This window comes from Carya illinoinensis, chromosome 13, assembly GCF_018687715.1.
Source record: "Carya illinoinensis cultivar Pawnee chromosome 13, C.illinoinensisPawnee_v1, whole genome shotgun sequence".
Lineage (NCBI taxonomy): Eukaryota > Viridiplantae > Streptophyta > Magnoliopsida > Fagales > Juglandaceae > Carya > Carya illinoinensis.
Genome location: NC_056764.1, coordinates 7,935,501 through 8,007,589, shown reverse-complemented (window position 1 = coordinate 8,007,589; position 72,089 = coordinate 7,935,501). Strand labels below are relative to the sequence as shown.

Genomic DNA, 72,089 nt, shown 5'->3' with positions numbered 1-72,089 from the left:
ACTCCTCCTTCGGCTCTTCAATGTCTTTCAGCTAATATCCTTTCCGTGTGAGTGGCTGTGTTGCAATGATGTGTTTGTTTGTCTAGCTTGCATGTGCATGAATTGTCTGCTGTATGTTCTGTCCATCTGTCCGAGTGATTCTGCTGTCATGTGAATTTCTGTCCATGTGTTTTCTGCTTGCATCGTGTGAGTGGGTGTGTGAAAGTGAGTCTGCTGCTTGTGAGAATGAGTGGCTGTGTGCTGGAATGAAACTGTCCGAATGGAGCATGAGTGCTGTCATGTGAGTGCATGTGTGAGGTGTTTGCATGCAGGTTCTGTTCGAAGCTTGTGTGATCCGAATCCTCTTTCTGCTGTGCATGTGCTGTCCTTGTGTCTGGGTCCCTTGTCCGAATGATGAAATGCTTGTGTGTGGTTTTGGCATGTTTGCTTTGTGTGTAGCTGTCCCACGTGATGCTGCATTTTGGTGCTCAACCGAGTGTGAGTTTTTTTTTTCTTTGCACGGAAAGGGCCAAGTCACATTTGCCAAGTTGCCATAAAGAGAAAGTCTCCTCAGAACCTGTAGACAAAAACAAAACAAAAAAACTAACTAACCCTAACAATTCTCTCTTTGAATTTTATTTAAACTGAAAATAAGAAAGAAAGAAATAACACTCAAAATTAAAAGAAAAATAAATTATCACAAATGAACTATATATGTGAGGAAATATTGTCCCATTACATCATAGTTATAAAATTAAGCATAAACTCATGCTTTTAATCAATTTAAATCATAACTCGTATTTATGCTTATTAACTATTTTTCCATCTAAAACCAATAATAATGTCATGATGAATTTAAAAAACATTGGTTTTAAATAGCTAAAATATGCAATATTTCAGCTCAATCACACCCCCCAACTAGCTTTTTGCTAATCCTTGAGCAAAATAGTGAAAATCAATTGAGATGAATATTGCATAAAGCTCGAAATTCAAACAAAAACAATCAAACATGATTCTGAATTCTCACACAAAAAATCGATTCGTGATTATTCAACACCAGGAGTTGTATCCACAAGGAAAGTCTCAACAATTGTTCACATAGAATTAGGGCAAATGTTTCAGAACTCGGATATGTGTGTGGCTAAACTTCTGTGTGTTCCTCACTAATAAACATGATTTATCATAGGATTTTTCAACCTTAAGATTAATCATTATTGATTCTAACTACCTCAAAGCCTAAGGGACTAGCAGTTTTCACGCCAACTCTGTTTAAAGGTTGAACATTCAACCCCCAAAGTTTTGGGTAACTGTTTCTAACCCTTTATTTAAGAAAACTTACACGATTTTTTTTTCCTTTTCTTTTCTTTTCTTCTTTTCCCTTTTTTTTTTTTTTTTTTTTTTTTTTTTTTTTTTTTTTTTATAAGGCTCGGTAGTCCTGCAGTTTACTTCTCCTGTTTTAAATCAATGAACATTAATGAGGAACACTACAAGTGTAAGCATGTGCAGATTGTTCTTTCAAAACTTGCCATTCATTCTATATAAATCATATTAATTCTTATTTTTGTAAATATCGCATCCCGGTGTTTCAAATCACTCCTCAATAAAATATGATGCATCATAAGTCATGTTCTATGCTTAAGGTTGAAAATAAATCTTCACAAAATAATTCCGCTCAACTACTCCACCAAGATACTCAAATCTAACAAAAATACCAGAAGTGTGTGTTAATCGTGCACCTCACAAATTTTATTTTAATTTTTTTTTTTTTCTATTTTCATTTTTTTTCTTTATTTTCTTTTTTTTTTTTTTTTTTTTAAAGGAATTTAACACAATTAACAGAAAACCCTCCCCCCAACTAAATGTGACATTGTCCTCAATGTTCAGCAATGAATATCCGATGATGTATGTTATACAATCATGATTAAACAAAGAGGAAACAAATTCACTTGAGATATTCGAGTGCACAAAAGGGAGTAGATTTCTGTCGAAGTTAAAAAAAAAAAAAAAAAAAAAAAAAAAAAAAAAAAAAAAAAAAAAACATAACAGAAAACAAAAGAAGGAAAAACAAAACAACACATATGGTATATACAATGATGAATCAGAAATTAATTCTGATACGCAAGAAAATACAAAATAAACAAAATAAACAAAACAAAATAAACAAAATACAAAACAAGCAAGAAAGAATTTTTTTATTTTTTTATTTTTTTTATTTTTTTTTATTTTTTATTTTTACATAAACTTGAGGTTTTTAGCCTCAAGTTTGAGTCGCTCATGCTCTTCATATATCATCAGGTCATCCTTAGCCATGGGAGCTGGCAAGCGGAATGAAGAATCTAAAAGAGACTTCATCTGTCTATTCTTCTGCCGTTCTATTCCTTCCCTTATGTGAGCCTCCTGAGCAATTCGTTGAAGTACAACGATTTGTTCTTTCAGCCTTTCAACCTCATTGTTTTTGGCTTGTACCCTTTGGGAAAAAGCCACAATGGAGGATGAATAGCGAGTCCCAAGACTCACCAGGTCGTAGATAGCATCTTGGTCCGACCTATTAGCCATACTATTGTTTTCTAGTTGCAGCACGGCACTAATGGTGGCTGCAGAAAGAACAGGCGGTTGGGATGCAGAAGGCCTCATGGATTGATCTTGAGGAATGTTTGAGGAATGAGCCATTGATAGAAAAATAGAAGGTTTTAAACACGAGAATGTTGAAAAAAATGCAGATGAGTTTCTGGAGACGAGAATGAAAACTTGATGCGGATTTGATGGAGTTCACGACTGATTTTATAGAGGTAGTACAATGAACCAGACGAGCTGTCATCCACGTCAAGGATAATGTGATTTCGGTGATATGACAGCTCGGAGCCTCAAATCCCGTTTTCCAACAACATCATGTGATCTTTTTTTTTTTTTTTCAAATCTCCAGCCACTCCTGTCGGGTCACGGACGGATCTAACTATTTTTTCACTTTCAAATTTCACAGCCGCACTTGTCAGATCACGGACGGACCCAACTATATTTTCAACTATCTACAGTGTCTACTAACGCACCGTTTTATTCAAAGGTTGAATTATGCATGAGGGTGTGCTAGTTCTAACAGGCTGAAGATATTCTCGAAGTGTCCTATTTGGATTCCTCATTTCTCTATCATGTTTCTCATTTTCAGCCATGATGCTATCAGTGTCTGATGATGATTAGAAGATTATGCAGAGCTAACAGATGTCAATGATTCTGTCCTAAACAATCGAGATGTATGGATTCTAACCCAACCAGTCATACAAACAGGAGCAGAAAATCACAGACCATGAAAAATAAACAAAGCGAAAGAAAGAAAAAAAAAATTTAGAAATCACCCAGGCTGTGAAGAGATTCACAGCTCCACGAACGTCCTCTCAGCAGTAGATGAATGCTCTGATAAACGCCAGTTGTCCCCGGCAACGGCGCCAAAAACTTGACACGTTCGGAAATGTGTACTTCCAAGTGCAGAAGCGTCAAGTTGTATCAAGGATAAGTCCAGGATCGTATTCCACAGGGACAATGGGTTATCAGAGCATATATGAAGTATTTGGGTAACAGTTGTCACTATTTTGAAAGATGAAAATAAAATGTGATTTTTGATTTTTGGTAACAAGATGTTGATTATAAGTGATGAAAATAAAATTCAAAACAACGCAACAAGATAATCGAAATTGAAATTGGAAAAACAAACAAATTAACGAAAACTTGGGTTGGGTTTGAGACTCTCTTTATTTCGGATTCTAGATAATTTTCTCGATTAACAATCCAGTCAAGGCATTGATAAACGGAAGATAAAAAGATTAAGCTCAAGTTTTTGTTGCAATATTTTCCTAAGGGATTTTCTATTTTACTAGCCGAACACACATTAACAAACAATCGAAAGAAGCCTTGATAATTTTCAAGCTTTTGATGTGCCTTACGTCAACAACAAAACAAGAGCAAGAGCTTCAATCTATTGTTTTTGAATCCTAAACAAATCACGTTCCGTTCAAGCTTTTGCTGTGCCTTACGTCAACAACAAAACAAGAGCAAGAGCCGTAATCTATTTTTAATTTAAATCCGACTAGTAATATAGTGAAATCATCAATCAATCACAAAATATTGCAACGATCTAGAATCTAAAATAAATTAAATCTCATTCCACAACCCAAGGAAAATGCGTAAAAGTTGAAATTGGAAAAACAATAGAACAAATACTCGGGATGCAATTTTCGCTCATTTCTAATTTGAAATTGGCTTTACCTCGAAGGTGCTCGACAGATTTTATATCAAGTGTAAAAATGCAAGAAAGCTATCAAAATCTTGTTACAAGTTCAAGCATCAATCGTGCCTTCACGTCTACGACTGATCAAGTTCAAGCACATAGAATTTTAATCCTTCCCAAATGTAAAATGAAATATAATCTATCAAGTTAATCATTTTAAAGTTCCATAATCTTGAAGAAAATCCAACCCCAAATAGTTATGAGCTACTCATTGAATCCCAAGCTAAAAATTAATTACATATGATGCTTCTAGCGATAAAAGTAAAACGAAGTTGAGTCATGACAAAAATAAAAGCTGAAACGTAAATTGCAGAAAATATCCAAATGAGAACAAATACTTAAATAAGAACTGAAACGTAATTTGCAGAAAATAGAATGAAGAGTAATCATGAAAAATAAAACGAAGAAATAGCCGAATGAAAATAAAGATACTGTCTGAAACGAAAATGATATAAAAATAAAACTGTTGCAATTAAACCACACAATAACATAAAACGAAAGAGAATAAAATAAAATTCAAACATATTTAATACAAATACTCTAGAAATATTGTTCCGGATAAAATTAAAATCAAATACAATGAAACCACACAATAACATAAAACGAAAGACAATAAAATAAAATTCAAACACTCTAAGCTTAAACACTCTAAGAAAATAAAATTCAAAACCAAACACTCTAAGCTTAAGCAAAAAAAGAAAACAATTGAAAGAACATAAAAAAACTTAAACTAAACTACTCTACAAAATGAAAGAAAAAATAAAAACAACTTCAAACTCCAAACTTAAGCTACTCGATTCTCCCCCCTTCTTAAACTCCTCAACCGGTCTCAATTTATAGCAAAAGATTCAATGGCCGAATGACTCCCCTTGCCTCTTGAAAATCATTTAATTGGTTGTTTAATCTTGCACCCACCGGTTCCACTCTTCCACCAATTTTATTCCACTAACCGGTCCCTCTCTCTTTGTCATCTCTATCCTTTTTCTACTTCAGAACTTGCCTCTTTCTATAGCAGAAAAATCAATGTGTCGTCCCTCTCCACTTGCCTCTTGAAGAATCAATCAATTGGTTGTTTAATCTTGCACCCACCGGTTCCACTCTTCAATCATGCATTGAGTAATTAATCCTAGCCAACTACTCCACTTGCTGCCTTTGATCCTTTCTTTCCTTTAAACCATTCGGCACTTTCTTTCTCTACCAAACCAACCCCACACATCACTTCTATATTCATGCATTCACTTTCAGCGACTCCACTCTCTCTTCATCTTAGGATAATTAGCTAATAAAGGCTAAACACAACAGCCCCACATCAATTGTTCTCCTCCATCACGGATGATCTCTTCAATCACCTCTCAACCGATTGCTGCCTCTCTTTCCAGCACAACTCACCAGCTCCAATATCACCACTCTCTTCCGTCCATCGTGCTTGTGTGCTGCTTCCAATTTCTTTAATGAGGGGCCCATGTTTCTTCTTTCACTTTCAGCTCATTTTCCATCTTCTCGGCTGGCTGCTCTTTCCTTTAATGAATTCAGCTAGCTGCCCCACACATCACTCCTCCTTCGGCTCTTCAATGTCTTTCAGCTAATATCCTTTCCGTGTGAGTGGCTGTGTTGCAATGATGTGTTTGTTTGTCTAGCTTGCATGTGCATGAATTGTCTGCTGTATGTTCTGTCCATCTGTCCGAGTGATTCTGCTGTCATGTGAATTTCTGTCCATGTGTTTTCTGCTTGCATCGTGTGAGTGGGTGTGTGAAAGTGAGTCTGCTGCTTGTGAGAATGAGTGGCTGTGTGCTGGAATGAAACTGTCCGAATGGAGCATGAGTGCTGTCATGTGAGTGCATGTGTGAGGTGTTTGCATGCAGGTTCTGTTCGAAGCTTGTGTGATCCGAATCCTCTTTCTGCTGTGCATGTGCTGTCCTTGTGTCTGGGTCCCTTGTCCGAATGATGAAATGCTTGTGTGTGGTTTTGGCATGTTTGCTTTGTGTGTAGCTGTCCCACGTGATGCTGCATTTTGGTGCTCAACCGAGTGTGAGTTTCTTTTTTCTTTGCACGGAAAGGGCCAAGTCACATTTGCCAAGTTGCCATAAAGAGAAAGTCTCCTCAGAACCTGTAGACAAAAACAAAACAAAAAAACTAACTAACCCTAACAATTCTCTCTTTGAATTTTATTTAAACTGAAAATAAGAAAGAAAGAAATAACACTCAAAATTAAAAGAAAAATAAATTATCACAAATGAACTATATATGTGAGGAAATATTGTCCCATTACATCATAGTTATAAAATTAAGCATAAACTCATGCTTTTAATCAATTTAAATCATAACTCGTATTTATGCTTATTAACTATTTTTCCATCTAAAACCAATAATAATGTCATGATGAATTTAAAAAACATTGGTTTTAAATAGCTAAAATATGCAATATTTCAGCTCAATCAACTACCCTGGTGATTTCCGGTGGCTGGGCAACAGTGGAGTCCAAGGTTGCTCTATTTTCATGCTTAAAAACAGAGATTTCTCTATTATGGGTTCAAGAACGTCATGGGTGTGGAAGACGTGCGACAGTGGAGTTCTTTCGGTGGTTTTCTGCTTGGCATGTCAGTGGCCCTCAATCTGTGCTCCAATGGTCTAGTGTAGCAGTACTTTGATTTCCAGCGTGATTTACTCACACCAGTGACTGCTCTGTTAAAATAATAATAATAATAATAATAATAATAATAATAATAATAATAATAATAATAATGACCGGGTCATAACCGGGTGTACCAGGGATAGAACCTGGGTTCAGGGCCGAATACACCCAGATTCCTGGTCCGAAACCCAGATGAACAGTTCTAACAGTAAAGTATCTTTACTTTCGATCAACTAGAGGTGCTTAATCCTAAAGCTCTAATCACAAATCACTTTTCTGTCTTATTGCGATTCAATAGATCGAACAATAACTAGCTAGAAAATTGCAAGTGTTAAAAATAAGGAATAAACACTCAATTATGGAAATATTGAAAATAACATAACTTGGAATATAAATTGTGAGTTTAAAGCTAGACTACATCAAAGCTCTAGAAAATAAAATTAGTTCATAATGAAACTAAAAAGAAAATGAATAAAACTAGTTTTCTTCGTTGGAGTTAGTTGATGAAGCATGCGACTCTTGCCTCTGCTCTCCAGATCCGCCTCTTCCGTAGAAAAATAAATAATAAAAACTAAAATAAGAAACTAGACTCTAGACTATTGAACTTTAAAAAAAAAAAAAAAACCCTCTAATTCATCACACAAGCCGAAATTAAATAGCTGTTAAAATTGAAAAAAACAAAATCAGAGACTTATGGCTAAAATCTAGCCTAAATATATGGAAAATAGTTTCTAAAGTTAAATATTAACAAAAGAGAAAAATATCTCAAAAATAACAGGATTATCTAAAATGGAAGATTCAGTTATATGCAGCTTGATTTGCAGAGCTTAGGAGGGTCCCACCAGGTAGATTGACATGTGCGCTAAATATAGATATTCTCCTCGCCCCGTGACCGAGACGAAATACTCCTTGGCCCAGATGATATACCCCTCTTGCCAACCTATCGAGCGATAAAGCTGCTCGCATTTTCTAGTTGTCACCCACAATGTCGTTTAGGTTAGTCACTCAAATATTGTCTTTTAGACTGGTCGCTAGGTCACCTCACCTATCGAGAGGAAAGACTATTCGCCTATCGTGGATTAAGTCTCCTCGCCTTTGGACGAGATAAATCTCCTCGGCTTTCTACAGATCTCATCGCCTCTCATCAATATAAATCCGTAGTTTCTTCTTTTGTACCAAAATGTTCTCCTTTAGCACTAAATCTTCACATTCCCTCAAATCCAAAAAAAAAAAATATATATATATATATAAAATAAAATCAATAGAATTAAAGGAAAACTATCACTTTTTATAAATAAAAGAGTAATAAAACTCACATAAAAATCACACTTATCATGTCTATTTGGTGATTAACATGTGAAGTATTCGATGGCATCACTCAAGTAAATCATTCGTTCAATCTGTTGTTCGGACTATTGTGCACGTTATTTACAAAGTGGCCAGAACTGGTTGAATGGAGCCTATTGAACGATCATCATTCAATCACCTTGCAAACGAAGAACTAACATTGCAATCTCAGAGTCTATCAAATGGACTACTAAACGGTATCCATTCGAACACTATAACTCCAAATCGATCATTATATCTATACAGATATTCTCCAACAAATTGAAGATATATTGTCGTCCAAACAATGCTAAAGTCAGTGATGGTTGAATGGTGACATACTCATTTCTTCTTCGAACAACCCACTTCCCTTTAAATACTCCCAAACCCAAACTGTTTAAACACCATCAAATGAAAGCCCCCACATACTTTGTTCATGACGTCGACAAATTTCAAAAAAAGAAAAAACCATCCCACCAAGCACAAAGGTAACAGTTTCCTTTTTTTATATTTTTGAATGCTTAAATAAAAACCCTTTCATCATGCATTTCTCTGGTTATTCTTCTCAAATTTGGGCTCTATTCAAACCCTATTACACATGAATGCTTCAATGTCATCTAAACACCCATCTGATGGTGCTTATTCTTCTTTGAATTATTTGTTTCTCAATATTGCATACGTTTTGTTGTGATATTTGGATTCCAATGTATTTTTTCAATCATTATTTGTATTTGAGGATGCCCTTTAGTTTGTGCAATATACTTTAATGTCCATTTCTCAAATCTTGCACACCAATTGTTTGGAAAAAACCTCACTCATCACGGCCACTCCATTTGTTCTACACTTTAGACCTTTCTTCTCTTTAAATGCTTTGTTTCATTCATGAGGCTTGACGACACTTGATATACATCATGGAAACTGCTATTATTTCACAACCATTTTACCTTATATTTTTCAATGAAAACTATTTATGTAAAAACATATTTGACATTAACACCTTGCCTTTGCTTGTGATGTTTGTTGAAAGCCCTCTTGTATAGGTTAGTTTGGGCAAAGGTATAGTGCATCATGTTTGTACTCCGTAATTTGACTGTAATACTTATCAAATCTTGCACACCAACTGTTGCATCATGTTAGATGTAACACATTTGTCACAAGCATACATTGATTGTCACATTCAATTGTTAGTTAGGATTTATCATCCTGATTGAACAAAATTAAGATGTTGTTCGCATACATATTTCTATGTAGTGATGGCTGGATCAAAAGGCAAATGCTACAAGAGGTTTGCTTGTAAGGTGAAGAAGGTAGGGACCTCTTCGACCATAGGCAGTGATGTTGGTACAAAGTTCAGGACTCAAGGATGTGAGAAGGCTTACTATGACAGGTTCCAGAATTGGCCCATTCTAGGTGAATGAGCTATTAAGCTATATGATCTAACATATGAGGCATTTAGCTTTATACCACAGATATTTCAGTCCAAACATTAGGAGTACTTGACTTCTGAACTAAGATCGATCTGTGTTGAACTTGTTCATGAGTTTAATGCCAACTTCACATCATTAATTGAGGATCCCCTTACATATCTTACATTTGTTAGAGGCACTCATGTTCAGGTAACCCCTGAACTTATCTCCCATGTCATCGGCATTCCTATAATAGATAATCCTACATATCCCTATCCTATAGAGAATAATCCCTCAAAACTTACAATTTCAAAGAAGTCTGTCCATGTAGATAAGCCTTGCTATTGCATAACTCAAGATTGTTCATTCAGTTTGGCTGAAATGTCAAATCCAGTGCGTTTACTTGCACAGATACTTTTTCAAAACATTTATCCTATCAACCACTGATCTGACATTAACATGCAAAGAGGAATGTTCCTCTATGCAGTGCTCAATGGTGACAATATTTGTTTTCCATCTTTTGCCATTGGCATCGTGGAAGGGGTCCATAACAAGAAATTTGGAGCTAGCTTGCCTTATAGGGTATTGATCACTCGACTTTTGTGCCATCTATCTATGAGCATTCTCTCTTCCAAACCCACTCAAAAACCTCAATACCTTTCTCTAGATTGACTGTTCAAAAAATATGTGGCCTAAATATCAGAGATAGAGATGAGATTCATTGATCACGTTACCATACCAGGTGGATCAAGCAACCCAAAAGTTGCAAGCAAGAGACCTGTTGAGACCTCATCCCTAGAGACAAACGACTCAAAAATTATGAGCCAATTGTCTTCCATACAGGACCAACTATCTAAACTTTTTTCATTATGGTCCAGCTACATGAAGGTCATTCATTTATGGACATGCGTCATATCGTAATTCAAGACCAAATTCAACGTGATCATGAGCTTCTGATGCAAACACATAATGATGTCCAAGCTCTTCTATAGCGTAGTACCCAGGATGATAATAATGACTCTGATTAAGAATGATGTATTTTGGTTCATTTTGGGTTGTACATGTATTGACCAAATTTTATGTAACAAGTTACATTATTGGTGTGGGATCAGTTTTTATGAATATGCAGGATTTTGATCTTGTTTCTGAATATTGTTCTATAAGTTGATATTTAGATAGATGGCATTTCAAATCACATAGATGCATGTGTTAAAACTGTTATTTCAAATCACAATGAGGTTAAATGCTAGTATTTAACGGATATCTATGGCCATCCAAGGAGAAGATTTAGACATATGACTTGGGCATTGATAAATTTGTTATGTAGAAGAGAGGGTCCTTTGGTAGTATTTGGGAATTTTAATGAGAATGTTGCTCCTAATGAAAAAAGGGGAGGAAGGGAAAAGCCTGAACAACAAATGAGGGATTTTAGAGATACCTTTTTTTTTATATAACCGAAGAGTGGAACTCCGTGGTTTATTCAAGAAGAGCCCATTTATGGTAGGAGGAAACCATTACAATGATCACTCGCTAAAGCCATCAACACCAGTTCAAACAAAACCAAACAAGGCCATCCCAAACAAATCCCCGACCCAGTACAAGAAGAGAAGAATCCCTAAGGCACTAGCCATAACGGATATACGGAAGACCCATCTTATCTATTATTAAAAGGCCTCGAAGCTTCCAAGGCAGGTCTTCGTATACGTTCCAAGAAGCCATGCATCCCTCTGAAGCCAGTCTTGCCAACATATCTGCTGCTGCATTGTTTTCTCTAAATACATGGGATATGCGAATACTCATACCAACCATAATCATTTTCAACTCCTCCCAGAAATCTTCAATGTACCAAAGACTAAGGATTGATTTGCTCAACCAGTTTACAACAATAACAAAGTCAAGTTCGAGGTCAATAAGAGTCAAGTTCATACCTTTGGCTATTTTTAATCCATGGAACGCAGCCATGAACTCAGCAAAGGAGCTATTTCCATGTCCCAGAAAGATCGAGAAGGTTGTCACCAAATTTCCTTTTGAGTCTCTAAGCACTCTTCCTACACCCGTTGCTCCTGGGTTGCCTCAACTACTGCCATCCGAGTTTATTTTATATCTCCGTGCCGGTGGGGGATACCTTGCTAATGGATAGATACAACTAATGGCCGGGAGGGTATGAATTGCTAATTCCCAGTGGACTGACTATTTTTCCCAACCAATTGTAAATCATGGATCTATTGCATATTCTAACCATCTTCCCATATGGTTGGAATTGGAAGCGAGTGATAGTCAATGTTTCAGAAAGAAAGTATTTCAGTTTGAATCATTGAGGGTGGGGAAAAGAGGATGTGAACTGATTATAGAGAGTTCGTGGGGTAACTTGTTTCATAGGAATGATATGGCAAAGGTAATGAAAAGAATCTCATATAACAGCTTAAGATTAGGTATATGTAATAAAACAACTTTTGGTAAGGTGCAAAATCAGTTGAGGAAAGCACAACAAAACCTCAAAATATTACAAGGGAGGGATCCAACTTATGCTGATAGAGAGGGCCATTGTTTTGCAAGGGCTGAGGTAAAAACAAAATGGTTGGAAAGTAAGGAGTTTATGTGGAGGCAACGCTCAAGAGATATTTGGTTAAAAGAATGAAATTTCTCTCTGTTTCTATCAAAAAAAGGATAGATGGCATTTCATGGTGTGTCTCACTGTCTCCATCAAATGAGTAAGTGGTTCACTCAATACCACACTAAAACAAAGAGTAGCTTGAAAATTAAATAGTCATACAATATATAAGTAAGGTTTTAAAATAATACCTTATAAAATCTTGGGTCGATATACAAGTCACCAAGCATGTGCTTATCTCAAAACTACATACCATCATCATTATCATTACCACTATCAGTGTCATCCTCAGTGACGAAGTCCTCTTCCTCATTCTCCCAATCTTCATCACTTTCTTGATCACGTATTTCATCACTGGGGTCTGGATGAACATCACCTTCTAAGATGATAGATGCATCAACATAAACAGGTGCAACATCTTCTCTACATAATGGAATGTAGTTAGGACTTATGGCAACAAGGGTTGGATACACAGATGAAGAGTACTCGCATTCTTGATATGCTTGGGCTTGTTATTCTTGTTTGACGTTAGATGTTTCTTCAGGCAACACATCGTAGACATTCCTTGGGATTATTTTCTACACTACTTTCCAATGACCTCCCAATCTAGATTCATTGAGATAGAAGACTTGTTACCAACATGAATGGGTCTTCCTTATACCATGTATGAGATACATTGATACTAGTATAATGTGGATCTAGATGTACTCCCCTGTGATCACTGATGTCCCACCAATCACATTTGAATAGATATAGATGACACCAACCCATGTAGCGTAGCTACAATATATCTGTGAGCACCCTATAGTAATTCGTTATACCCCCATCATACCCCCCACAAACTACGACACTAGAAAATTGGGTGTGATGGGTCCTTTCACAAGCTCTCATGTGGAACCTTGTACCATTGTTTATACAGCCTGAATATGATGTAACCCAAGGGTCAGGACCACAAGCCAATGAGTACAATTGATCGGAAACATTGGTGGGAGCCAACATACATTTTTTTCTTTACCTACCCGGAAATAAGAGATGGACTCAGTTAATATGTTAATGTTTATTTATAGCATGTTAGTATGTAAATGCTATATGCAGGTTGTACAAACGTTGGAAAGAGTATGAAAAAAATGGTTCGTACACAATGTTTGAACCACTCAGGGAATTTTGTTTCCTGCCGGATGTCAACATTGAGAGTGGATTCAGCAGTGATCTTTGCATGGTGCTCGCTAAAACATATATGAAACACTTGTAAGTTGACACTTGTAAGTACATGGCAACTTCCATCAAAGAATTTTTGAAAGAATTTAGAAATAGACCAACACATAATAAGTTGGAGGAAAATCTCACTTGATGTATTCTCCAATATCCTAGCAATTATTGAGAATGTACTAATGGGCTATTTGAAGAATATTAGAGCATAAGCAGTATGTCGTATGCTATCCTAATGGATGCACACGTTAAGAGAAGATAGAAAATGTTGGGGCGGAATTTTGTTGAACAATATCCATATTTCATTCTTGTCGATTAAATCTAGTCTCAATATCATTTAGGTACTAGGTGCAAAAGTTCAAGCACTCCACATGAATGTATGCCTATGCAATAAATCCTTCTGGATAGGCTTTACTCCTAACATAACGCTTAAAACGTCCAAGACATCTCTCAAATGGGTTCAGCCATCGATAATAAACTAGATCTGCTACCAAAGCCTCGCACGGTAGATGAGTTGCTAAATGTACCATTATATCAAAGAAAGTGGGTGGAAATATTATTTCCAATTTACAAAAAATAATTAGGATGTCACATTCAAGCTTCTTCAAGATGTCCACATTTAAAGTTCGTGCGCAAAGTTCCCAGAAAAATGTACTCAATTATGTTATTGCCAACCCTATATCTTCATGCAAAAACTTGCCGATGGCAACTAGCAACAACCTCTATAAAAGGACATGTGAATCATGGCTCTTTAGTCCAGAAATCTTACAATTTTCTTCATTCACGCATCTTCATATATTTAAGGCAAACCCGTCTAGAAATTTAACGGATTTCAACCGTGAACAAAAACTCCTTCGACCTTTCCCGCCAATGTGAAATAGGCAAGCCTCATAAAGAAGCAATCACCATGCTCATCCATGTGTAAGTCTTTCTTTATGCCAAGCCCCTTCAAATCCTTCTGAGCCTTGAAGGTGTCCATTGTTTTACCCTTAATATTCATAACGGTTCCTTGGAGATCGTCACAATTATGCTTCTCAGTGTGCATAACGTCCAGGTTGTGTCTCAACATTAAGGTTTCCCAATATGGTAATTGGAAGAAGATACTATTCTTTGTCCAATATACTATTATTTGTCCAATTCAACTCTTATGGTGAACGCTTCATTTTCTTGATAGTTTTGCCAAATGGTACTTTAGGAATTCTCGTGAGTTACTGTAAGATATCACATCCAAAAAAATCCATTGGATCCATACCATGCTCTTCCACACCATCAAACAAGTCAGAATTGAGTCACCAACTATGATCATTTGGTAAGAATCAACAATGACGCATATAACAATGTTTTCTACCATATGTCAACCATTCCGATCCTATGTCCATATTACACATAGGACATGTTAATTTTCCTTTTGTAATCCATCTAGGGAGGTTTGCATATGCAGGAAAGTTGTTAATAGTCCATAATAAAGATGCATGTAAACAAAAGGACTGGTCGCGCGAGGCATCATAGGTGAGAACACCTACTTCCCATAAATGTTGAAGCTCATCAACCAAGGGTCTTAGATATACATCAATTTCATTTTCAGGAGCTTTTAGACCAAGGATAAGTAACATCAACATATGGTAGGATTCTTTCATACACAAACAGGGAGGTGGATTATAAGGTACCAATAGAACTGGCCAAATGCTGTAAGACTTACTGACATTATCGAATGGGTTGAATCCATCACTTGCCAGACCAAGTCGGATATTGCGAGGTTCGTTTGCAAACCAAGTATGCTGGTTGTCAAAATCTTTCCATGCCAAAGAGTAACTAGGATGCCTAAGAGTACTAGAATCATCCACTCGATTCTTTGAATGCCAAGTCATATGGGATGTTGTCTGGGATGTCATAAATAGCCTTTGGAGCCTCGATGTTGGTGGGAAGTAGCACAATTTCTTGTGCAAAATTTTCTTCTTCTTAATTGTGTCAGGGTTCCACCTCGATAGACCACATGTCGAGCAAGTTTGTTGATCGGCATGCTCTTTTCAATATAATATACAATCATTTGGGCAAGCATGTATCTCTATATAACCGAATCCAAGACCGTGTTCAAGTTTCCTTGATGCAAGGTATGAACTCGACAATAGAGCATGAGGAAATGCATCATTCAACAATTAAAGCATCATATCAAATGACTTCACAGTCCAACTACCAATACTTTTGATATGGAGCATTTTAAGAGTAAATGATAACTTTGAAAATTATTCACAACCTGGATATAGTGGACGTCTTGCATTTTTAAGCAATTGGTCAAAGGTTGTTTGCTCGAATAGAATACTTGTGGGTCCTTCATATCCATCGGCATCACCTTCACTAGTGTCCATAAATCTCCCAAAATGGACATCGTCTAACATGTCTTCCATGTCATCAACATAATCACCATGCTCATCGGGATGATCATTATCGTCATGGGCACTAACTGTGACAAATGTTCGACAATATATATGGATGGGATGATAATAGTTATTAAGACATCTTCTACAAGGACATCTAATAACATTGCTTCTAGATGCATGATCTTGTGCCATTGAGAGAAAGTTTTGAACTCCCACACCATAACTTTGATCTCTAAACCTATATGTTATATTGATCCAAATTTTGTCCATATTCAGGTTCGTTGTAACAAAATATTATAACAGTGGCATGATTGGTACACAATGATACTACAAGACACCAAAAAAAAAAAAGCAAAAACATCGTTCGTTTAAGTCAAACGGGTATGTATAAATATTATTTTAGTAATAGTTGTGGCTTAATGCTAGTGGTGACAATAATTGTTAACCAATATACAACAAGTTCTATAAGTTTTCCTTAATCAAGGCAAGAAATAAATAGTGAATCAGAGCTGAGGAATATATAATTCTTATATTTTATATGTGATTGTCCATATAATTGTGATATTTTACATTAGACAGAATATCAAATAGTTAGAGGGCTGAATTTTGTATATGGCAACTGAAAGGTAACATGATTTGATGAGCACCAAGGTCCAATTCCAATCCTGCGAGTTCATATTATCGTTAGTCATAATACTTTCTATCAAACACTTGGAAGGCATACATGGCTGTATGTAGTTAATGACCAAAACTATTAATCTCCCGATTGGGTTGACAGCTTGAGATGAGAAAAATCTCCACTTTCAATAGAAGAACATGCATGGAAATGTAGTTGACTAGTAATGGATTGAGTCAAACTCAGGCACTATTATTCATGAATATAAATGTATTGTAAAACAGGAGCAGTAGGTAAATATCAACTATTGTATTCATTATTAATGATACAAAAATAGTTGCAATACATCAAGAAATTCATCTATAGGAATTGAAGAAGTCATGGGGGTCCAATAGAGGAAGCTTACCTTAAAGCTCTATGATGTAGGCCTGCCCTGGATACAAGAAAGTATTTAATATAAAGAGCAGATTTTGGTAATGAGTCAAATCCAAGAATGGGAAATAATCTAAAGAAAAAGAAAAATTTGCAAGCAACAACTTGCCCTTTTGATTGAGCATTCGGGTTGTTATCTCTCTTGGGTTTTTTATATATTTAGGTGAGTACCTTAATGGAGGGTAGAAAGAAGTAGGTAAGAATAAAATTAAAGTATCAGGAGAAACAGAGCATTATATTTACCTTTTTGCAACAAAATACATTCATTGCAAAACACTCATTAGCAACAAAATTTTGGAAGTTTGCAAGGAAATGATAACTATTGGTACTTAATTTTTTCAAGGATAGAATATCATTGGTAAAGTATTTTTGCAAAGAAATACTTTCATTGCTAATTATGATATTCCAAGGAAATAAAATCCTTGGTAATTTATTTTTGCAAGGGCATTATATCGTTGCTAAAATGTTTTTGCAAGGAAATAAATGCTTTTTGCAAAGGAAGAATGTTGTTGGTAATTAATTTTTATACTATCCCCTCCTGTCATTTGTAAGGAAATGAAATTGTTGCTAAAATGTTTTTGCAAGGAACTTACCTCATTGCTAAGATAGGATTTGCAATGAAATCATTCCGTTGCTAATTTTGGATTAACAAAATATTCTTTTCTTGCAATGAAATTGAAAATGGTTGGTAAATAGTTTTTAGCAACAGAATAATATCATTACAAATCATGATAGCAATGAAAATTTTTCATTACTATGTTGATATTTGCCACAATTGTAATTTGTTGGTAGATGTTACCATCTTGCAACAAAATTAATATAGTAGCAACAAATTTGTTTCATTGGGAATGAATTAGCAATGGAATTATTTTATTGCTAATTAGGCCTACTAAATTGCAATGAAATAATTTCATTGCTAATGTACATTTACTTGTTGCAACAAACTAAATGGTTGGTAATGGGTAGAAACATTTTGCAACAAATCAATGTTGTTGGTATTATCTCAAAATCGTTACTAAATGAAGTGGCATTCCAGATCCTCCATTTCTTTCAACAATTATTTTGCAATGAAATATTTTCATTGCAGTTGTGTCCATTTGCAAGGAGAAATCGAGTTTCATTGCAAAAAGGGAATATTTTAGCAATGAAAACAAATTGTTGCAAAAACCCATTCTTGTTGTAGTGTGAGATCTAGGTTGGCTTTGCATCCAAAAAGAGAGAGATTGGTTGCAAATCATAGGGTTCTAAGCCAAGACATACACTTTTTGTCATGCACCAGTACTACAAATTACCGCTTCTCTCTACAATATGTATATATAAGACATGCATATATATATATATATAGTGGAAACTACCATTGCAGGAGGAGGGTGAGGATCGTGTCTCAGGTTGGCTCCAAGGCCATCGTAGTCCTCGATGTCCCATGAAGCCAACGAGCCCAGTATGAATCCCGCAGCACGTACTTTATGATGCAAATTGGAGGGAGCGCCTCAACATCATTGACATAGTAGGGACAGAACGAACTCAATCGAGTGCCAGAACTCAACCGTTAGAAAACGTGCCAATAAAGCCGAAAAGGGAACCGTTGCACGCCGCATTAAATGATGAAAAGACCAAGCAAAGGTGTCCAATGACTTGACACGTGGAAGAGCTGGGAAGTAAAATGGCCATTTTCGAAAAGAAAGGATATCAAACGGTAACAACCATGGTAAAACATGAAGACAAAGGCAAGAAGCAATTCCCCTCAAAAATTGGCAGAATAACTGTAAGGAGATTTTTTTCCTTAGCCAAAAGACCTATAAGATAATCCCAAATACGGGGAGCCCAGCCCATTAAGGTCCCCCGGACTCAAACCAAAGGTTGGCCCATGGCCATAATCACTCGGGAAATCCCAAAATGTAAGGAAAGAGGGGACACGTTGCACCGACACTCCCCAGTGATTCCTAGCCTCAGAAAACAAGTGCAAGCAGGTAGACGTGAAATGCGAAGAGCCCTTGATCTTCTAACACTAAGGGACGATGAGTCTGATGATGTGCATAACAGGGACAAGAAGCCACACCGCATTAATGACGCTGATCCCAAGACTCCACGCCACATTAATTGCGCCACCACAGAATCCACACATTAAAGGATTCTGATTAAAAGAACAATTGAGGGGACATATACCCCTAACACAAGGTATGGGCGATCCCCCCCCCCCCCCTGGGGGGCAAATCTAGTATAAGAGCCGATTCCCAGGTACGAAGAACTATCTCTGATTTCTCTACACTCTCGTATAAATTACTAAGGTGATACTCACTTAAGTCTCAGAGACTCTCCAACTTCTACCAAGGTCCCCAACTCTTTGTGCATCCTCTAAGTGTGTAGGAGAAAGATCGAAAATCCAAGTCACTGGAACCCAGTCCAGAGGCATACGAAACGTTAACACACGCAACACTCATTTCTTCTACATGTAGGTTTTGTGAAAATTTTTTGAACAAAAAGCAAGAGAAATTCAAGAAAAATTTCACCCTTTTTAAAATGACTTATGAGAGCCTTATATCTCTTAAACTTGTATCGAATATTTTGCTTCTCACCTATAGTAAAAGGCCTTTGAAATGTTTTTAAGCACATATTAAAAGCTTGTTTTGACACTTGAAGTATCTCAAAATTTTATAAATAATAGTAAAATAATTTGAGTTAAAGTATTGTATTGGATTTTGGAAAATAAAATAGAAAATGTTGAATAAAAATATTATAAAGTTAAAAATTTGTTTGAATCTAATTTTTTAATATTTTTTTAAATTATAAGCTTCTTGGCTAGTCTTATTAATCTTTTCTCGAAGTGTTTGATTTTCATCTTGCAAAAATGTAAGAGCAGAATTAAGTACCTAATAATGAAATGCATGTTGAGTTCATTTAAAAGAGCGGATACCCCCACCTTTTTATAAAGAAAATAGTTAAATTTCCATGAAAAACTGAATAAAATGTTAGTTAAATGAAGCTACATTATACCCCTAGATTAGGGTAATCGCCTTAAAATTAGCTTTCCATCATAGAGTAACAGCCGACCCAAAATAAAGTCCAAGCCTGATCACTATTTACTATAGGACATTATAATTACACGAGAGTGGAAAGGAGCAAGACTACTTCATGTGTTACGTTCTATATAGGACACAGAAGAACCAAGCCCGTCGTACTCCCGGACAATCTGCCGATTATGACATCTATGTCTTGTAAGCTTCGTAACAGGAGTGTCCTGCATCATATCGTCTTCCATCATTTTCTTTTTCTTTTCACTATAAATGACCATTGAACCGGCCTCCTCCTCGACAAAACAATTTCAATGAACAGATTTATTTATAGTTTGCCACAATACTCACCCTCCCCCACTAAATCCTCAAACACGGAGAACTTAAAGGTGGGACCGAATGCCAATTTGTAAGCCTGTTGGGGGGTCTCGAGTTGGAAGGTGGCGGCCAGGTCAAAGAGGGCTAAACTAGCCAAACCCTTAGCATCTCCCAGGACTGGGGAGTGCGACCGCATACAAGAGGTGCCATGGACAGAGGGCTGAGTAACGAATGGCTGGGTGGGTGGATGTTTGGAAATAGTCGCCCACTAGGGGCGTCAGAACTCTTCTTTGTTTTGGGACAGGAGAAGGGGCGTCTTCGGAGCACACCCTTTTCCTTTCTCTCTTTTCTTCTTTCTTCTCTTTCTTTTCTCTTTTTTCCTTCTTTTCTTTCACCTCTTCCTTTCCTTTCTTCTCTTTCTTGCTCTTCTTCTCCTTCCTTTCTTTCTTTTCTTTCTTCTTAGTCTTTTCTTTCTTTTCTTGCATAGCCCGGTCGTCCTTCTTGTCCTTCTTTGGGAATTTCTTTGGCAGAGAGGGTGAAGCTACAACCAAAATCAAGAATAAACGCCCTTGAATGTGGGAGTGATTGGGGGACAACAGGAAATGATCAATGTGGGCAGGGTCAACAAGAAGTGAGTCCAAGGACTATCAGGGTAAGCCTCAGCCCAGAAACAAACAATTTCAATCGGAGCCAGTTCCCAGTCGGATAGGGGCTCCATACCCACCCACAAACCTTTTTCTTTAGGGATTATGCCCCAATTAGTCCTAATTGGGAAATCTCGCTAGGGGGTTTTAAAGGTGGGAAAGTCCCAGCCTTTGCCAGTAATATAGAAGAACTTACTTGTTCAATTCTTCACATTAAAGTATCGGGTTTCGAACCGGGCTAATGTTTGTCTTTTGTCTTTCTTGCGGCAGCTTAGGACGTTACCCATGGCAGATGGCCTCAAGTTGTAAAAGGATAAAACTCTCAAGTAGTTTCGTCAGGGTAAAACTCCTTGAGGGACTCTAGGGCCATGCGGAACAATATGCAGGCGTAGAGAAAGGCCCTTAATGCGAAGGGGTGGAGTTGAGCAGGAGCCAAGCGATGGAGGTCCAAAATGTCGTGCAAAGGGCGACAAAAAGAAAGCCTTAACCCGTGGGTCAACAAAGCCATGGTCAAGGTAACCTTACCTAAAAAACCTTTTTCGTCACAACACCCTCGTGAGGGGACTTCCAGCAATGCCGTGTTGGGAATGCGATACTCATCCTGAATTGCTGTCTAAGAGCCAAGAGCCACCCAAACCTTTTATAGGTTGGGACATCCAAGACATATGATGATTTTACGTTAGTGAGATGGGCTGAAATGCCGCCGTATTCAACCATGGGAAGAGATGCTGAAGAGTAATAAATGGTTCAAGGATGAGGTACGAGCAAGAAAGAGAGAATCAGAAGGAAAGCACATCCGGGGGACAAGGATAGAAAGAAAACGTACTGAAAAAAAATAAAAAAATAAAAAATAATAATAAAGAGAGAGAGAAGGAGTTAACGAGCAATATATTTGAAAATTGATTATGAAGGGCCACCCGTCGTAGGAATCACGACCTGACAAAGTAGCGGAATAGTAACCGTTGCACATAATCCCTTAAGCATCGCCACGTCAAAGGTAAGTCATTAGTATCCCGATTTCTCAAAACCTAGAAGTGGTGGGATAAGAAACATGATGGGATACCGGGGTAACTGTCGGTTTCGAAAATGGACCTGTGGGTAATTGAAAGGGCCTGAAATGTCCAAATCCATTTAAACCACAACAATGACTGTGATATCTCATATTTACATGTATTTTAGTTAAATAATTTTTTAATTAATTAAGATTTTTGGATTTCTTGTTTTAAATTTTAGATGAATTACGTGGTATTATTTTAAGACTTCTAACTGTGAAATTTGATTTAAAGTGTTTTCTTGTTTTTAAATATTGTTCAATATTTAAATTGCTCTTTATTAATGATTTATTATTTTATTTTTATATTTTATTAATTTATTCTATTTAGTCACTGCATTTAAATTATTTTATTCAACTTGCCGTTTTGAAAATTTTTTTTGTTGGATCAATTTCGTGACCCAAGTTGAAAGAACTGGACCTCATTTCTTTCCCTTCATTTTTCTTTTTCCCTTTTTCTTTTTCTCCTCTTTTTCTTTTCTCTTTTTCTCTTTTTTCATTCTTTCTTTTTTCTCCTTCTTATTTCCCCTGCTCCCCATCCCACGCGCTACCTCCCCTTCCCCTCCCCAGCTCGTTTTTTTCTCTCCTCCTAGCGCACCGCTGTGCACCGTCGTGGTCATCATTGCCCATTCCATCCTCTTCCCCACCTGCCGGCAACCACCACCCCTCCGTTCTCAGCCCCTCCCGCGCCGCCATGGTGCCACCATTGGCCACCATTTTTTCACCACCTTATTGACGACCTCCCAGCTACCTAACACATCCATCATCAGCCTTGATCTGCCACTCTTGAAGCCCCTCCATCTACATTTTTTATTTGAATTTTTGGCCTCCAACCGCCACCCACGGTCATCCACCACCACCACTATCTTCACCAACATCTCTAAGCCATTCAATTGCCAACCCAAGTTTTAGTTTGTTCCCATTCAAAATTTGGCATTTAGAGACCCACGGCCATAATTCGAAATACACTGTTACATTGTTGTGCCGCCACCTTTAGCATGTGGTAGGGATGGTGGTAATCCTGCTTGCGATTCCCGCCTATAGTGGAAGCTATAGAGATAGTGGTAGTCCTGCCTGTGATTCCTGCCTACAATGATTTGATAAATAGATATGTTGGGTCATTTTCTGTAAAAATGGTGGTTCATGTTTGGGTCATTTTTTTGAAAAAATGGTGGATGGTATTTGATGGCGTGTTTTGAGTCAAATGGGATTTTTGGCGTGCGTTGGAAAAATAATCATTTTTGGAGAATTGATGGTTTTGGGTCTCATACATGTTTCATCTAGTGCATGCATACATGTTAGTTGCATGAATGAATTCTTATCTCTTGGTTGTTTTGTTGGTTGCCTACTGAGATTCATAATTTCACGTGGTATTCAATACCCTACGATTCTGTTTTATAGAATCATAAATTTTGATGCAAATGAGCACGTTGAGCCTGAAGTTTTGGCTCCACTGGAGGAGTGACATGTGGTCACTTTGGATCATGGGATATGTAAATATTGGTTTTTACTTTACTTTCGCTGGATAACTTTATAATTTTCTATAATACTTTTATTTTGGTAGTCTTGTATTTAAAATTCTGGCACTTGGCTAATTTCTTTCTTTAACCATTGTAATTATATTGTATCTATTTGCATGTTGCACATACTTTAAGCACTTATCGTTGGGGTGCATGACCCGTGTTATTATCATCCCAACGTCACGATTCTCGCATTTCTATACGTGAGAGTCGGGGGCGTCATAGTGACAGACTTTGCACATAAAAACCTGGTCTACACAAAATCAAAATTACAGGGGAAAAACCAATAACGTTTCACAATAGAAAGAAACTCCCCACGCCTCGAAGAGAATTAGCGGGGTAGTCGGAGGACCCATTTAGTGCTTTCAGCCCAATCGAGAAGGCTCTCTATCACACAGCCTAAGCTAGAGATCCTAGGCCCAATAGGGTTCTATCCATCACCCTGCATGGAAGGATAAGAATTCCATGCACGTACATGGCCATTCCGGTTACTCAGGGACAATCCAAGTTGATAAGCATCATGTGAGATAGACATCACGTGAGTGTAATCTAACTGTAGTGCTGATCTAATTCAGTCTAAAGCCTCTATATATATCAGGTAATTTCAAAGACAATCTCAATCTGAATTCTTGACTACTTGGGTGAGATTCTTTACTGACTTAAGTATCGAAGTGTTTGCAAGCGTATCACGCCGACATTCTCTTGCATCTTGCAAGTGAACGGTTACGTTTGAGGTGGTGGGACATGTCCTTAACACCATCAATGGTGGAAGATATCTTAGCTCTTGCTTAACACATCCTTTGAGTTTTAAACTTTTTACACCGTTGATTTGAAGCAATCTGAAATTCTTCATGTTTGCAAATGCTTCGGATTTCAAAGATATGACTTGGTCTTCATCATTTATTGGCGGATTTAGGCTAAGACCCTCCACTACTTCCGATCCCTAACAGAATAAAAATATTCGATTAGGAATCTATTTAATCCTTTTTTATTTATCAACAGATCACGTAAAAGGGTAGATCAGCACTCCTGTTTTCTCAAGAGGCGTTTCAAAGCATATATTCTTCGTAAGTTGTCCCCACAAAGGTCAATTCTTAACTGTTTAATTCAGTACGCGTACGACTCCTAATTTTTCGGTGGTTGAAGTTGAACGATGGAAATTAAAGATCCTCTTTCCCTCGTTCTGGATGATCTGATTATATACAAATTAAGAAATATCTAGCTATAATATTTACTTAAGAGGCCAGGGGCCGGGCTTTCAATTCTCAGAGAATACATGAAGTCAAAAAGCAAGAAAATAATAATTCAATGCGTTTTACTTTTCTATTATATTTAAAAGCCCGCCAATTATGAATATATTATATGGAATCTGTAGTCGTTCGTAGTTAACTTTTCACCATTGACACTACAGGTTTGGAATTTCAATGGATGGATCAGTACGTAGTTGTTAAAAACTTCTTCTTTTTTTTTCTTTTTTTTTTTTTGAGTGCGTAGTTGTTGAAAACTTGGCAGTACTTGACTTGACAGTGGATTCATATCCTGATCGAAGAAGAAATTAACAAAAGAAGAAATTAAAATGAACCTCAAGACCCGTTCAAATTATAATCCTCAGCGTAAAATATACGATTGCTCAAGATCGTTCAAAGTTTAAAACTGCATGTATGACTTGATACGCATAAATGCAGTACTCACACCAGTCACCAACTTGTTTTTTCTTCTTCAACGTCCTGGAAAACTAAACATTGAAACACTTGCTTTGTTGCTTGATTGGCATGCACGCATAAATGCAGTCACACCAGTCACCAACTTGTTTTCTCTTTTTCAACGTCATAGAAATCATTCTCATTAACATGAGTACTACAACCAGACTCTGATTAACTCTGAAGCAATAAACGTTGAAACAATTTTCCAAATTCCTCATCTCTTCTCATAATTTCTTCTCATCTGAACTGTGTAATCAAAAAATTGTTTTTTTTTTTTTTTCATTGGTTTGAACATTAATATCGAAGATAAGTAATCAATAAAATCCAGTAATATCAGAGTAGCCTTGGTGTACTTATACAAGGAAAGCTAAAATTATGTAACAATTCTAAAATAGTTTGCAGCAAGTTAAACATGTACAAATAAACACAACAACTGATCTATCGGTGTGGAGGATTATATTGCGTGATATCCTCCTCTGTTTCCTTAGTATATGTAGACTGTAGTTGACTTCTTGTGATTTTAGGAACATTGCTGTCAATTTCTTCTACATGTAAGTTTTGCGCAAATTTCTTGAACAAAAAGCTAGAGCAATTTGAGAAAAATTTCACACATTTTAAAATGATTTATCAGAGACTTAAATGTCCTAAACTTGTATTGAATATGTCGCTTCTCACCTATAGTAAAAGGCCTTTGAAATGCTTTTAAGCAAATAGTAAAAGCTCGTTTTGACACATGAAGTATCTTAAAATTCTATAAATAGTAGGTGAAATAATTTGAATTAAAATATTTTATTATATTTTGAAAAATGAGAGACAAAATGTTAAATAAAAATACTACAAAGTTTAAAAATTGTTTGAATCTAATTTTTTAATATTATTTTTATTTTAAAACATGATATCTAACTATTTACTATAGGACATATACTTTTCTTATTTCTACAAACAACTCCAAATACTAATTTTAGTTACATTCTCAAGACCACGAGCGTAATCGCCTTAAAATTAGCTTTTTGTCATAGAGTAACAGCCGGCCCAATAAAGTCCAATCCAATCACTATTTACTTATATAATTACCCACGAGAGTGGACAAGATGTTAGGGACCTCGGTCTAGTCCCTAAACACTATGGTTCTCTAGATCCGCTTCACCCAACTATGACCGATGAGCCTATCCTTCTTGCTCGCCTTCTTACTTGAGTCTAGACTTGAGTGATGAGATTTGGTGAATATGGATGATGGGTGTTTGTGGTATGTGAATCGGATCTTGGTGGGATGGTATGGTGTATGGGATGATGATGGTATGGTATGGTATGATGATGGCCGAATGGTGTGATTAGGCTATGGTAGGCGCCTCTTGGGTGGTATTATGGTAATTATGGAAGTGGGGCTAGGGTTTAAGGTTTCCTAAAATATAATAAATCCTTATGGAGGCTAGGGTTTATGGTAGGGAATATGGAGGCACTAGATCTATTGTAGATCTAGGGCTTTATGATGAAAGGGGTTTAGATCTAGGATTATGAAAGGTATATGGATGATAATATGGTGATGGAATGATATGGAAGTGAAGGAAATATGAAGGGAATAATCCAACAAAGCTAGATGGCAAAGTAGATCTAGTGTGTTGGGATGATATGGGGCGTGTGATATAATGTTAAGTGCAAAAAGAGTAATGCAAATAACAAGTAAATAACAAGATTGAAACTCAATAATGGAAAAGAGAAACAAACTTGCTCATAAATTGATAGATGAAGCAACACCCGTCCACAAACGTCAAGGTGTTGAATCTCTATTTGGGATTCACACGGGTTGCACCCAAATAGCCCAAGTGCCAAGCACCGAAGGAGATCTCAAGAACAAATAAGCTAACCACAAAGGGAATTTGTCAAAAGATAATGAAAGATGGGACTAAGGTGGCCTTTATATAGGCTTACAAGGGGAGAGTCCTAATGGTGCTTGAACAAGGAAATAAATCCTAGAAAGGAATTAATTCCTAGTAACACTAGCCTAAGGAATTAATTCCTAGTTGTACTAAAATAAGGAAATAATGAAATATATAAATATTAGATAATTTTATTAAAATAATAAAATGCTGATAAGACTGGTGCTAGCCGGTGCTGAAAATGGCCCATGGCATGGGCTATGGGCTGGCCTGGTCCGTGGGCTTGCCATGGCATGCTGCTGGCTCACCATGGGGCTCGACTAGGCATGTCAATGAGTGTGTCGAGGCTTGTCCCGGGATAACTTTTCTAGAGGGTCTAACATTCTCCCTCCCTTCAAGCACATCCTTGCCCTCAAGGATAAAATTTGAAAATGCCCATGCCCTCTCCTCATTCTCTTCCTTAGCCATCTCCATGGCAAAACAATGTGCCCCTCCTTTGCCCAATTTTTCTAACATTGATGCCTCACCTGACTTGGCCTCATTGGATGCTAAAGTTACCCATACATTCTTCTTGGACCCTAACTTGAATTCCATAGTCCTTTTGTTGTAGTCAAGCACTACCCTTCCAAGACTCTTGAGCCATGGATTGCCCAATACAACATCAAGCTCCACCAAAGGAAGTATGTGTAAATCTGCCACTACTCTCACTCCTTGCACATTCATTTTTACTTCTTTCACTAGCCCTTCACATTTCATCTTGTCCCCACTAGCCATCTTTACCTCAAATGGCTCTATAGCAATCAGTTTCAACCCAACCTTGGCAACAAGGGTGGCGTTGATGAAGTTGTGTGTGGAGCCACTATCTACCAACAAAGGGACTTCTATTGTTCCTATCCATGCCATTACCCTCATGGAGGTATGTTTTTGGATCCCTATCAAGGTATTAAGGGACAACTCGGCCTCCTCATAATTTTTGTTCACTTTGGTCTCCTCTTGGTTGTTCTCTTGGCTAGAGGATTCCACAAAATAACCATCATCCTCTTCCTCACTTCTCTCATCAACCAACATGTATACTTGCCCCGATCTACATTTGTGCCCTATGTCCCATTTTTCTCTACACTTAAAACAAAGGCCCTTCTTTATTTTATCTTGGACCTCTTCTCTTGAAAGTTTCTTCACTTCAAGTGGCTTAGATTTAGAAGCATTCCCTATTTTCTCATTGCCTTTCCAAGGAACATTGGTTTGCAAGGGTGTAGTAACCTTACTCCCCATTTCCTTAGATTGACGTTTCTCCATATTAGTGCTCTCTTCTAGGATCTCCGCCATCCTCATAGCTTCTTGAATCTTAGAGGGTTGCTTCAACTTAACTTCCTTGGCTATCCAAGGTTTCAACCCATCCACAAATGTGCCCACAAGGGCCTCCTCGAACCACCCTCTCACAAGAGTTTGTAGTTGCCTAAACTCTTCAATGTAACTATGCACTTTACCTTCTTGCCTCAACTTGGCAAGTTGACCATGGTGGTTAATGGTAGGAGATGGCCCAAATTGCATGAGGAACTCTTTCTCAAAAGCCGTCCAACCCAATCTTCTCCTCTCCTTTTCATATTGGTCCCGGATCCACCTCCACCACTTGCTTGCTTTTCCTTCCAAGTAAAAACATGCCGTTGACACTCTTTCTCTCCTTGGTACTTCATAAGTGTGAAAGTAGTGATCGACTTTGTCAAGCCATTCATAAGGATCCCCACCATTGAACTTAGGAAAGTCCACCTTTGGTCTCTTGGGTCCCCGGTCATAAGGCCAGTTTCCTCTTCTATCATCATGGTACTCATTATTATATCGTTGCCCATAATGTCCTCCATCTCTATTATGGTGATGACGTCTTCTCTCTTGGTGATCTCCACAGTCGTAAGGCCTCTCCCTCTCATGAGCATATGCGGACTCATGCTCTTCTTCTCTTTGTGGCTCTTGAAATCTCACATCTTGTGGTTCTTCTCTCACACTAGGGGATCTAGTGTGATGTAGTGGATTCATGATCCACCTCTCAACCGCCACATGGTCATTCTCAACACGACTACTTCTTCGAAACTCACCTATTTGTGGCTCTTGCATGGACTCGGTAACACTTGTCTCAACCCCATCAACAAAGGCATCGTGCCTTGGTTCATTGGGCTGAGGTGGTGGCCCTTGGCCACGCCCTTCGGCTAGTCTCCTTTCAATTCTTTCTATGTCTTCATGCCTTTCTCTCTTCAAACTTTCAATGGCCCTTCTATTCTCTTCATTGTTCCGGTTGCTCACATTCATGGCCATCCTTAATTCGGCCAAAACAGTCATGACCTCATCAAGGACGCTATGGATCCGTGTACTTTGTCCTTCTAGTGCTTCAATTTGGTCCCTATGGGAACCACTTGGCCTCTCGGGCCCCGTTGCACCCTCTTGCATGGTAAGGACTTCTCTTGATCTCCGAGCAAAGTAATGCTCACAATGAAATAGGCAAGACTATCAATGAAAAGAGGAAAGCCTTAATCAAATAGGCAAGTCTCTCACTGAAAGCACCAATTAATGTTAGGGACCTCGGTCTAGTCCCTAAACACTATGGTTCTCTAGATCCGCTTCACCCAACTATGACCGATGAGCCTATCATTCTTGCTCGCCTTCTTACTTGAGTCTAGACTTGAGTGATGAGATTTGGTAAATATGGATGATGGGTGTTTGTGGTATGTGAATCGGATCTTGGTGGGATGGTATGGTGTATGGGATGATGATGGTATGGTATGGTATGATGATGGCCGAATGGTGTGATTAGGCTATGGTAGGTGCCTCTTGGGTGGTATTATGGTAATTATGGAAGTGGGGCTAGGGTTTAAGGTTTCCTAAAATATAGGAAATCCTTATGGAGGCTAAGGTTTATGGTAGGGAATATGGAAGCACTAGATCTATTGTAGATCTAGGGCTTTATGATGAAAGGGGTTTAGATCCAGGATTATGAAAGGTATATGGATGATAATATGGTAATGAAATGATATGGAAGTGAAGGAAATATGAAGGGAATAATCCAACAAAGCTAGATGGCAAAGTAGATCTAGTGTGTTGGGATGATATGGGGCGTGTGATATAATGTTAAGTGCAAAAAGAGTAATGCAAATAACAAGTAAATAACAAGATTGAAACTCAATAATGGAAAAGAGAAACAAACTTGCTCATAAATTGATAGATGAAGCAACACCCGTCTACAAACGTCAAGGTGTTGAATCTCTATTTGGGATTCACACGGGTTGCACCCAAATAGCCCAAGTGCCAAGCACCGAAGGAGATCTCAAGAACAAATAAGCCAACCACAAAGGAAATTTGTCAAAAGATAATGAAAGATGGGACTAAAGTGGCCTTTATATAGGCTTACAAGGGGAGAGTCCTAATGGTGCTTGAACAAGGAAATAAATCCTAGAAAGGAATTAATTCCTAGTAACACTAGCCTAAGGAATTAATTCCTAGTTGTACTAAAATAAGGAAATAATGAAATATATAAATACTAGATGATTTTATTAAAATAATAAAATGATGATAAAATTCTGGTCGTGGGGCCCATGTGGGACCCACAGCCTGACTGGTGCTAGCCGGTGCTGAAAATGGCCCATGGCATGGGCCATGGGCTGGCCTGGTCCATGGGCTTGCCATGGCATGCTGCTGGCTCACCATGGGTCCCGACTAGGCATGTCAGTGAGTGTGTCGAGGCTTGTCCCGGGGCAACTTTTCTAGAGGGTCTAACACAAGAGCAAGAGTACTTGTGTTTCGTTCTATATAGGACACAAAAGCAAAGATCCCGTCGTATTCCCAGACCACCGGCCGATTATGAGGTCTGTGTCTTGTAAACTTCGTAACAGGAGAGTCCTGCATCAGATCGTCTTCCATCATTTTCTTTTTCTTTTCACTGTACATGACCATCGAACCGGCCTCCTCCTCTACAAAACAATTTCAATAAACAAATTATTTACAGTTTGCCACAATACTCATGTAAGCCAGTACACAATATTAATTACCACGCTGAATAATCAGGAAATGAACTCCACACTCCTTCACTCCAAAGTACTCTAGCGCCTGTGAACACTCGAACTCGAAGGACACCTCGATTTCCTCCCCATTTGTCATCTCCTGACCATATGGGATTTTACTACCTCCACCCACTCCCACCTGAAGCAAAAGTAAATGATCCACAGACCCTATCTTGTAATAGAATATTCGATCAATAACTTGTTTGTGGCCTTTTGTTTTATTATGGAATACCACGCTAATTTCACCGTACCATGCGTGCAGACTATTCTTATTTGTACAAACAACTCCAAATACTAATCCATTAATCACTCCGTCCTGATCTGAAAGTAAAGGTATACGAAAGGATATGGAAGACCCTTTTCTCTTATGACTGAACCAATTGGGAATCTCGTCACCATACATGTATATCTGACGCCTCTCAATCATAGACGGCCACTTCCACTTTTGCCATTTGCAGAAATGTTTAGATCAGATCATAGAATAAAAGAGAGTGAGTGATAAAGAGAGACCCAGAAAGAAAGAGAAAGTACCTGGAGCTCAAGTAGACTCTTCACAAAATCAATATCTTCTTCTTGTTTGAAGCACCCTTCCAAGCTAACCGCTATTGTAAATCCCAAATTCTCAAAGCCTTGAATGTCAACTAGTTTGTAGCAGTTCGCAAGTACAAGTGCATCCAATCGTGACTCTGAAATTGAGATTCTTTCCAGTGATTCGCAACCAAATGCAAATAAGATCCTTAAATTTGCAGGGAGAGTTGAAATTGAGCGAATGGATCTAGACTCAGCTAAATTTAAACGGGCTAATTTGGGAAGGTGACAGATGCTATGAGGGAGATCACGAAAATTGTTGACAGATAAATCCAAATCTTGGAGTGAAGATAAGTCCCCAAAATTAATGGGAAAGTCATCTTCCAAGAAATTGCTATTACTAAGACCTATTTTTACCAAAGACCTAAAAACATGAAGGGAAGCCCTTAGGAAATTTCTGAGATTCCATGATCTATTTGGTACGTTAATAGTAGTTCTATCTGCAAAGTTCCACATATTGAAGCAGCGACCCATGTGAAAAATTTTGAGAGATTTTAAGTTAGAAATGCTTTCCGGAAGACTCATAAGGCTATTGCATCCATTCAAATTCAGCAAAACAAGTCCTTTTAGATATCCAATTGAGTCATGCAGCTCTACTAAGCCTGTGCAACCTTCAAGTATTAGTTCCTCTAGATTTGGGACTTGTAAGAAGTTTGGTGATTTAGTGAGATCTTCACAAAAACTGAGATTTAGAACTTTCAATTTGTTGAGTATCTGCCAAAACAAAATGAGTAAAATGAGTAAAAAAAACCTTGTGAGTTTTGTGTTTAACATCTAGTACTATTGAATAAAAGACATAGAAGCTAGGCATGGTAAGATTTTACATACATTATTCTCTAGCTTCCAGACTTGTTTGATTTTGCTATACTGCATGTCAAGCACAACAAGATTTTCAAGATGAAGTCTTGGCGGAAGAAATCTCAGGGGACAGCTATGCCAGCAAATCCATCTTAGCTCTTTGGAAAGATGCTCAACGCATCCTTCGAGTTTTAAATTTTTTACACCCTTGATTTGAAGCAATCTCAAATTCTTCATGTTTGCAAATGCTTTAGATTCCAAAGATATGACTTGGTCTTGATCATGTATGGGCGGCTTTAGGCTGAGACCCTCCAGTACTTCCGATCCCTAACAAAAAAAAAAAAAATGTTTGATTAGGAATGTATTTAATCATTTTTTTTTTCAAAAGAATATAACACCTTTGAAATGGACTAGGCCAATGATGCATGCTTGATTGGGTCAAATGATGCATGCTTGCAAAATGATAAACTCCAATGCATATCTACATAACACGTATATCATGGTTCTGTACTACATGGATATTCTTATATGATATAATAGGGGAAATATCTCTTACCGTATAGTTTTTTAGTACTTTCAAAACGTCTCCATGAGACCACAATCTACTACGTTTTCCTGGATGACGTGACTCTTGACGAACAATCTCCCTTCCCATATCTCCAATAAGATCATGCATCCTCAAATTGGGATAATCAATTTTCACGAGAGACCTTTGAACAAGAATATTGATAGCAATATCTGGAAAAAATCCACATTCCTCCAGTATTTTCAGGACGTATTCTATGTTGGCACCCGTAAAGAAACATGCAATATCTAGAAACACCTCCCTTGTAGTATGGTCTAGTGACTCGAAACTTATTCCAAGTATTTTTTGAATTTGGGCATTTGGACTCTTTCTAAATTTTTCCAATGTACTTTTCCATTTAATAATGCTTCTTCCCCGCAGATCAGAACCCAAAACTTCTAGTCCTAATGGAAGCCCGCCAACATAATCCACTGCAGCAATGGAAATCTCACGAAAGTTTTCTTCTGGATGGGGCATGTTGAAGGCATGCCAACTAAAAAGCTCAAGAGAATCCGAATGATTCATATTTTCAACTTTGTAGGAGTAATTTACTCCTAGTTTAACCAGCAAATGTTCATCTCTAGTTGTTATAATGACTCTACTTCCAGGACCAAAAAGCCATTCACCATTTTTGGCTAACGCATGTATTTGATCGAGCCGATCCACATCATCAAGAACAACAAGAACTCTTTTTCGGTGAAGTCTTTGTTTAATCAAACTGATTCCTTTGTCAACATTACCAATCAGCAAGATTTTCACTTTCAAGATATCAAAAAGAAGTTGTTCTTGTAACTGAATTAGACCATTGGATTGTTCTGAAACTTCTCTAACATTTAAAAGACAACTACTTCCTTCAAAACCGTCGCATATATGGTTATAGACAGCTTTAGCTAAGGTTGTCTTACCAATTCCACCCATCCCATACATACCCATGATGAGAAGTTCAGTAGTAGTACTTGTTCCTAGTTGTAATAAATTTTTCAGCTCCTCGACATGAAAATCTATTCCTACTGGGTGCCTGACAACATTCAAGCGAATGGGGTTCAATTTATACAAAACTTGTTCAACAATCTTCCCAATGAAACTTGCTTCATACCTGATCGTATCAATTCAAATGGGAAAAAGAACAGTGAAATAAGTATGAGAAGAGAGAAAGAAGAATAAAAAAATTATCATGAGTGTTATCTTCTCAATTTGTTAGGAATAGAAAAAAAAAAAAAATTGAAACATTGATATGTCATGGCAAGAAAGTAAGTTCTAGCCAATTTATTAGGAATACCATTCAAATAAGTTTTCATAGATAAGTTTGCATGGAAATTAATTGTTAGGTACTCCTAAATAACATGCAATAATGTTTTCTTAAAAAATTTTGTCAAGTTAATTATTTTCATCTAAGATCTCAAAGAAAATTAAAGGATAAAAGTCAACATCTAAAAAAACTACATGAAAAAGCACAGGTGCTTAGAATAATATATACCCATTCGCATCGCTCTGGAGGTCGAAGCCAGAACAATCCGCAGCTTCAGTGAATGCTGCTCTCCATCGTTGCACCCTTTCCATATCTTCCTGAAATCTCTCTTCAAGTCTAGTAAATGTTTCGGCAAAAGTCCCAGATTGCTTTCGCATATCAGAGGGATTTACATGATAAAATATTGGGATAAAAATGTGGTTCATGGTTCTTTTACAATGAAGGATCTGAACAAGCTCATCGAGGCACCAACTAGAAGAGGCATAATCTTTGGAGAAAATTACGAGGGAAATTCTTGACCGATGGATCCCATTGATTAGTTCCTTGGATATATTCTCCCCTCTTGGAAGCTCATAATCATCACAAAATGTCCGAATTCCAGTTCGCACCAAGGCAAAATAGAGGTGATCGGTAAAATTCTTACGAGTGTCTGCACCTCTAAAACTTAGGAAAACCTCGTAATCCCAATGGTTCGAACAAGGTTTGGTAGATGATAGCACTAAAAAATTACATAAACCTTTGAGTAAATAGGGAAGTGATGAAAAAACACATACTTGGAAGCAAATTATAATTTCACACTAAAATATGACAGACGTGATGGGATGGACACAATAATATTTACAAGGGCTTGAGTTAGACTCAAAAGAGCTTCACTATTTATTATTCTCACATATCACACATTATACACACATTTTTTTATTTTGTTTTATTATTCTTAAACTAGTTGAGTTTTTCTATTCATCATCCATATATCACATCTTTTTTTATGATACATTAGAGGAGGGGGTTGAATTCAAGACCTCCACTTTGGAGACTTGGTTGTTATGCCATCAGGCCATACGTCGTTAGCCATACATCACACATTTGTTAAGAGAATAAATAAACAAATAAAATTTTGTGTGGTATATGGTATGAAGATGATGAGTATAATTTTTCTTCATAACGTGATCACTATAATTAATGAAGTGTGTACATGTATATGTCTCAACTAGTTAATAACTAGCATGTCTACTATTTATAGGGAATAATAAAGTCACGACTATAAAACGAAGTTGTACAATCACAATATTGATTAATTATAAAACCATTATATAATATTTGAATTATTTTTAATGAAGTTGTACAATTACATTAATTAATTACAAAGCGAGTTATAAACTAGTTGTAATTAAGTATATCATTCACGACACTCATAGAAATCGCACATAAATTGCCCAAAGATAAATTATCTGTAAAATCGGATTATTAGATGAAGAACATGAATTAAAGAAAGCTTATGATTCTCAAACCTAACATGAAGTCCATAAATCACGAAAATAAAAGTAGTAATAGACGCAACATCGTATCTATTGTGATCATGTGCTAGAGAGAGGAGGGAAAATGGTACCATCTTTGCTCATATGGTCTCCGATAACGAGAACCTTTTGATGGTTGTTTTGGTTTTGGAATCCTGGATCCAGCTTACGCTTCAAGCTGCTTCCTCTCGTTGGGGCGGTTTGGCCCTCCATGGTTGGGTAGTTAGATCAGTGGCAGAAATTAAAGAAAGAGATGTTGGGATTAGCAAGGGCCAGAAATCGTCGTAATTTTGGCAATCAAAGAGAAAATATGTAGATCGAATAAAGGCTCAGTTTCTGGGTTTGAACCAATACACATACACACACAGATAGACATATATATATATACACGTGTGTGTGTGTGTGTGGGCTAGGGCTAAAGTGGTAGATCAGCACTCCTGTTTTCTCCAGAGTCTAAGGACCCGTTCCGAAGCATATATTCTTCGTAAGTTGTAGTTTTTTTCTACGGAGATCAATTCTTAATTAACCGTTTAATTCAGCACGACTCCTAATGTTCGGGTGGTTCGACGACGGAAAATATCCTCTTTCCCTTGTTCTATATAATCATGATTATATAGAAATTAAGAAATATCTATAATATTAACTTAAAAGAGGCCAGGAGGCTTTTAATTCTCAAAGAGTACGAGTCAAAAAGCAAGAAAAATAAATAAACACGTTTTAGTTTTATATACAAATCTGATCTTTAAAAGCCCGCAAATTAAAAATAATATGGAAGTACTTGACAGTGATTCATATCACGATCAAAGAAGAAATTAAAATGAACCTCAAGACCAGTTCAAATTATCAGCGTAAAATATACGTCCGACTGCTCATCAAGGTCATCGTTCAAAGTTTGAATTAAACTGCACGCATACGTACGTACGGCAAATGCAATAATATACAAATAAATCGAGTCACACCAGTTACCAACTTGTTTTTTCTTTTTCAACGTCCTAAAATCGTTCTCACTTACGATACGACAACCAGACTCTGCAGTACTCTAAATCAATAAACGTTGAAATACTTAAGTCAGATTATGAAATTTTTTTATCTTATCTCATCTAATTATTATAATATTTTAAAATTTTTATATAAAATATAATAAATAATTTAATTTTTTTAAATTTTAAAAAAATAATAATATTAAAAAATAATATTCTAATAATATTTTTTTCAATTTTTAACTTTTATCTAAAATCATTTTATCTTATCTCATTATCCAAACAGCACCTTACTTTATTGCTTGATTGGAATTTGGAACATTAATATCAAAGATAAATAATCTATAAAATCCAATTATCAGTGGTGGAGTTAAGGGATATTTAGGACCTCAAAGAAGTAAGCTCACATACTAAAGGGCCTAAATCTGAGGCGTCAGGGACTAAACTACGAGCCTAAGGGTTGGTCTATTTATATATGTTGTAGATAATGAGACTAGATAATATTTCCGACTGATCAGAGAGGTGATCACTCAACTTAATATGAAAGGTCTTCAAGATAATTTTTGGAGATTAGTCGTTATCACCATGATCACGCTCCAATAAATAATACTTATAGGCAACGCATTTGATACATTCATTCATATATTTATGTTAAAACCACTTTTCTCTAACTTAGGCATCAAAGTTTCCACTGGGCATCCCATTGCGCCCTCTCATTTCGTTGCATTTTATCCTTGTTGTTATTGGTATGAAACACATTCTTAACAAGTGGAGAATTAATGGATTAATCACATTTAAAAAAATATGGAACAAACCATATATATAAACTCGATCAAAATCATGAAAACAAAATGAAAATGCAGGTACTGCCTTTTTTTCTCATATGTGACAACGATAACCTTGATCAGATATATAATGCTCCTTTCGGCCACCAGTTTTGATTCTTTGAAGACATTTCAAAGCAATATATACAGATATTTTTTTTTAGAAATGATATTTATAATTATAAAGTACGTAAGCGTCGTGTAATTCATTTAAAAAAATAAATAAATACGAGATCCATATGAAAAAATTAATTATTTAATAATAGACTTCATTCTTTTTTAAAAGGATTATACAACACTTGCCTACTCCACTACTTTCGATCCCTAACAGAATAAAAATATTTGATTAAAAATGTATTTAATCCTTTTTTATTTATCAAAAGATCACGTAAAAGGGTAGATCAGCACTCCTGTTTTCTCAAGAAGCATTTCAAAGCATATATTCTTCGGGTTCGGTTTGGCTTAAGAAAATTCTTATCTCAAACTTAAAATTTTCATCTCATTATTATAATTTTTCTAAATTTCTGTACAAAATGTAATAAATAATTCAACTTTTTCTCAACTTTTTCAAATTTTAAAATAATAATAATATTAAAATATTTCATCTTAAAACTAAAAATTTTCATCTCAAAATTCTCATTTACCAAACCATACGTTTTTTTCCACATGGGTCAATTCTTAACCGTTTAATTCAGTACGCGTACGACTCCTAATTTTTCGGTGGTTGAAGTTGAACGATGGAAATTAAAGATCCTCTTTCCCTCGTTCTGGATGATCTGATTATATACATATTAAGAAATATCTAGCTATAATATTTACTTAAGAGGCCAGGGGCCGGGCTTTTAATTCTCAGAGAATACATGAAGTCAAAAAGCAAGAAAATAATAATTCAATGCGTTTTACTTTTCTATTCTTATCTGATATTTAAAAGCCCGCCAATTATGAATATATTATGTGGAATCTGTAGTCGTTCGTAGTTGACTTTTCACCATTGACACTACAGGTTTGGAATTTCAATGGATGGATCAGTACGTAGTTGTTAAAAACTTCTTTTTTTTTTTTTTCTTTTTTGAAAGAAGCTTCTCATTAGTCTTAAAAAGTTACAGCAATTCCTCAACAGTCAAAAAAAGCTGCTAAAAATTTCTTGATAGTCAACTATGGTGGCTATGTTAGGTGGCCTTCTCCTATAAAAGGAGATCATTTGTAATGGTGTAAATCATCTTCACTGCAGTGAGAGATCAAGGCAGGGTTAAAGGCGAAAATAGGTTCTGGAGAAACCCAGAATAAAGGCCAACCCAGAATAAAGGCCATTTGAGAGAGATAGAGAGTTGTTTATGTACAAACATATTGAAAATATTAATTTTCCGCTTCAGTGGACGTAGGCAAGTTGCCGAACCACTTAAATATTGTCTCTCTATCGTCTTGTGTGATTTTTGGACAGGCCGGAGGCGCAAAAATTGGTATCAGAGCTTTGGTTTCATACTGTCCAGAAAAATCAAGTTGATCGAAATCAACTTTTAACCACACAGTGATGTTCCTCGCATCAAGACGAATTCGTTGCCGTAAACGGCATAAAAAACAGATGCTGAAGGAGCCCCGTACACGCCCCTAGAAGTTGGAGAGTGCACAGACGCGCCTAAATCGCGTTAGAGCAAGAAGACGAGTGGGAGACACGCGCCCCCACTCGCGTCTGGAGGAAGAAGACACGTGGGATACACTCTCCCACGCGCCCCCACGCTCAGACACGCGCTACTGTAGCAGAAGGCCTGAACCGTTCAAAAGTTGCAGATCGATTTTGGGCTAGATCTAAGCCATTCGGAGTCCGATTTCAACGATCAAATAGTGGTTTATAACTGTTTGGATCATTACAGACTCATCCGTATGGTTAGAATGTTGAGATTCGCCATCGGTACATTCGATCTGAACTGTCCACGAGTTGCAGATCATTTTGGGCTAGATCTATGCCAGTTGGAGTTCAATTGCGATGATCAAATAGTGTTGACAAACTATTTGGATCATTCTGGACTCATCTGTATGGTGGGAATGTTGAGATTCTCCATCGGTACATTCGATCTGAACCGTCCACGAGTTGCAAATCATTTTGGGCTAGATCTACGCCAGTTGGAGTTCAATTGCGATGATCAAATAGTGGTGACAAAATATTTGGATCATACCGGACTCATCTGTACGGTGGGAATGTTGAGATTCACCATCGGTACATTCGATCTAAATCATCCACGAGTTGCAGATCATTTTGGGCTAGATCAACGCCAGTTGGAGTTCAATTGCGATGATCAAATAATGTTGACAAACTATTTAGATCATTCCGGACTCACCCGTACGGTGGGAATGTTGAGATTCGCCATCGGTACATTCGATCTGAATCGTCCATGTGTTGCAGATCATTTTGGGCTAGATCTATGCTAGTTGGAGTTCAATTGCGATGATCAAATAGTGTTGACAAACTATTTGGATCATTCCGGACTCATCTGTACGGTGGGAATGTTGAAATTTGCCATCGGTACATTCGATCTGAACTGTCCACGTGTTGCAGATCATTTTGGGCTAGATCTACGCCAGTTAGAGTTCCATCGCGATGATCAAATAGTGCTGACAAACTATTTGGATCATTCCGGACTCATCGGTACGGTGGGAATGTTGAGATTCGCCATCGGTACTTTCGATTTGAACTGTTCATAGTTGCAGATCAGTTGTGGCTTGATCGCAGCCAGTCGGAGTCGTGACAGACTCATTTGTTTTGGACTTGATCGCAGCCAGTTGGAGTCGTGACGGACTCATTTGTTTTTGGTTTGATCGCAGCCAGTTGGAGTCGTGCCAGACTCATTGGTTTTGGAGCTTGATGTCAGCCAATTGGAGTCCAATGTTGCCAAACTCAGTTTGTTTGGGGTTGATTTAAGCTAGTTGGGATCGTGAAGTTTGAGGAGCAAACTTCAGATCATTGGACGATGCTGATTAACTTGTTATATCAGCAAGTTTTTTGCAGTCATACAACTCATAGAGCATAATGTTATTAAGAGGAGAAACGCAACGGATCTCATTGTGGCGTTCTTTAAAAAGCCAGTTGCAAATAACAAAGTGCAGATGAAGAAACAGTTCAATTTCAGAAAAGGCAGAAGGTACTATTGTTGCCCAATAGTATTTGACGTTGTGGTTAAAAAGTTGGGAGGTCATGAGAATGGCTATGAGTAATTCTGAAAAGAAGTCGAAGTTGAAATTTCTTAATGTAAGAGATCTTATCCCAGATGAGAAGGTGCGTAGAAGAGATTCTGGAAAGATTTCAAGTTGTTGTTCCTGAATGTTGATAGTAAGGACAAAGACAAGTCAAGATCTGGACAACAGATGACTCGATAGAAATTGTGGCAAGACAGGCCACAAGAGACTGCTAAAATCAGGAGAAAATTGAGAATGATGTTGTGAATATGGTGACTGAAGAAATACATGGCGTTGCATTTCTTGCAGTGCACAATGTTGTTAAAGACAACTTGAAGACAGCAGTCATTCAGTAGTGTTTTTTCTCAAAAAGACATGGAAGGTCACGAATGATTCATTGGTCTTGGCTCATGGTAATGGTCGTGTGAATTAGATGAGGAAGTAAAAGGAACTCAGTTTTACTTTTCCTCATCTAAACCTGAAGAAATCTTCCTAGAATACGACATGAAGCAAAGGTGTGAGAGATGGGAACAAAACGTTAAATGTTCCAGGGATATCTACACCTAAAGTTGATGATCACATAACTGCCAAGACGATCAAACCTCCATGGTGGTTACTACCTTAAACTATATCCTGCTGAATGAAGGTAGTGAACTACGATATGAAGAAAAATCTTACAAGAATGAAGATTATGCAAGTTTAAGTTAGCAGAAACTGCACATAAGATGGGCACATCGACTGAAGACAGGATATATTAGCAGCAGGATGAGGAGTCAGTCACCCAGATCAAAGATGGAGACCTCAGCAACAGGTTCTCTGATATGTGTCAAGGTCCGTGCGAGACCATTGATTCCCAGTGCAGTAGGAGATGTGTTGCCCTATATAGATGTGTTGATTAAGGGTACTGTACGTGATGAACTAAAAGTTATGCATCACTTTAATTAGTCTTCCAACTTGAAGACATGAGCTGTAAAAATGTATAAGGGATCATGCTGGAGATAGAGGTTAGCATATTGAGAACCAGTCTCCAAGTTGGAGATTGGTGTGATTGTAGGATTATAGAGCCTGGTTTTGAAAGTTGTAAAGGCACCAGGTAGTTTGTTCGCTTGGTTGTGGCTCGAGCGAAGCTCAGTTTGCTCAAGATGTACATAAGTGCGGACTTATGGACTCAAGTGAAAGAAGAATCCTAGGGAGTTGAGATTGTGTAGTTAAGTACTTGTAAATCTCCTCTGAAGAAAATCCCTTGCAAGCTCCATGGATGTAGACAATGCGAATGCATTTGAAGATGCATTTGGAGAGGCATTTGGACATCCATTTGAAGACGTACCTGTAGATGCATTTGATAGCAGAAATCTCTCATGGCTAACAAGCATTCCAATGAGGGAGTGCAATAATTTGAATGATGCAACCATTTGTAGCATCCTAGTATGGCACACTTGGGTGGAGGGGGTGATTGTTGGAAACCCCCAAGTGTGAATTGTCATTTGAATTTACAGCCACCCACCCACTGAAAGAAGCTTCCCATTAGTCCTAGAAAGCTGCAACAGCCCCTCAACAGTCAAGGAAAGCTGCTGAAAATTTATTGGTTGTCAACTATGGTGGCTATGTTAGGTGGGCTTCTCCTATAAAAGGAGATCATTTGCAATGGTTTAAATCATCCTCACTACGGTGAGAGATCAAGGCAGGGTTAAGGGCGAAAATAGGTTCTGCGGAAACCCAGAACAGAGGCCACTTGAGAGAGATAGAGAGTTGTTTATGAGTGTTTGTAAAATTGTACAAACATATTGAAAATATTGATTTTCCGCTTCAGTGGATATAGGCAAGTTGCCGAATCACTTAAATATTATCTCTCTATCGTCTTGTGTGATTTTTGGACAGGCCGGAGGTGCAACAATATCCTGATCGAAGAAAAATTAACAAAAGAAGAAATTAAAATGAACCTCAAGACCCGTTCAAATTATAATCCTCAGCGTAAAATATACGATTGCTCAAGATCGTTCAAAGTTTAAAACTGCATGTATGACTTGGTACGCATAAATGCAGTACTCACACCAGTGATCACCAACTTGTTTCTTCTTCTTCCACGTCCTGGAAAACTAAACGTTGAAACACTTGCTTTGTTGCTTGATTGGCATGCACGCATAAATGCAGTCACACCAGTCACCAACTTGTTTTCTCTTTTTCAACGTCATAGAAATCATTCTCATTAACATGAGTACTACAACCTGGCTCTGATTAACTCTGAAGCAATAAACGTTGAAACAATTTTCCAAATTCCTCATCTCTTCTCATAATCTCATCTCATATGAACTGTGTAATCAAAAAATGCTTATTTTTTATTGTTTGATTGTTTGGAACATTAATATCAAAGACAAGTAATCAATAAAATCCAGTAATATCAGAGTAGCCTTGGTGTACTTATACAAGGAAAGCTAAAATTATGTAACAATTCTAAAATAGTATGCAGCAAGTTAAACATGTTCCTTAGTATATGTTTCCTCTGTTTCCTTAGAATATGTAGACGGTAGTTGACTTCTTGTGATTTTAGGAACATTGCTATCAATTTCTTCTACATGTAAGTTTTGCGCAAAGTTTTTGAACAAAAAGCAAGAGCAATTTGAGAAAAATTTCACCCATTTTAAAATTATTTATGAGAGACTTAAATGTCCTAAACTTGTATCGAATATGTCGCTTCTCACCTATGGTAAAAGGCCTTTGAAATGCTTTTAAGCAAATAGTAAAAGCTTGTTTTGACACATGAAGTATCTTAAAATTCTATAAATAGTAGGTGAAATAATTTGAATTAAAATATTTTATTATATTTTGAAAAATGAGAGGTAAAATGTTGAATAAAAATACTGCAAAGTTTAAAAACTTTTTGAATCTAATTTTTTAATATTATTTTTATTTTAAAACATGATATCTGACTATTTACTATAGGACATATACTTTTCTTATTTCTACAAACAACTCCAAATACTAATTTCAGTTAAATTTCTATAAAAATTGAATAAATTATTAGTCAGATGAAGCTACATTCTCAAGACCCCTAGACGAGCGTAATCGCCTTAAAATTAGCTTTCCGTCATAGAGTAACAGCTGGCCCAATAATATCCAAGCCCAATCACTATTTACTATAGGACATAAATAACCACCCGAGAGAGTGGAGAAGAGCAAAAGTACTTGTGTTACGTTCTATATAAGACACGAAAGGAACGATCCCATCGTATTCCCAGACCATCGGCCGATTATGAGGTCTGTGTCTTGTTTGCTTCGTAACAGGAGTGTCCTGCATCATATCGTCTTCCATCATTTTCTTTTTCTTTTCACTGTACATGACCATTGAACCGGCCTCCTCCTCTACAAAACAATTTCAATGAACAAATTTATTTACAGTTTGCAACAATACTCATGTAATATTAAATTAGCCAGTACACAATATTAATTACCACGCTGAATGATTAGATGAACTCCACACTCATTCACTCCAACATACTCTAGCGCCTGTGAACACTCGAACTCGAAGGACACCTCGATTTCCTCCCCATTTGTCATCTCCTGACCATATGGGATTTTACTACCTCCACCCAATCCCACCTGAAGCAAAAGTAAATGATTCACAGACCTTATCAGCTTGTAATAGAATAATTGATCAATAACTTGTTTGTGGCCTTTTGTTTTATTATGGAATACCACGCTAATTTCACCGTGCCATGCATGCAGACTGTCCTTATTTCTACAAACAACTCCAAATACTAATCCATTAATCACTCCTTCTTGATCTGAAAGTGAAGGTATATGAAAGGAAATGGAAGACCCTTTTCTCTTATGACTGAACCAATTTGGAATCTCGTCACCATACAAGTTTATCTGACGCCTCCCAATGATATACGGCCACTTCCAGTTTTGTCATTTGCAAAAATGTTCAAATCAGATCAAAGAATAAAAGAGAGTGAGTGATAAAGAGAGACCCAAAAAGAAAGAGAAAGTACCTGGAGCTTGAGAAGACTCTTCACAAAATCAATATCATCTTCTTGTTCCAGGCATCCTTCCAGGCTAACCGCTATTGTAAATGCCAAATTCTCAAAGCCTTGAATGTCAACTAGTTTGTAGCAGTCTGCAAGCACAAGTGCATCCAATCGGGACTCCGAAATCGACATTCTTTCCAGTGATTCGCAGCCAAATGCAAATAAGATACGTAAATTTGCAGGGAGAGTTGAAATTGACCGAATGGATCTAGACTCAGCTAAATTTAAACGGGCTAATTTTGGAAGGTGACAGATGCTATGAGGGAGATCACGAAAATTGTTGACAGATAAATCCAAATCTTGGAGTAAAGATAAGCCCCCAAAATCAATAGGAAAGTCATCTTCCAATAAATTGCTGTTACTGAGACCTAGTTTTACCAAAGACCTAAAAACATGAAGGGAAGCCCTTAGGAAATTTCTGGGATTCCAAGATCTATTTGGTACGATAATAGTAGTTCTGTCTACAAAGTTCTGTATATTGAAGCAGCGGCCCATATGAAAAATTTTGAGAGATTTTAAGTTAGAAATGCTTTTCGGAAGACTCATAAGGCTACTGCATCCATTCAAATTTAGTAAAACAAGTCCTTTTAGATATCCAATAGAGTCATGCAGCTCTACTAAGCCTGTGCAACCTTCAAGTATTAGTTCCTCTAGATTTGGGACTTGTAAGAAGTTTGGTGATTTGGTGAGATCTTCACAAAAACTGAGATTTAGAACTTTCAACTTGCTGAGTACCTGCCAAAACAAAATTCGGAAAATGAGTAAAAAATTCTCGCGAGTTCTGCATTTAACATCAAGTACTATTCAATAAAAGGAATACATAAAAGCTAGGCATGGTAAGATTTTGCATACATTATTCTCTAGCTTCCAGACTTGTTTGATTGTGCTATACTGCATGTCAAGCACAACAAGATTTTCAAGATGAAGTCTTGGCGGAAGAAATCTCAGGGGACAGCTATGCCAGCAAATCCATCTTAGCTCTTTGGAAAGATGCTCAACGCATCCTTTGAGTTTTAAATTTTTTACACCCTTGATTTGAAGCAATCTCAAATTCTTCATGTTTGCAAATGCTTTAGATTCCAAAGATATGACATGATCTTCACTTATGGGCGGATTTAGGCTAAGACCCTCCACTACTTCTGATCCCTAATAGAATAAAAATGTTCGATTAGGAATCTATTTAATCATTTTTTTTCAAAAGAATATAATACCTTTGGAATGGACTAGGCCAATGATGCATACTTGATTGGGTCACATGATGCATGCTTGCAAAATGATAAACTCCAATGCATATCTACGTAACACGTATATCATGGTTCTGTACTACTACATGAATATTCTTATATGATATAATAGGGGAAATATCTCTTACCGTATGGTTTTTTAGTACTTTCAAAACGTCTTCATGAGACCACAATCTACTACGTTTTCCTGGATGACGTGACTCTTGACGAACAATCTCCTTTCCCATATCTCCAATAAGATCATGCATCCTCAAATTGGGATAATCAATTTTCACAAGAGACCTTTGAATGAGAATATTGATAGCAATATCTGGAAAAAATCCACATTCCTCCAGTATTTTCAAGACGTATTCTATGTTGGCACCCGTAAAGAAACACGCAATATCTAGAAACACCTCCCTTATAGTATGGTCTAGTGACTCGAAACTTATTCCAACTATTTTCTGAATTTGGGCATTTGGACTCTTTCTAAATTTTTCCAATGTAGTTTTCCATTTAATAATGCTTCTTTCCCGCAAATCAGAACCCAAAACTTCTAGTCCTAATGGAAGCCCACCAGCATAATCCACTGCAGCAATGGAAATCTCACGAAAGTCTTCCTCTGGATGGGGCATGTTGAAGGCATGCCAACTAAAAAGCTCAAGAGAATCCAAATGATTCATATTTTCAACTTTGTAGGAGTAATTTACTCCTAGTTTAACCAGCAAATGTTCATCTCTGGTCGTTATAATGACTCTACTTCCAGGACCAAAAAACCATTCACCATTTCTGGCTAACGCATATATTTGATCGAGCCGATCCACATCATCAAGAACAACAAGAACCCTTTTTCGGTGAAGTCTTTGTTTAATCAAACTGATTCCTTTGTCAACATTACCAATCAGCAAGATTTTCACTTTCAAGATATCAAAAAGAAGTTGTTCTTGTAACTGAATTAGACCATTGGATTGCTCAGAAACTTCTCTAACATTTAAAAGACAACTGCTTCCTTCAAAACCGTCGCATATATGGTTATAGACAGCTTTAGCTAAGGTTGTCTTACCAATTCCACCCATCCCATACATACCCACGATGAGAAGTTTAGTAGTAGTACTTGTTCCTAGTTGTAATAAGGTTTTCAGCTCCTCGACATGAAAATCTAATCCTACTGGGTGCTTGACAACATTCAAGTGAATGGGGTTCAATTTATACAAAACTTGTTCAACAATCTTCCCAATGAAACTTGCTTCATACCTGATCGTATCAATTCAAATGAGAAAAAGAACAGTGAAATAAGTATGAGAAGAGAGAAAGAAGAATAAAAGAAATTATCATGAGTGTTATCTTCTCAATTTATTAGGAATAGAAAAAAAAAATTGAAACATTGATATGTCATGGCAAGAAACTAAGTTATAGCTAATTTATTAGGAATACCATTCAAATAAGTTTTCATAGATCAGTTTGCATGGAAATTAATTGTTAGGTACTCCCAAACAACATGCAATAATTTTTTCTTAAAAAATTTTGTCAAGTTAATTACTTTCATCTAAGATCTTGAAGAAAATTAAAGGACAAAAGTCAACATCTAAAAAAACTGCATGAAAAAACACAGGTGCTTAGAATAATATATACCCATTGGCATCGCTCTGGAGGTCGAAGCCAGAACAATCCGCAGCTTCAGTGAATGCTGCTCTCCATCGTTGCACCCTTTCCATATCTTCCTGAAATTTCTCTTCAAGTCTAGTAAATGTTTCGGCAAAAGTCCCAACTTGCTTTCGCATATCGGAAGGATTCACATGGTAAAATATTGGGATAAAAATGTGGTTCATGGTTCTTTTACAATGAAGGATCTGAACAAGCTCATCAAGGCACCAACTAGAAGAGGCATAATCTTTGGAGAAAATTACGAGGGAAATTCTTGACCCATGGATCCCATTGATTAGTTCCTTGGATATATTCTCCCCTCTTGGAAGCTCATAATCATCGCAGAATGTCCGAATTCCAGTTCGCACCAAGGCAAAATAAAGGTGATCAATAAAATTCTTACGAGTGTCTGCACCTCTAAAACTTAAGAAAACCTCGTAATCCCAATGGTTCGAGCAAGGTTTGGTAGATGCTAGCACTGAAAAATTACATAAAACCTCTAAGCAAATAGGGAAGTGATGAAAAGACACATACTTGGGGGCAAATTATAATTTCACACTAAAATATGACAGACGTGATGGGATGGACACAGTAATATTTAGAAGGGCTTGAGTTAAACTCAAAGGAGCTTCACTATTTATTATTCTCACACATGACACATTATACTTATTTTCTTTTTTTATTTTGTTTTATTATTCTTAAACTAATTGAGGTTTTATATTATAATCCATATATCACACTAATTTTTTTTTTATACATTAGAGGAGGGGGTCGAACTCAAGAACTCCATTTTGGAGACTTGGTTGTTCTGCCATCAAGCTATAAGCCTTTGGCCATACATTACACATTTGGTAAAAGAATAAATTAAAAAATTAAAAAATTTTGTGCCGTATATGGTATGAAGATGATGAGTATAATTTTTCTTAATGATAATCACCATAATTAATGAAGTGCGTACATGTCTCGGCACAAAATCACTAGCATGTCTACTATTTATAGGGAATAATAAAGTCACGACTATAAAACGAAGTTGTACAATTACGATATTGACTAATTATAAAACCATTATATAAAATTAGAATTATTTTTAATGAAGTTGTACAATTACATTGATTAATTATAAAGCGAGTTATAAACTAGTTGTAATTAAGTATATCATTCACGACACTCATAGAAATCGCACATAAATTGCCCAAAGATAAACTATCTGTAAAATCAGATTATTAGATGAATAACATGAATTAAAGAAAGCTTATGATTCTCAAACCTAACATAAAGTCCATAATCACGAAAATAAAAATACTAATAGACGCAACATCGTATCTATTGTGATCATGAGCAAGAGAGAGTGGGGAAAATGGTACCGTCTTTGCTCATATGGTTTCCGATAACGAGAACATTTTGATGGTTGTTTTGGCCTTGGAATCCTGGATCCAGCTTACACTTCAAGCTGCTTCCTCTCGCTGGGGCGGTTTGGCCCTCCATGGTTGGGTAGTTAGATCAGTGGCAGAAATTAAAGGAAGAGATGTCGGGATTAGCAAGGTCCAGAAATCGTCGTAATTTTGGCAATCAAAGAGAAAATATGTAGATCGAATAAAGGCTCAGTTTCTGGGTTTGAACCAATGCACATACACACAGATAGATATATATATATATATACACGTGTGTGTGTGTGTGGGCTAGGGCTAAAATGGTAGATCAGCACTCCTGTTTTCTCCAGAGTCTGAGGACCCCTTCCGAAGCATATATTCTTCGTAAGTTGTAGTTTTTTTCTACGGAGATCAATTCTTAATTAAGCGTTTAATTCAGCACGACTCCTAATGTTCGGGTGGTTCAACGACGGAAAAGATCCTCTTTCCCTTGTTCTATATAATCATGATTATATAGAAATTAAGAAATATGTATAATATTAACTTAAAAGAGGCCAGGAGGCTTTTAATTCTCAAAGAGTACGAATCAAAAAGCAAGAAAAATAAATAAACGCGTTTTTGTTTTATATACAAATCTGATCTTTAAAAGCCCGCAAATTAAAAATAATATGGAAGTACTTGACAGTGATTCTTATCACGATCAACGAAGAAATTAAAATGAACCTCAAGACCAGTTCAAATTATCAGCGTAAAATATACGTCCGACTGCTCATCAAGGTCATCGTTCAAAGTTTGAATTACACTGCACGCATACGTACGTACGGCAAATGCAATAATATACAAATAATTAATGGAGTCACACCAGTTACCAACTTGTTTTTTATTTTACAACGTCCTAAAATGGTTCTCACTTACAATACGAGAACCAGATACTGCAGCACTCTAAATCAATAAATGTTGAAATATTTAAATTGGATTGTGAAAGTATTTTATCTTATCTCATCTTATTATTATAATTTTTTAAAATTTTTACATAAAATATAATAAATAATTTAATTTTTTAAAATTTTAAAATTAATAATAATAATATTCTAATTGTTGTGAAATTAATGAAAAGAGAGAATGCCTCAAAGACAAAGAGAGAGAATGAGAGAGAGATTCTTGTTATTTCTATCTATGAACCTAGAAATATACTCATATATATAGGAGTACAAAAGTCTTCATTGACGGTGATTGAGCTGAGTTATTGCAATTTTTATAGATTTAAAACCAATATATTTTAATTCTTTTATTACATTATTATTGGTTTTAGATTAAAAATGATTAAGATGCATAAATCTGAGTTGTGATTTAAATTGATTAATAGCATGAGTTTATGCTTAATTTTATAACTTAAGATTTAATTGGACAATGTTTATTCATATGCACAACATAATTTTGATATTCTATTCTTTTTTTATTTTATTTTTTTTTTCTTATTTCTATTTTTTGTTAAGTCCAAAGAATACAAAAATTAAAAATGAGAAAAGTAAAAAACTGAAAAAGGCAAAAGGTTATACGGATCATTCACAAAGAATGAATTTTGGCTTGGTATGAGATAAGTTTTATGTGAGATCCATATGTTGAACTTTTTGAATGGTTTGGAAGTCATTAACGCATGCATGTTGACTCAAAACAATGGTGAATTTTGGCTTGGTAAGAGATAAGCATTACGTGGGACCAGGAGGACTTTTCCTTGTGTTTTTGGTTGCTACACACCGCACAGAATTATGCATTCATGTTGGGATAGTTTTTACCAAGGACACGGAAACACCAATTATTCAATTGAGAGGTTTGGCCAACGGAAGACTACAAAAGATATAATGAGACTTAGAGCTGCGCCGCGTTGAACATTTTTGTCTCTCTTTTGGCATTCCATTCACTGAGCGCTGCACAGACTGGGGATGAATTTTCTCCCTTGGGCATTAATTGATTCACACGACATACATATTTTTTGGGACAAATTTTCGTTTTCAAGCATACGGAAATAGAGGTGTTTGGATCTACACTGCAACATGTTGAAGAACTCCTTAAGGGGTCCAATTACTACTATCGTCTAGCCTACTCCACTGCTTTCAATCTCTATTTCCGTTCAATTGACTTGCTCTTTTCATTCCCTACTTTTTATTTAATTTATTTAATTTCAGTTTAAAGTTTATGGAATATTTTTGAGATTTTTGGAATCTTGGTTTTGGGGCTTTTCAATTTTTAGTTCTTATTTTGTCAATTACTCTCTAATCTAGTTTAATTCTTAATTTAGTTTTATTAATCTCTTAGTTCCATTGCATATTAGATTGATTAAAGTTTAATTAGGACTTAAATCATTTCAGTTTTATTGTTTAATTTTCAGATTAATTAAGATTATTCAATTTAGTTGATTCTTTGATTGTTACTTTCAATTTGTTAGTCTTTTACATTTCATTTCGACACTCAAAAATCTAAAAATATGAATCTAGTCTATGACTAGTGCCATTTTTCATTATTGTTGCACTCTTCCATCCATTGCACATACCATCATTTTTATTTTCTCTTTGTAAATATTTTCACTATTCTAAACGAGTTTGATTTTAAGTAACTTTCCCTGAGGAGATGATATAGAAATTTATTCCTAATTATTACACGACATCTTCCTGCACTTGGGATAGCCTTTGTACTACTTATTTTTGAGTGAGTCAGACGGCTAAGGCATGGTCAATTTTGACAGCTAAATGTGGTCATACAATACAAGTTGGTTTATAACGCTCCCCTTTTGGATGACCATATTTAAAAAATATGCCTCGTTAAAACCTTGCCAAGGAAAAACCCTGTAGGAAAAAACTAATGGCTAAATAAAAAGAGTACAGTATTCATGTGTACCACCAAGTGTTTTATGATTGCCTCATTAAAACTTCGCAAAAGAAAACCCAGCGGGATAAAACCTTAGCGAAGGAAAAAGAGTACAATCAACACAAGTCTTCAAGACATTACTCCCCCTGAAAAGTGCATGACAATAGGTCTTCAAGTCTCCGCATTCCAATGTTTTGCATAATCTTCTTAAATGTTGCAGTTGGTAATGCTTTACTGAATAAATTTGCCAAATTATTACTTGACCGTATCTGCTTGATATCAATTTCACTTTTCTCCTCATGAATTGCAATGATCTTCTTGTATGGATCTGAAAGATAACTTGCATCCGTATATCCAACTAATTGTGGACTTGATCTATGTTGATAAAATAATCACATATTCAGGACTTCAATTGAACTGGAGATAAGGTACTTCAGGACCAAGAATTTCTTCATCGTCTTCACAAGGACGATATGGATCTTTTTGCTCATCAAATGATCGAGCAACCATTGGAGTACTCAGGGGATGAGTTTTGTCTATATAAAAGTGCTTCAAGACTTTATAGTGCAAGGTCTTTGCGTTGATGCATCTCAATATTATATACCAACTCTTTAAATGATGCAGTTGATAATGTTTAAGCAAACAAATTCACCATATTGTCTCAAGATCATTAAATTCACTATTCTTCTAGGGTTGTGCTCTTCTGGAGTTCTTGTAAATAACATAGTTAGTGAAGAAGTCATCAAAATTTATTCGCTAACCTTATGCAAGCTCAGCTACTCTCTCCACCTAGCGAGTCCGTCTCACTTGACTCATCCTTTTTCAACAAAAATGGTGGCCATCTTTTTAGACCAAACAAGCACCGCAGGATTTTATAGCTCTTCTGTAGTTGTCAGGCTCCGCAGAGTTATGATGCTACATCTCTTGTCTTTTGTAAAGAGATGCTTCACGAGAGATGCTGTGAAGCAATAGAGATGCTTTGTCATAATTTTCTCTATAAAAAAAATATTCAACTTATTTTCATCCGCATCTCATCTTCTTCACTTTTCTGTAATTAGTTTGCATTCTTACTCTGCAATCTCTTTGCATTTTTACTCTGCAATGGCTCAGCAATCTTCTCATGACCAATATATGAAGTATTCTGCACCTCGTTCACCAATTGTTTTTGCTTCTACCGTAGGTGCTATAATGCAATACAATAATGATCTGACTAATAAGTTAAATAATGAAGCTATCTACGAGCTTCTGAGTCTCAGTACCCGATACTCATCAACCATTGTCTCATTTTCTCAGCAACTACAATTCAAAACTTGTGGGGTTGACAAACTCTACGAGAATATTTCTATCCTTCAGCGACTTCTTCTAGAGTCCAACTTGAAGATAGAAACAATAAAACAAGAAAATAAGAATTTAAAATCATTACTTAAATCTTCTTTCTAATTGCCTACTCCTTTAGATAGGGATGTCATACAGATTTTTGAAGAGAAAGATCGTTTAAAGAATGAGGCGAAGAGTCTCAAATTTCTGTAATTTTGTTTCGAGATAATAAAATAATATTTCACAAATATTCATATTATGTTTCTATCTTCTGGTAGATGTCCTGTGTGCTCCATTTTATTTCTCCTTTAACAATGCACACCTTTTACAAAATCGTAATATGAATCTGAAATACTAATTACTTTTAAGAAATGGTATTTTAGAACTAATAATATCATTCATCTCCCCCTTGAAGTCGCAAGGGTTTCAGATTTCTATTTCAAATATGTGCAGTTTTCATGAGCTCTTCTGGAGCCTCAATGACATTTAAATCATCTATATAAACTGTAATAAGTTAATATAGATACTAAAAATATATGAAAAATAGCTTATTCTACATGCATTTGGATTGTGTTTAGATCATATAAGAATTTTTGAAACTTAATAGAATACATATTTCTGGATGTATTCAGATTAGAAGTTTCAGACATTTTATATCCTTTAGAGATTTTTATATACATGTCATGATTCAATGATCCATATAAATATGCAGTGAATCATGCATATCCAAACTCCCAGTAACTTTCTAGCTAATAAAAATCTCAATATAATTCCAACAATTTTAAAAGCATATCAATATTGTTTTTGCAAGAAACCGACTCATGATTTATTTATCACATTTTCATTTCCTTTATATAAATACCTACTGATATTCAACAAGTATCACCTCTTAGGTGTTTGGACTACGAGTCCATATGTATCACATTTTACTAGTGATATCAATTATGTAAGAATTGTTTCTTTCAAATTTGGCCAATATTTTTACGTCGGTATTTTTCGACGGTTCTTGGTTCACTTTCTTCATTACTTCTAGTAATGTCAATTGCCATTTAATATGAAAATATGTTGTCGACAACGGTTTTATTTCTATCCATAATTTCTCCAATATTCATGAAATGTATCGAGATCTCGTTATTTTCAGGTACCTGTCCCTCTTCAAGGGAAGACATTTCATGAAAAACTTCTTCATGAGGCACTCTTCAGGAGGATTATACTCTTCAGGAGTTTTAATGGGAGAATTTTGTATAAAAAGTTTGGATAGATCTTATTGCTTGTTTTATGGGTACGGCCTCTTCAGGAGTACCAATTTCTTTTATTTGTGCTTTTCTCTTTCGGGATGCTTTATCTTTTATATCAATAGGTCTCACATGCTTTTAGACATGTCTTATGTTCATTAGACTGCTAAATTTCTTAATTGTCTTACAGGGACTTCGATCCTCGCTGGGATTTTAGCATCTAGAATATGAAACCCTTTTTATCTTATTACATCCATAAATTAATTATCATCTGAACTTCCAGTTCACCTATAATAATCAAGATAACGTTGAATTATTTCATTTTATTTATTTCTAACAAATTTTTCTTTCCACTCCTGGTGGGAAGACTTTATAGTAAAAGAATCTTCTGGTTCTTTTATGGACGTCCATATAAAAATTTATTTGACTTATCGTAATTGATTTCGGATGATCAAGATAATAATGAAAAACATACAAATATTTTGAATCATATCGCTTTTGATGCATCATAATATTTGATTCAATATTTGTATAATATCATCTCAAAGAGAAAGCTAGTAATTTTTCCAATACGAGCTTCTGGCCTGAAATCATAAAAGTATTATAAAGATATTCATTACCACGTTCAATCTCTTAGTTTCTTTGAATAAAATGCATTATTCTCTTCACTTCAGGGAATAAAATGATATAAATCCAATGTCATTCATTTTAGGGAATGATATGGAACTATTAGGACGTGACTAATGATTTCTTAACAAAAGTTCATTATTTTGCTTAGCCACTAGAAGACCAGATATAAATTTAGAATATATTGTGAACTTTTGTACTCGATATTGCTACTTCAGGAGCATATTCGAGGCATTCATTTTAAACATATATTCTTTAATGGTTTTTCACTACACAATTTCAATTATGCAATTTCAGGTGCATTAATCATAATGAGCTTTTGGTACACGTATCACTCATTTAAATTATCTCACAGGATCAATAGATCTTTTATTATAAGATACTCAATAGAATAATTGATTTAGAGCGATCCTTCAGGGATGCTCAATTTCTATTCCAAGATGAATCTTAATATAAGATACTCAATAAAATTATTAGTTTAGAGCAATCCTTCATGGATGCTCAATTTCTATTCCAAGATGAAACTAAATATGAGATACCCAATAAAATCATTGGTTTATGGTGATCCTTCAGGGATGCTCCATTTCTATTCCAAGATGAATCTTATCATCAATAATTCATAATAAGTATAAAAAGTTTATAGAACTTGTATATAAATTATGTGAATAAAAATTTATCACAGATATAACTAAGATCTAAACTATGTGAATAAACATAGAATTTTATCAAGTAATAATAATGAATATAATCTTTAATACTCAACTTAGAGATTGCAAATAATATATTGAAAAACTTACTTGAAATAGAAGACCACTAACTTCAGAATCAACAAAACTTCATGTATAAAGATCAGGCACACCGGAAGCAGCCCAAAGCCGTTGATTGAACTCATCCTTCATCTCCTCAAGCACAAACTGGGTCCAAGGCCGTAGTTGGTGTACAAAGGAAGGCTCCATGTGGTAATTCCCGAAGCAAGTGGGCTCTATGTGGTAATACCAAGGCCGTAGTTGGTGTACAAAGGAAGGCTCCATGTGGTAATTCCAGAAGCAAGTGGGATCCATGTGATAATACCAAGGCCGTAGTTGGTGATTAATGGCAATAATATGAGTCGAAAGAAAGATCTTCTTTCTTGACTAAGAACGTGTTGAATTTCTCGAGCTCGTTCTCCAGCAGCCTTCCGAAATTGATCTCTTCCTTGGACTTGCTCTCCTTCCCGTCTCCGGAGGCATCTGTGCCGTCTAAGAGCTTGAAGGAACCACCGTCCTTGGAGCCAGAGCAGCAGAAGGCCACAAACTCCATTAACGTACAGTATCGCCTTCTCTCCGACCTTTTCCAGCTCATCTACCTGATTCTTCAACGATCCCATTTTCTTAGTATCAGATGGGAATGGCTAGTATTTCTATATACGTAGTTCACAGTGTTTGATCAGGAATTTTTTTCTTTTTTTTCTAATTTCTCTTTTGTTTGGGGTACGTAATCTGAGTTGATAACAATGAAAAGATTTTTGCTTTTCTATAGAATTTCAACTATTGTTGCGAGTAGAACTTAAAAGAAGACATGGATCTTTGTCTTTTGAGAACCTGAGGATCGCTTGTCTGACCAAGGGGTTGAGACCAATGAATCCACTCCTAGTGAATTTTGAATAGAAGACAATTGTGAAGCACCACCAGGGACGAGATATAAAGAAGATGAACAACTTAGTGATTTGGACGGGGTGCCAACCGAGTGCATCCTATTTCCCCCACTCAAGTTCAATCTATCCGTGATGGTGCGAGATGAACGATTTGGACTGGTTTCGAATCGGTGATCTGCTTGGCGATTTCTCGGTTGGTATTGAGGGGGTTGGTGGTGGTTATTACAGGGCCGAGGTACATGATGGCGAGACACACAATGAGGAAGAAGATGGAGTTGGGAGAGAGGAGGAAGATGACGAGAATCGTGCTGATAACGTGTTGTAAAATTAATGAAAAGAGAGAATGCCTCAAAGACAAAGAGAGAGAATGAGAGAGAGGTTCTTGTTATTTCCATCTATGAACCTAGAAATATACTCATATATATAGGAGTACAAAAGTCTTAATTGACGGCTAAGGCCTGGTCAATTATGACGGCTAAATGTGGTCATACAATACAAGTTGGTTTATAACACTAATAATATTTTATTCAATTTTTAACTTTCATCTAAAATCATTTTATCTTATCTCATTACCCAAACAGCACCTTACTTTATTGCTTGATTGGAATTTGGAACATTAATATCAAAGATAAATAATCTATAAAATCCAATTATCAATTGTGGAATTAAGGGATATTTAGGACCTTGAAGAAGTAAGCTCACATATTAAAGGGCCCAAATCTGAGGCGTCAGTAACTATACTACGAGCCTAAGGGTTGGTCTTATTTATATATGTTGTAGATAATGAGACTAGATAATATCTCCAACTGATCAGGGAGGTGATCACTCCACTTAATACGAAAGGTCTTCAAGATAATTTTTGGAGATTAGTCGTTATCACCATGATCACGCTCCAATAAATAATACTTATAGGCAACCCATTTGATAAATTCATTCATATACTTATATTAAAACCACTACTCTCTAACTTAGGCATCGAAGTTTCCACTGGGCATCCCGTTGCGCCCTCTCATTTCATTACAGATTATCCTTCTTGTTGTTGTTGGTATGAAACACATTCTTAACAAGCGAAGAATTAATGGATTAATCACATTTAAAAAAATATAAAACAAACCATATATATAAACTCGATCAAAATCACAAAAACAAAATTAAAATGCAGGTACTGCCTTTTTTTCTAATCTGTGACAACGATAACCTTGATCAGATATATAATGCTCCTTTCGGCCACCAGTTTTGATTATTTGAAGACATTTCAAAGCAATATATGCGGATTTATCTTTTTTAGAAATGATATATGCAATCGTAGAGTGCGTAAGCATCTTGTAATCCATTTAAAAAAATAAATAAATATGAGATCCATATGAAAAAATTAATTATTTAATAATAAACTTCACTCTTTTTCAAAATGATTATGCGACACTTGCCTACTCCTAGGCCTACAACTTGGCCCATCCGCTGCACATTTGGACCTGACCCAATACAACCTGACAACCAGCCAACATGGTAGTGACCCGACCCAACCCGAATGCTTTCGGGCAGGAGGAAAGAGATATTTTCTACTCACCCCGTATTACTCATCATAACCTGCAATTTTTTTTTTCTTTGAAAAGTCCATCACAATTTGCAAATTAGTCATGAATTCCTGCACCTTCCCATTTCATCCACTTATCCCACAACTCCCAATCAGGATCATTCATTCCTCTCATCAACTCATCCATTTCGTCTTCATACGACAACGGCATCGATTGCTCTCTCAAATTACTCATCATAGTCTGCTTATAAATTACCACACAAAAATTAATCAAATCACATCTTCAAAAAAAGAAGGAAATTCCAGGCTCAGAAAAAGAAGGCAAAAAAAAAAAATCTTTGAAGGAAAATCCCCTCTTCAAAGGCTTTAGTCATACTGGTCCTAAGAAGGTGCTAGGTGCATATTTGCGTGAAGGGTAAACAAATATTTCTTTGCCATATTTGGCAGCATGTACTCGGACCCACTCCAAAAGAAACCTTCTCTACAAATCAACAAGGACAAAGGTATGAGATTCTTTTCCAAATCTATGTTTCGCGAAAAAGGAAAGGAATACTTTAGGAATCTCACGAGTAAATGAGATCTATCATGGAATCTCACTACCTTGGATCTTCTTGTGCATCTTTTTTATGGCGACGAGCACACCGTTATTAGCTTTGAACCAATGGACCCGACTTTAGTCGGGTGGGCCCATGTCGGATCTTTCGGGTTGATCGGGCCAGGCCCTTTTATGTACAAGCCTACCTACTCCATAAGTATATATAGCATTACTCTCTTTTTTTTTTTTTTAGATATGGAATTCCAGGGTGGACAATGCAGAAGCATTTTCAAAGCTTTTGCACAGTCCGAATCACAAAATGCATTCTAACATTTAAATTCATTAATTATAAAATTGACAAAATCATTAATCATTAGAGTATTGATAGGGATCAGCCACTGTAGCGGTGTACAATTTTGCACACCCTACGTGGCATTTTTTTTTTTTTTGTAATTAACCGAAACGCATCGTTTCGGTGCTTTGTTCAATTTACCCATTTCGAATTGAAGATCCCCCAACGTCCAATTCAGTAGAGCCCGCGTCCATTTCTCCTCCCCACCCACGTCAAATCTAGGTTGTCCACCGGCACCGGCGACGCCGACACCCAGCCCATCTGCACAGCGCCGATGTACCCGTGGCTCGCAGCTCTCCTCCCTCCCTCTCGGCCGCCCATCCCTATCTGTTGAACCCAGGTATGGCCTCCATTTCTTGCAATGGGTTTCCATCAGTTATAGAATACACAAATACACTTCTCGCAGTTCTAGAATCGTTCCTCCAACATTCCTCTCAACGCAATGGGTTTCCATCTGTTATAGAATACACAAAAATAAAATCTGGGTTCAACACAAATACACTTCTCACAGCTCTAGAATCGTCCCTCCCTATGTGTTATATTTAAACCCAAAATGCATGGGTAAGTTTGGACTGCTATTGTTGATGTTTGGTTTGTGTTTGTAGTTTGTGCATAGAATGATTTGCGATTTTGGGTATTTTGGTTGGCTTCCGTGGCACGTTTGTTATAACAGTGCTAGAAATAATGACTAGATGAATGAAGTGAGATTAATGCAAAATAGAAAAAATAATGGTTAAGAATATATATATATAAACAGGTTGTTTTGAAGCACAAAGCCATGATGATGGGATTGGTAAATTTGAAAAAAGCCCTAGAAAAGTTGATGTTGAGATATGTATGATAGCCTAGTTTGTTTGAAAGGAAAATAAATTGAAAAAAACCCTAGAAAATAATTATGTTGAGATATGTATGATAGCCTAGTTTGTTTGAAAGGAAAATAATATCTAAAGAGTTGATATCATTCACCAAGAAAGTAGCTTTTATGCATATTTATTTTCCCTCTGAAATCAAACAATTACAATGGCCATAATTGTGCGTTGAGAGGAATGTTGGAGAATAAAGCAAGAAAAGGAAATCCTATTACAAATCATCAACATCGATTAATGGTTGAGGAAAAAAGCTTGGCAAAGAGACTCTCAATAAGGATGGAATTTATTTCTCTAGAAGATGACCATGCATGTGCTTTTTGTTAGAACCCATTGAGAAGTTTGACTGATTTTTGTGTTCTAGCCTTCCTTTTCCTTCAAGTTCCAATCCATGCGCAGAAGTACAATAATCCCACTGCCATTTGAGTCACTTTTCATAGAATAACCCAACTAGCCCCACTTTTCACACCATGAATAATATGCTTAAATGGTTTGTATTTGTGTTCCAACAAAATAGAAAGGGTTCCTGAAACATTGTCACTCCATAAACACATTATTAATTCCATTGAAAATTCTGCATTGAAAGGAAATGGGTTGCTTTATTTCATTAAACTTTGAAACGCATTCAAATTTCCGTACCGATTATGTAGTTTAGGCTTTGCTGGAACAGTGAACACCATGAATAATACTTGCCCAATGGTTTTTATTTGTTGTCACTTTTCATATTCTTTTTTCTTCTCCTTTATATTTTATTCACTATTATCAAATAGGAAATGGGCATATATAGACAACATGATTTGGTAGTATAATCCGGACCAAGTTGAAAAGACTTTAATGATTAGTACTTTGTTATTTACTTTTCATTTTATTACATGCGTTTATTTCTTGTTAGCAATGATGAGATGCTAATGTTACCTTTTCCTCATTCCATCATGCATGTGCTTTCCCTTTAAAGTGTCGGATCACTTTCGTCATTTGGTATGATGGGGGAAGAGGAAGATGGAATGGCACCCAGACCTTCGACGTCGGCTTCGCAGTCATTAATGACGTCCCAAAATACATTTGGAGATCCAAATGATGTCCTGGATGTGAGTGTGCATTTTCAAGCCTTTTATTGTTTTAAAAAAGAACACGTGAGACGTGCTCATTACTATAACTTATTCCAATTTTGCAACAGAATTTGTACCCTCCGAATTCGAGTAATCCGGAGTACTTCCAGCAACAATTTTCTGCATTCCCAGAATCTTCAAAAAATGTTGGTTGTACATTTTAGGATGCTGCTGATGGTATTACTCGTAATTTTGCTTTCACTTTAATGACACTAATATTGATTTGTAACTAAACCACTAACATTTCTTCTATGTATAGAAATGTTATTTGACATAAATGAAGATTTATAGGGTACCACTATTGTCCCGGATGATGAGGTACGGGTCGAAACACCAAGGGCCGGCATGGAATTTGTTAGTGAGAATGAGCTTATGGCCTATTATAAGAAATATGCCAAGCAAGAGGGGTTTGGTGTAAGGACACAGAGGACCAAGAGAGATGATGAAGGGAGATCCGTGTATGTTACTATTGGTTGTGCCCGTGGCAGAAAATACCAACCTAAGAACATTAATATGTCAAAGCCACGTGCGACAACCAAAACAGATTGTAAAGCAAAGATAAATGCGACGTTGAACAAGAACGACAAATGGGTTATCACTAAAGTTGAAAGTGCACACAACCACATTACGGTCAGCCCGAAGAAGACAAGACTCTTGCGATCTCACAGGCATCTAGATGAGCACAGTCAGAGGATCCTCGACCTCAATGATAGAGCTGGTATTAGAATGAATAAGAACTATTTTTCTCTTGTTGTTGAGGCGGGTGGTTTTGAAAATCTAGAGTTTCAAGAGAGAGATTGTCGGAATTTCATTGACAAATCTAGACACTTAAGATTGGGTAAAGGAGGTGGTGATGCCCTTTATGCCTATTTTCAAAGAATGAGAAAGCAGAATGACGGCTTCATTTCTTCCATGGATGTTGATGATGATGGAAGGTTACGGAATGTTTTTTGGGCTGATGCGGGGAGTCGAGCGGCCTATGAGTACTTCAGAGACATTGTCACCTTTGATACGACATACCTAACAAACCGATATGGGATGCCTTTCGCTCCATTTGTTGGCGTTAACCATCATGGGCATTCCATACTACTAGGGGCGGGGTTGCTGTCGAGCGAGGACACACAGTCATTTGTTTGGTTGTTCCGCACATGGTTGGATTGCATGAATGGTCAAGCGCCCAAAGCCATCATAACTGACCAAGACCGGGCAATGAAGAACGCAATCCAAATTGTATTTCCGGAGACCCACCATAGATACTGTCTATGGCATATAATGCGCAAACTCCCAGAGAAGTTAGGATCTCACTCCCATTTCAGCACGGGATTGAAGACCTCGATTCAGTCTGCATTGTATGATTCTCAGACCTGCATGAAATTTGAGGAGATGTGGGGTGAACTTCTTGATAAGTATTGTAACAGCCCGCTAGAAATTTAATTGTGAAATTTCTATTAACTTTAAGAACCTCGTGAAAACCCCATAAGTTTTCACGAATCTATTAATCATATAGGTTTTTGTCTAATTACATAGTTAGTGTTATTATTTACTATGGTATCAGAAGTGTGTTTTTGATTATTGGAGATAGTTAGAAGTGTCAAAATGTATTATGGTTTGTGCCATTAGACTCGGAGGATTATTTAAAGTCTTATGGCGCAATAAAATTTTTTCATATTTTCGGACAAAACGTCTGTTCAAAACTGTAGATATTATTGGATAAAAAGAAATATCTTGAGGTAAATTTCGTGAATATTATTGAGTAAAAATATTTTGAGTTGATAGATATTATTAGATAAAAATATCTTAAGTTGATGTTTTTTTTAGATATTATTGGATAGAATATTATAAGATAATCATTTATAGATTTTTTTTTTGGGTAGGAGAAAACTACACTCAACTCTCAAGTCCAGCCTCATCTCTTCCATATCTTATCCACAAATATCTCCAGCCATCCCTCCCCACGAAATTACTTCATTTATGCTTTCCATTGAAAGAATACCAAACACTCTCTCTCGGACAGCTTTTAGGAGTTCTTTTGCACACCCATTTCGAAGCTTTTGTAAGTGTTTTATCATAAAGTCTCCTTCATATAAGTTGTTCCTCTTTGAGTCTAGTTTCCGTAGATGTATTTTTCGTATCATTACATGGTCATTTGGTCAGTCAAAAGTATTTTTAACCATAGAAAGGTCATTCTGGGCGTGAATCTGGAGAGTATGTTATAGTTTGGAGTTTTTGACCAAGCTAATGGATAGATATTGGTCCGAAATTTTTATGGAGTATTGTTAACATGTATATATGACTATTGGTTGAGGATTTTTGCATGATTAAAGGTTTTGATGAAAGATTTTCTTAGATTTAGAAACTTAGAAACTGGAAGAGGAAAAACAGTTTCTGTTTTGAGAAAGTTTAACTCTTTGGTGGTCTAAACCTATTCTAATGACTTTGATAATTTTATTGGAGGATCCTAAACATCTTATATACATGTTATATTATTATTTTGAAGATATTTGATGTTAGTTTTAAAGATATGAAATTTTATGCAAAGAGATATTTAGATAAGCCAAAGTGTGGATATTCTTGGCTAAATTTATGTTTTGGTTAATTTCTAACCATGTGATCTTGAATTAGAAGCTTGTATATGTTTTAGGACATCTTTTTAAACCATGTAATGGTTTGGTTTGAAGATCATATATTTATAAGTCATAGATCAAGAGATTTATCAAAACTAGTTGAGGAAAAAGTTTCTGTTTTTGGACTAAGTGTAAAACCAAAAACTCCAAATATTATTTTGTGATTTTGGTGACTTTAGTTTGATGATTTAAAAGCATGGTTGATGTTAGGATGATATTATGAATATGTTAGAAGTAAGATTTGATTTTTGAAATTCTTGGAGATGTTTTGATTTAAGGTCAAAACTTGTGATTCAAGTGCTTGGATCTTTTTACAAAAAAGTTTGGTGTTGATTATTAGCTTTTTCTAAATGGATGTTTTAAGTATAGTTTTGAACTTAGGATTGGAAGATGTTTGTTGCAAAATTTTGGTTTAAGCATGAGTTTTGAAGTTGGAAGGAATTGCAACAAAAATAAAGGGAAATGACCTGTGGATGTTTCGACCATAGTGTGTTCTTCATAGTTGTGTTTTGTTTTAAATTTTTCTGAGTTGATATTTAAGTTTAGGACAAGATTTACATGAGGAATGTAAATTTTGGAAACTTTTGGAGTTAGTATGCAAAATCCTTAAGTTATGGGTAAAACGGTCATTTTCCCACATGTAGAGAGTAAAATGAAAATTTTACTCTTTAAGTTAGTATTTTCCATATTTCAAATTATTAGTGATTTAGTTCTAACTTTTAGAATCACTAATTACAGTTCCTCGTGATCGCACTTGAAGTTTTATAAGAAACGCGGAGATCGAGGTAAGTTAGCTTTTAACTTACTAGCAGTCTACTGTGTATGTGTGCTAAGTAAAAGAACTACAGTGTATGTATGTATGTTATCATATGTGTCATGCCATGTCAAGTTATCATGTAATTGTCTATTATACAAAATTTATTCTGTCATCAATTTTTATCTGTTACATAATGTATTCTGTTATGTATTACTGTACATTACAAGTACGTCATGCTAAGTATGTCATCTATTACATGTAAGTTAAGTCATGTAATATTCTCTGTTGCAAGTATGTCATGTTAAATATGTTGTCTATTATATGTTATGCCATGTTACGAAATGTTTCTATCTCAAGTTGGTCATGTATTCTAAGTTATGTTCAAGTCACGTTATGTTACGTCAGGACTTCAGTCCTTTCGTATTCCAGTCACATTTCATCTTGAGTACATTATGATGTGTAGAATACATGGGGCCACAACAACTGTGGAGTATGTATTTAACTACAAATGTGATGCGTAAAATACATGGGGCCACAACAACTGTGGAGTATGTATTTTTCATGTTAAGTCAAGTTTGTGTAGAATACATGGGGCCACAACAATTGTGGAGTATGTATTTTTAAATGTTAAGTCAAGTTGTGTAGAATACATGGGGCCACAACAACTGTGGAGTATGTATTTAACTACAAATGTGATGCGTAAAATACATGGGGCCACAACAACTGTGGAGTATGTATTTTTCATGTTAAGTCAAGTTTGTGTAGAATACATGGGGCCACAACAACTGTGGAGTATGTATTTTTAATGTTAAGTCAAGTTTATGAAGAATACATGGGGCCACAACAACTGTGGAGTATGTATTTACACGTAGAATACATGGGGCCACAACAACTGTGGAGTATGTATTTTTCATGTTAATTCAAGTTTCAGAGCAAGTTCATGCTAAGTCAAGTTCACTTCATGATTCAATTTAAGCTATGTCAATTATGCTATGTTGTACACTAAGTTATGCTTTAATTACTTATGAATTTGATTATGCATTTATGCTTTTACTGTCATCCATGCATCATTAGTCTGTATGGAAGTTTTTTGTTAACTTGCTGAGATTTGTAATCAAATCTCACTGTGGTAGTCCCAACTACCATTCCCCCCGAATCGTAGATCTTGTTACAGGACCTGAAGGAAGATCAGGAGCTGACCAACTAGGTACAGTCGACTGAACGACGGTGCGTCGTTAAGGTTAATATAGTAGTTAAATTACTACTTGTACGATGGAGTTGCATCTCCAGTACTTTTAGATCATAACTATTTTGGAATAGTTCTGTGATCTTAGTTATTCAATGTATCTTTATATATGAAGTATGTTTTAAGTATTTGGGATATTTTAATTTGGTGCATAGTATTGCTAAAAAAAAAAAATTATCCGCTGCGAATATTGCATAATGTTAGATGCATGTTAGGATTATTGCATCTTATATGTCATGAACGGGGGCAGGTAACCTTGTGTTGCATGTCTCGACGCTTCAAATGTCCGTCCAATCCCAAACGGAATTTGGGGGCGTCACAAGTATGATCTTAGAGGTAATAATTGGCTCAACTCGTTATATGAGGAAAGGAGTTATTGGGTCCCCGTTTACTTGAAGGATGTATTTTGGGCGGGTATGAGCACGACACAACGCTCAGAAAGCATGAATGCTTTCTTCGATGGGTATGTCCATTCTGGTACCACCTTGAAGGAATTCGTGGACCAATTTGATAATGCTTTAAGAAAGAAGATGGAGATAGAGACGACGGCTGATTTCAACTCTAGTAACCAAATGATCCCCTGCGTTTCCCCTTTCAATTTTGAGAAGCAGTTTCAGAAGGTATACACAAATGCAAAGTTTAAAGAGTTCCAAAAAGAGTTGATGGGCCTAATGTGTTGTAATTGCACACTGGTAAGCAAGCAAGGGTGCATTTCAACCTTCGATATATTTGATGAAATATCTATTCACGACTGCAACAAAATTGTCCACTACACACTCTACTATAACGAAGAGGAATGTGAGTTAAAATGCACGTGTGCATTGTTTGAGATGAGGGGAATTTTGTGTAGGCATGCACTTAAAGTTTTGCATCTGTCCCGAATTAATGTGGTGCCAAATAGATATGTCTTGGATCGCTGGAGGAATGACGAGAAAAGGACATACACATTGATCAAAAGCAATTATGATGATGTGCGTGCCAGTGGAGATTCACGGCGGTATGAGATGGTGGTTAAAAGATGCATGAAATTAGCAACTAAAATTTCCTCGAGTGATGAGCGAGTCAATGCATTCCTGAAGGTTGTGGATGACTTTGATTCAAAATGTGATGATGTAACATTTGGGACAAGATCCGAATCAACGAAGGTTGGACCGACTGTTGAGACCGCGGACAAGGGTAAGAAGATATTAAGCCCCAATGTGGTCCGAGGGAAAGGAAAACCCCCAAGTAAGAGAAAGGTTCCCCCTGTGGAGAAGATTACAAGAAAGAGAAAGGTAGTTGCTGTTTTTTGTAAATCTCTATGTTAATCCCAAGGTTTTTGAGATTCACCGCGGTATTTCCTTGTTAATGTAGGCCTGCAGGAAAATATTGGATGATCAAACACAATTGGGTGACACCGCGGCATCTAAATTCGTGGACCAATCTACTGATGGGGTTGGTGTTGGTGTTGGGACACAAACCAGCTCAGTCACACAATTTTCACCATCAGGCAATCAGGAGGTCTTCGGCTATTGGTTACATGTGTATTTGAAGATCTTTTTTGTCCTTTAAATGTTGACTTGTGTAAAGCTCAATTTTTTTACAGCTCAATTTCACTTCTTTCAGATCTGTCGCGATAATTGACTTGTTGTTTTTGTGTCAATCATGGTAGTTGCTGTTTTTGTGTCGGTCATGGTAGTTGTTGTTTTTGTGTTGGTCATGGTAGTTGATGTTTTTGTGTCGGTCATGGTAGTTGATGTTTTTGTGTCGGTCATGGTAGTTTTGTAAACAAGGATACAAATCTGGTTTTGTAAGTCCTTGTGAAGAGGGTCGTCTAGTTAATGAGAAAGCAAGGTTTTGATTTCCTTTTTATGTATTAGAGGGTAAGGTGTACTTATTCTTCAATTTGCGAAAGGTGGGGAATATGCCTAAGCGAGGTTTTTGTGTGGAGATGCAAAATCGTTGCTGCGTGAGGTTTTGCATTGTACAGTAATTTTTGTGAGGAATCGTGAATATGCGAAATACAAAGGTTTTTCTGTGGAGATGCAATGGCTTTTATTTTTGTTGGAAAGGAGAGGCGAGGTTCTTTTGTACCATGAGCTGACTAGTCTTCCTGAAGGTGGTTAATTCTGTGGTGCCAGATACCCGAAGGCATTCAAACATATTTGTGTTGAACCCAGGTATGGCCAGTATGATTCTTTTTACTCGAAGGGCCTTCATTTGGTATGTTTCATTTTACACTAATATTGATGAACCAAATTGGAGTGTATTTGCTGATTAAATTGCTGATCTCTTTTTTGTCAGTAATTATTCATCTATTAGCTCAGATGGTTATGATGCTTCTGTTTTCCTGTGTATCATTTAGCTGGAAGGATTTTTCCTGCACACTGTTAATAAATACATGTGATTTCTAGATGGTGAAGGTTAACTACATGGTTTTGCATTTCACACTAATATGCTTGGGATTTATTACTTAGTGTCTACTGTCCTTGTGGAGATTTATTACATTCTTCATTTCAGTCACAACCTTTCCAGCACGAAGATTGATATCTGCTGCAAGTGGAATTCACCTTTGAAAGCAGCAGTTATAGGAACCTGAGAGGCTAAATTCCCAAAATTCACCAGGTGGTTATTCTTTTGCGCACACTGTTTGGTTTGATATTCCATGGTAAAAATAGTCCATAGTAGTAACTGATATCACCTAAACTCCTGTTTTTTGGTTTGTGGGTTGTTTTAATATGCCATCCGGAAAAAGATGCAAGAACATTGATCCTGGTACCCTGCTTTCACCTAGTTGTGCATGTTTTTTGTTTTTACTTTCCCTTTTTGGTGATGAGTTTTACTTCCTTTGCCTTATTTGTAAGTTTAACCAATAATGCCGATTCTTTCAATTTTGAGAAGCAGTTGATGTCACTGAGATGCGTAAGAGTTCAAAAAGCCATGGAGAATGTGTTGCCCTTTGTAAGTAAGTGATGTTAATCTGGACCAAGCTGTGATGGAATGTGGTTCCAAAAGTAGTTATTATTGCTGGCAAAGGTTGCCTGAGTTCTTAACTTTGGCATATTTTCATAGGTATTTTTTTGGGCAAGGGAGGAAGAGAAGCTGCGGAGTCAGCTGGAAGAATTTAGTGACATGGAATGAGATCTCGAATTTTTATGTAATTTTGAGATGCCATGGTTTGTCTAGTTTGTAAGTTTAGAAACAGAGTTGGTGAGTGCTGCCGATCCAAATAAAATTGTAATATCTTAGAGAGATATTTGTAACTCTGAATAGATGTATGTAATACAGTCAGAACAGTTTCATGAGTCATTTCTTCAGCTGCTGAAAGATAAGACAAAAATGTTATTACATGTACATTTCAAGAAGTGATGAGGTTACGGGTTGTTATGCATTAATTCAGCGCCCTGGCATCCATGTCCCGAATTATTAAACATTATTACATGCAGTTTTACAGTTTGATGGTATGACAACACAATATATTTTTACATTGATCCATTGATAGAAGGAACTGATTAGCGTAGTCCTTTATGCAAAGCATGACCTATTACTAGAAAATCTGTAATGAACAATAATTACAGATTCTAGACACAGCCAAACAGCAACCCTCTCAATTCATTCACCGGACAGCACTAAGAACATTCATGTTGGCAAAAAAGTGCAGATTCACCCAATCACAATTTTCCCCATATAATTGTTTGGCTCCAATGGAACCCAAAATAAATTAGAATCAAATAAAACATACACAAGTTGGATGAAAACCAGTTAACGCTGCAGAATTTCATTCCATCCAAAAGTACTTTAGGGACCCCAATACATATCCCCTTTGTACACCATAACCAAAAGATGTCCCTTTTGTACATCATAACCAACACATAGAGAAATTAGAATTACATATTACAATTATCACCAACACAACGTGAACATTTACAACGTGAGTTACCCGAACCAAGCTAAAACTATTACAATTACAACAACCCAATACAACCACAATAAAATACGATGGTTCTTTTTAAGCATCCTCTCTCTTTCTCTTACTTGATCTTCCATTTTCTAAACTTCATACTCGCGCAGAAGTACATCATCCCACATATTCCAAACTTTATTCTCCCTTGTACGTAAGTTCTGATCTAGCAAATTAAATATATCCGTCCAAATGAAAAATCCACATCTCGTATCTCCCTACACAGTACGAACTCGCAGTGAACAGGATATATTACACCAGGCAAGCAACAAATAAAAATGTGAGAATGTCCGTGGCAAAGTTGCTTTACCATATCATACTTTGGGCAGGCAAAAAAACTCCTTCCAGGATTAGACTTAGTGTGAGATGTCTTTAGTCGTGTTTTCAAGCCACACCAACAACTTGGTGATTTCAGTGGTAAATCATTAGAGAACGATGATGATTGGGATGATGCCATGCGTGGTTTTGAAAAACTAAAGGCAAGTTCCAAATGCAAGCATCTATCTCATTTACAAAATTTAATACATAGTAATAGAGCCTAGTGGATGTCTTAGCAACAAAGATTGAAGGGAATTTAAAGGACAGAATATTTTAATCAAAATATGGTTCACGACTAAAGTGTAAAATCAATAAACAACATATTCAACATTTTAATCCACCATTCTTCCTCACACAATAAATACCATAGTCTTATAAGGAAGATACAACTTCTGCACAAAGCCTCACAATGGCCATAGAAGACCATATTATATAGCCCAACATCCTACTTTTTTCCTCTTCTGGGGATTAAAACCACGCCAATTCAACCAGTCAAAAAACAAATTATAAACATGCAAAATACAGTTAAGATAATGAAACGCATACAAACTAATTTCTGGTCAAAGTTTTATACTACAGGAATTTCTTAACAAACCGAGTAGAGTACTAGAGTATGTGAGAAACATCCCTACAGGATTTACATTTGAAGGCCAAACGAAAATCTGGTCAAAGTTTAACATCCCTGCAGTTTTACAGTTTTTACAGTTTTACAAGGATATAGAAAAATGGGTTTATGACCTTCACCTTCACCAATACGAAAATTCATGCACAAATGTTAATAATAAAACACTGACCTAAATCCTTGTACACTGACCTTTACCTTCACCAAAACACCCAAACAAAAGCATAAACAATCAAAGACCGGGGGGGATTACCCAAGCAAAAGCTTATTCAGTTAATTTTTTCACATGAGGATTTCGGCTCAAGAGACAATTGAACTAAGACAATTCCTGAAAAGATAAATAACACGTGGTAATTTTAATAAATCATCAACAACTACTACAACCAAACAAAACTTCCAGAGATCCAACAAGATCATGTTTCCAATTTCATTCATTAGATTTATAAATATATTATACAAATACCATCCCATAAATCTACACCGTTTATAGGATAACAAGTTATGAGCAAACTACAGACTACCCGTGACTTACCTGGCTCAACTCGTTAGAGATCAATATCTGCAAAATAACCCACATATCAATAGGTTTATACATACATACGGGACCAACACCCAAAAAAATAATTTAAGATTTATACATACCAAAAGCTCAAATTTGCGTACACTCGGAACAATGTGGAGAGGAGAGAGCAGAACAATAACCCAATATTTTTTTTTTGGGGGGGGGGGGGGGGGGGGAGGATGGGACGCCGGGGGATGGGGTGGTGGGGGGATGCGACTCGGGTTGGGGGGGGGGGGGGGGGGTGGGAAAATGGGGTTGGGTGACACCACTGGGGATGGGGCTTCGACCGGGGGGGGGGGTTGGTGTGCTGGGGATGGGGGCTTCGACAGGGGGCTTCGACGGGGGGATTTGGCTTCGACGCGGGGGGGATGGGGTGGTGGGGTGAGACGATCAGGTCAGTGGTTGGGGATGGGCTGCGACGGGGGGTGCCTCGACGGTGGTGGGGAGAGAGAAAGATGAATGGGACGGGTTGGGGAGGGGGAAGAGAGAGAAGATGATTTTGATTTTTCAAATGAACTCAATCTTCAGAGCGGGGGAACACGCGAAGGGACAAGGACATAAATTCACACTAATGCCACGTCAGGTGTATTCCGGCTTCAGCCAAACAGTGGCTGATGCCCAGATTTATTCTAATCATTAATTAAGACATTCAAGTACAAACACAATTCAACTTTGACACGCACAACACTCATTTCTTCTCACCGCAATTGGCTATAGACTCAATAATGGAAAAATGATATATCAAAACGTGTAAGTTTCATGCAAATTTTTTGAACAAAAAGCAAGAGCAATTCGAAAAAAACAAAAAAAAAAAATCCACCTTTTCTAAAATGATTAATTTATGGGAGACTTATATGTCCTAAACTTCTATATATCAATATGTCGCTTATCACTTATCGTAAAAGGTCTTTGAAATGTTTTTACGCACATATTAAAGGCTCATTTAGATACTAGG

General features: G+C 36.5%; 3 protein-coding genes across 4 annotated transcripts; 1 reads left to right on the top strand and 2 right to left on the bottom strand.

The window, feature by feature from the left end:
• Positions 1-30,169: 30,169 nt before the first annotated feature.
• LOC122291682 (disease resistance protein RUN1-like) lies at positions 30,170-36,222 on the bottom strand. 2 transcript variants are annotated; one of them, XM_043099547.1, is made up of 7 exons: positions 35,845-36,222; positions 34,467-34,956; positions 32,981-34,085; positions 32,455-32,751; positions 31,570-32,340; positions 31,027-31,480; positions 30,170-30,948 (listed from the first exon to the last, which is right to left on the bottom strand). In XM_043099547.1, exons 1-7 carry the CDS (start codon positions 35,963-35,965, stop codon positions 30,704-30,706), a joined length of 3,483 nt encoding a protein of 1,160 aa, XP_042955481.1. In that variant the 5' UTR covers positions 35,966-36,222; the 3' UTR covers positions 30,170-30,703. The 2 variants fall into 2 exon arrangements, with proteins under 2 accessions (XP_042955481.1, XP_042955482.1); XM_043099548.1 differs by lacking the exon at positions 31,027-31,480 and having other exon boundaries at positions 30,754-30,948; positions 35,845-36,216.
• A 7,557-nt stretch (positions 36,223-43,779) lies between these two features.
• On the bottom strand, positions 43,780-49,303 carry LOC122291684 (disease resistance protein RUN1-like). The gene is made up of 7 exons (XM_043099551.1): positions 48,987-49,303; positions 47,611-48,100; positions 46,128-47,232; positions 45,608-45,901; positions 44,720-45,490; positions 44,177-44,324; positions 43,780-44,087 (listed from the first exon to the last, which is right to left on the bottom strand). Exons 1-7 carry the CDS (start codon positions 49,105-49,107, stop codon positions 43,855-43,857), a joined length of 3,162 nt encoding a protein of 1,053 aa, XP_042955485.1. The 5' UTR covers positions 49,108-49,303; the 3' UTR covers positions 43,780-43,854.
• Positions 49,304-60,707: 11,404 nt separating this feature from the next.
• LOC122292636 (protein FAR-RED IMPAIRED RESPONSE 1-like) lies at positions 60,708-67,481 on the top strand. Its single transcript, XM_043101078.1, has 4 exons — positions 60,708-61,044; positions 61,134-62,471; positions 66,015-66,966; positions 67,046-67,481. Exons 2-4 carry the CDS (start codon positions 61,411-61,413, stop codon positions 67,241-67,243), a joined length of 2,211 nt encoding a protein of 736 aa, XP_042957012.1. The 5' UTR covers positions 60,708-61,044; positions 61,134-61,410; the 3' UTR covers positions 67,244-67,481.
• The last annotated feature ends 4,608 nt before the right edge of the window (positions 67,482-72,089 follow it).

Coding starts and splice junctions, on each gene's coding strand:
- LOC122291682 (XM_043099547.1), bottom strand. CDS start 35,965: ATGGAGGGCCAAACCGCCCCAACGAGAGGAAGCAGCTTGAAGCGTAAG. Junction 34,957..35,844: donor AGACCATATGAGCAAAGATG/GTACCATTTTCC, acceptor GTAATTTTTTAG/TGCTATCATCTACCAAACCT. Junction 31,481..31,569: donor AGAGTCTACTTGAGCTCCAG/GTACTTTCTCTT, acceptor AAATGGCAAAAG/TGGAAGTGGCCGTCTATGAT.
- LOC122291684 (XM_043099551.1), bottom strand. CDS start 49,107: ATGGAGGGCCAAACCGCCCCAGCGAGAGGAAGCAGCTTGAAGTGTAAG. Junction 48,101..48,986: donor AAACCATATGAGCAAAGACG/GTACCATTTTCC, acceptor GTAATTTTTCAG/TGCTAGCATCTACCAAACCT. Junction 45,491..45,607: donor TCTGGAAGCTAGAGAATAAT/GTATGCAAAATC, acceptor TTGTTTTGGCAG/GTACTCAGCAAGTTGAAAGT.
- LOC122292636 (XM_043101078.1), top strand. CDS start 61,411: ATGGAATTTGTTAGTGAGAATGAGCTTATGGCCTATTATAAGAAATAT. Junction 62,472..66,014: donor TGGGGTGAACTTCTTGATAA/GTATTGTAACAG, acceptor GGGGCGTCACAA/GTATGATCTTAGAGGTAATA. Junction 66,967..67,045: donor AGATTACAAGAAAGAGAAAG/GTAGTTGCTGTT, acceptor TTGTTAATGTAG/GCCTGCAGGAAAATATTGGA.